The sequence below is a fragment of the Helianthus annuus genome, chromosome 5 (genome assembly GCF_002127325.2).
Source record: "Helianthus annuus cultivar XRQ/B chromosome 5, HanXRQr2.0-SUNRISE, whole genome shotgun sequence".
Lineage (NCBI taxonomy): Eukaryota > Viridiplantae > Streptophyta > Magnoliopsida > Asterales > Asteraceae > Helianthus > Helianthus annuus.
The window spans coordinates 99,517,955-99,590,043 of NC_035437.2; the positions used below are offsets into that span (position 1 = coordinate 99,517,955).

General features: G+C 39.0%; 1 long non-coding RNA gene across 1 annotated transcript; it reads right to left on the bottom strand.

Moving 5' to 3' along the window:
- Nucleotides 1-26,538: 26,538 nt before the first annotated feature.
- LOC110872291 lies at nucleotides 26,539-29,002 on the bottom strand. Its single transcript, XR_004893108.1, has 2 exons — nucleotides 27,452-29,002; nucleotides 26,539-27,202 (listed from the first exon to the last, which is right to left on the bottom strand). It is a non-coding gene; the product is annotated as an uncharacterized LOC110872291 (long non-coding RNA).
- Between the last annotated feature and the right edge of the window lie 43,087 nt (nucleotides 29,003-72,089).

Consider the following 72,089-nt stretch of genomic DNA (forward strand, 5'->3'; position numbering starts at 1 on the left):
GTCACATCATCCCCCCGTTAGTTTGGAATTTCGTCCCGAAATTCGGTTGTAGCTTCAGTGCTGGGGTTTTCGTTTGGGAATAACTGGGGATACTTGGACTTCATCTGGTCCTCCCGCTCCCAGGTAAACTCTGGGCCGCGCCGTGAGTTCCAACGAACTCGTACAAGGGGTATCTGGCTACGTTTGAGGGTTTTGATTTCTCGATCCGTGATCTCAATCGGTTCCTCAGTAAAGTGTAGCTGTTCGTCAATCGTCAGTTCCTTAAAAGGAATTACAAGTGTTTCATCCGACAAACACTTCTTCAGGTTAGATACATGAAAAACGTTGTGCACTGCACTCAGTTCTGCAGGCAGGTTCAATCTATAAGCAACCTTACCGATTTTCTCGGTAATTTCGAATGGTCCAACATACCGTGGATTCAGCTTGCCCCGTTTACCGAAACGGACCACACCCTTCCAGGGTGAGACTTTAAGTAGAACCCGGTCCCCGACCTGGAATTCTAGTGGTTTCCTGCGCTTATCAGCGTAGCTTTTCTGACGGTCACGAGCTGCCGCCATGCGTTGCCTGATCTGGGAAATCTTTTCCGTTGTATCTACCACTAGTTCTGGGCCTGTGAGTTGACTGTCGCCTATTTCCGCCCAGCAAAGAGGTGATCGGCATTTACGACCGTACAATGCCTCAAAAGGTGCCGCCTGAATGCTAGTGTGGTAGCTGTTGTTGTAGGAGAATTCCACCAACGGTAGATGCTTCTCCCAGTTCTTGCCAAAATCGATCACACATGCTCTAAGCATGTCTTCCAGGGTTTGGATGGTGCGTTCAGACTGCCCATCCGTTTGCGGGTGATAAGCGGTGCTCATGTCCAAACGTGAGCCAAAGGATTTGTGCATAGCTTGCCACAATTCGGAAGTAAAACGAGCGTCTCGGTCGGAAATAATAGAAGTTGGCACCCCGTGCCTGGAGACTACTTCCTTCAAATAGATTTCTGCCAAGGTAGAAAACTTGTCTGTTTCCTTAATGGCCAGAAAGTGTGCAGACTTAGTCAATCGATCTACTATCACCCAAATAGTGTCATTCCCGCGTTGGGATCTAGGTAGCCCTGTAACAAAATCCATGGAAATCTGCTCCCATTTCCACTTCGGGATTTCCGGTTGCTGTAGTAGGCCTGCTGGTTTCTGATACTCGATCTTGACTCTTGCGCAGGTCAAACATTTGCCAACGTAGGCTGCTATGTGGGCTTTCATGCCAGGCCACCAGTATGTGGTTTTTAAGTCGTGGTACATCTTATCTGCACCAGGATGTACTGAATAACGGGACTTATGGGCTTCGTCCATCACAAGCTCTCGTAGATCTCCGTAAAGTGGGACCCAAATGCGCCCTGCCACATAGTAGGCGCCATCCTCTTTCTGTTCTAGTTGCTGCCTCGATCCCCGCAGGGACTCAGCCCTGATGTTTTCCGGTTTCAGAGCTTCCATCTGAGCATTTCGGATCTGGGTAGGAAGACTAGACTGGATGGTAAGTTGTAATGCTCGCACGCGCTTTGGTATAGTGTCCTTCCGGCTGAGGGCGTCTGCCACAACATTGGCCTTGCCCGGATGATACTTGATGGCGCATTCATAATCATTCAGAAGTTCAACCCATCGACGTTGTCGCATGTTTAACTCCTTCTGCTTAAAGATATGCTCGAGACTCCTGTGATCGGTGTAAATGGTGCACTTGGTACCGTACAGGTAATGTCTCCATATCTTAAGCGCAAATATCACTGCTCCCAGTTCCAAGTCGTGTGTTGTGTAGTTCCTTTCATGTGTCTTAAGTTGTCGAGAGGCGTAAGCAATAACTTTCTCGCGTTGCATCAACACGCAACCGAGCCCATGTATAGACGCATCGCAGTAGACCACAAAGTCGTCAGTGCCTTCAGGTAACGAGAGAATAGGAGCACTGCAGAGGTTATCCTTAAGCCTCTGAAAAGCAGATTCCTGTGCTTCATTCCACTTGTAGGTGATGCCTTTCTGAGTGAGTGTAGTGAGGGGTTGTGCAATCTTTGAGAATCCCTGAATGAATCTGCGGTAGTAACCTGCCAATCCCAAGAATTGGCGAACTTCAGTCGGAGTCTTAGGGGTAGGCCAATTCTTTATAGAGTCGATCTTAGCTGGGTCGACGTGGATTCCATCCTTGTTAACCACGTGCCCAAGGAAATGGACTTCTCGAAGCCAGAAGTCGCATTTCGAGAACTTGGCATACAGTTGCTCGTTGCGAAGGAGTTCGAGGATAAGGCGTAGGTGCTGTTCATGCTCTTCCTGACTTTTCGAGTAGATCAAGATGTCGTCTATAAACACGATCACAAATTTGTCGAGGTAGGGTTTGCATACCCGGTTCATGAGATCCATGAATACTGCAGGGGCGTTGGTCATTCCAAAGGGCATAACGAGGAATTCATAATGACCATAACGAGTTCTGAATGCAGTCTTGGAAATATCTTCACTACGGACCCTTAACTGATGGTAGCCTGATCGCAGGTCAATCTTGGAATAGTAGCTCGATCCTTGCAACTGATCGAATAGGTCGTCGATTCGAGGGAGGGGGTAACGATTCTTGATGGTAACCTTGTTCAGCTCACGATAGTCGATGCACATTCGGAAGGTGCCATCCTTCTTCTTAACAAAGAGTACCGGTGCTCCCCAGGGTGATGAACTAGGACGGATAAACCCTTTATCCAATAGTTCCTGTAGTTGTGTCGAGAGTTCCTTCAATTCTGCGGGGGCTAGACGGTAAGGTGCACGAGCTATAGGCGCTGCTCCGGGAGCTAGCTCGATTTGGAATTCGACCTGACGATGGGGAGGGAGTCCAGGTAATTCCTCAGGAAATACCTCGGGGTAGTCGCGTACTACTGGAAAGTCTTCAATCCTCTTTTCCTTTTCCTGCGTGTTGGTAACAAGTGCTAAGATAGCGGTGTGCCCTTTCCGTAAACACTTCTGGGCCTTCAAGAACGAGATAACGCCGGAGATTTCTCCACCTTTGCCACCTTGTACAATGAGGGGTTTGCCAGAACGGCGAGGAATACGAACTGCTTTCTTCTGACAGAGGATCTCAGCGCGATGCTTGGATAACCAATTCATACCAATAACGACGTCGAAGCTTCCAAGAGTAACAGGGTAAAGATCGATACTAAATGTCTGACCAGACAACTCTAGTTTGCAGCCTTTGACAACGTGTGAGGCCTCGATGTTTCTACCATTAGCTAACTCGACGGTATGAGGAGAACTTAGTAACGAAAGCGGATGCTTAAGCTTCTTACTAATACGTAGGGATACATAACTAGCATCGGCACCGGAATCAAATAACACAGAAACATAACGATCATCGAGTAGGAACTTACCCGTCACAACATTGGGGTCATTCCTTGCTTCTCCAGCTCCAATCACAAAAGCTCTTCCTCTAGCACCATTCCCAGCATTGTTGTTCTGATTGTTGTTCCCAGCTCCCTGATTATTGTTGCGGTTCTGATTCAGTTCAGGACAATCCTTCTTAAAGTGCCCCTCAGCTCCACACTTAAAACATGCCCGGTTGTTTCCCTGCTGCTGTTGCTGTTGGGGTTGTTGCTGATTCTGTCTAGCTGGGAACTGACTTCGACAATCCTTGGCGTCGTGCCCCATCTTGTGGCATCGCTGACACTGGCCCTTGTTACATGCCCCATTGTGGTGCTTGTTACACTTGTTGCACTTAGGGTAGCTTCCCCGGTAGCCACCCTGTTGCTGAGTGCCCTTGTTGTTTTCGGTTTTCCTTTGCTGAGCTGGGGCCTGAGTGGGGTTAGCATCCTTGCTTTGACTTCCTTCCCACTTACGCTTGCTGTCACTAGAAGTTCCGACAGTAGCACTGATCCTTTTGGGCAACCGGCCCTCTTCCACGGCCTGATCAGTGAGTTTGTGAGCAAGTCGAACAATCGGCTGAATGGTAGTGTGGTTGGCTGTAGTGACATGGCTTCGAATTTCTGGAGCCAAACCCTTGATGTACAGTTCAATCCTTCGGTACATTGGTCGTGACATGTTCGGGCAGAGAGCAGCATAGTCATTTGACAGCTTGGTGTAGGTCTCAATTTCCGACCCAACCATCTTGAGTTCATAGTACTCATTCTCAAGCTTGTGGATGTCATCCCGGTGACAGTATTCATCCTTAATCATATCCTTGAAATCCTCCCATGCAGTAGCATTAGCAGTTTCCAAACCAAACATCTGAATCTGCGCCTTCCACCAAGAAAGCGCGCTCCCTTCAAGCGTAGCAGTAGCAAACTTCACCCAGTTCGCAGGGGGACACTCGCAAACAGCAAAAACAGCTTCAATTTTCTCAATCCAATGCAGAAGACCTATGGCACCCTCGGTGCCGTTGAAAGGGAGAGGCTTGCAATCCATGAAAGTTTTGAAAGTACACACTGGTGGTTGCGCAGGTGCATGCTGACCTGTTCGTGAGAAGCGAAGCGTATAGGTTTAGAGGCGAAAAGTCGATGTGGCGGTAGGATCTAAACATCCTAAAACAACGAGCTTACCTAAAGGGTGAGCTGCAAAAGCCGCAGCCACTGTGTTGAGCAGGTTAGTGAACTGAGCCTGCGTCATGTTAATGTTTCCTCGTCCGCGTCCACTCATTGTCTTCATGACCAGAAAACACAGTATGAGTGTGATGCCGTAATGTAGCGAGAATAAGATAGAAGAGAGAGGTGTATCTATCTAGTTTTAGGCACACTAGTACGTATAGCATAACAGGAACACAAAGTAAGCAAACAAGTAAACACTGGTCCGAGCTATGAGGTCAAAAGTGTTGAGCCTTGCACTTGGAGTGTAGTGTCGTCGCGAGTCACGGGTTATAGTCTGGTTTTCTCCAAAAAGATTTTTCCCCTTTTTAAAACCAAGTTCACTATAACCAATGGCTCTGATACCAATCTGTCACACCCCCAAAATCCACCTGCGGATAACACCCGCTTCGGGGGCGTGACTGACCAGGATCCAGCCACCAATTATACCGAATACTTAAGTTGATAACAAAAGTAATACTTACTATTCATAAGCTTAGCAAATATTAAGTTCAGGGTTTGAAGTTTTAAGTTCAAAGCAGTAATAAGTAGCGGAAGCATAAGTAAGGTAGTTTAAAACAAAGTTCATGATTCAAAATAAGGTAACACCCAACACAAGGGTGAACAGACACTACACGTTCCCAAGCTGCAAGCTCCTTCGTCACTGGTTACCTGCAAAGCATGCAGTAAGGGGGTCAACAATAATGCTGAGTGAGTTCACTAGTTGTCCAGTTTTAATTACCAAAAACTTTGTTTCACCGGTTAATTTATCCGTTTATACATGCCCTGGGGAGCTACCCCAAAAGTTAGCGACTAAACTGTTTTTCCAATACCGAACACTAGGTAACCGTTGCGTATCCGCAGGATGCCCCGATGTCAATGTTCTATCATCATTGACGGATTTCTGAGTACATTAGTTCACGACCGATCCCAAACCAGGGCACGGTGTGAGGCTGGTAAACACCTAAATAGCGCTATCAACTAATAACCCGTTCGCCTAACCCGGCGACTAATCGGTATTTGTAGTAGGGACTTGAGTGATAGAGTTTCGTTTAGTGCCGTTAGTTGCAATCCGTATAAACAGTAATTAACCAAAAGGTTTCCCAATACCCGGGAAGGAAAAGTAAGTTTTGTTCCCAATAACTAGGGAAAGTATGTAAATGGTATCCCCTTTTACCAGGGGATAGGGTTGTTAGTCTCGTGTCCCAAACCACCGGGACGCATGCTTTTAAGTTGTGAACTCACCTTGGGTTGCTTGGTAGGTTTAGGTTACTTGTCAAACACGTTGGTCACCACGTCCTAACATGGTTACCGGTATAGGTCAGGTTCGGTGTACAAGCATTCACGTAAAACACATATAGGCACGTAACTAACACGTATCAAGCATATAAGTAAACAGTGGGTTACTGGGCCGGCCTAAGTAATTAAGCAGTCAACAGCAACACATAATTCCAGTCAACAGATAGTCCAAGTTAAACACATATGGGCCCAGTAACCAAGATGAACAGCCCACTCGCAACCAGCTGGTCTCGAGTCGCAACCAGGTGGTTTCGGCTTGTCACGCTGTGGTTGCGAGTCGTAACCGTGGTCTCGAGTCATCATGCTGTGGTTGCGAGTCGCAACCGACGTAGTCTCGAGTCGCAATCACGTGGTTTCGACTTGTCATGCTTTGGTTGCGAGTCGCAACGGTGTGGTTTCGAGTCGGAATGCTGTGGTTGCGAGTCGTAATGCCGTCGTTGCGAGTCGTAATCTGTCACTTTCATGTACACGTGATGATGCAGATATGACAGTCCAAATTGTACCAAGAATTCAGGCCCATATAAGGAAACAACCAATAAGATTTCTACAAACACTTTTCCTAATCTGATTATTAGTAATTTTAGATCAAACTTTGCCATTTTTGAAATATTCAACCCACATTCAACAAGTTCATCCTATCTTCATACATTTCTAGGGTTTTCATGTTCAACATAACCACACATTAATGAATCGAAATCACATATTTACAACAAGATCATGATGCACAACAAGAAAACATACATTTTATGATCTTGAACATAGTTTTGGTTGGCATAATCATTCCTAAATCACTATACTTTAGCCATCTTTAAACATGTTATATGAGGGTTTTCACATATGACCAAACTTCACAAATCCTCCTAAAAATCATGCAAAATACTACTAATCAAGCATTTCTAGTTCATTCAACCCACATAAATCTTATACACAAAAGATAACACAAAAGGTAGTACTAACCGGTTATGAAAGGAGGAGCCGAAAACAAAGAAAAGAGAACCGAGAAGATGGTATGTCCGAGTGATAGTGTTGACCGAGTTTCTTGTCCGGGATCTTTGCTTGAACCGAGAAGAGAAGGAGAGAATGGTTTGTTGTTTGAGGGTTTTCTTAGTTGAGAGAGAATAAGAAGTGTATGTGTTTGTGTGTAGTGCCAAATGAAAGGAATGAGGGAAAGGTTGGATATATACAAGGGGTGGTTTTCGGGTTGGGCTTGGGGTTTCGGCCCAAGCCGGTTACGGCTCAACGGCCCACTCGAGACCGAGTGGCCCACTCGCAACCGCCCGGTTGCGAGTCATGGTCTCGGGTCGTGGTTTCGGCTCTTATATATACATATAATACATACATACATCACATGTCATGCACAAATCACGTTTCCATTTAATAATATATATATACACACAAAATATTACAAGGTGATCGTTCGGAAAAACCTCGAGTGTCACAAAGTCCATGCCTACTATGACATCGAAACTTCCGAGCTGCATCGGAATGAGATTAATCGGGAATATATGATTGTTGAGCTTGAGGGTACAATCACGGAGCACAGAATTGACAGCAATGGTTCTTCCGGTTGCGACTTCTACTTCGAAAGGTGTCGAAAGATAAGAGCGCTTACGTCTAAGAAGTTTCTCAAACTCAAATGACACAAAGCAGTTATCGGCTCCAGTATCAAACAAACATGATGCATATATACCATTCACGAGGAACGTACCATTGACCACGTTGTTATCAGCTTGAGCCTGGCGTGCGTTGATGTTGAAAGTTCTGGCGTGAGCGGCTTGTTGTTGAGGCTGCTGTTGTTGTTGCTGGGGTTGTTGAGCTTCTTGTTTCACCACTCTGTTCGGGCACCGGTTTGCGAAATGGTTAGGGTCACCACATGCAAAGCAGGTCCGAACATTGTTTGCCGGGGCCTGAGCAGCTTGAGGAGCTTGAGGAGCTGGGAGTAGAGCCTGGTTGACAGCGGCTTGAGCTTGAGCTTGACGGGGACCATAGCGACAACTCGCAGTGAAATGCCCGTAGACGTTACAGTGAGCGCAGAATCGGCAAGCCACACCCGCTGGGTGATGATAGGAACACGTAGCACAGAGTGGGTGGGGGCCGGTGTACGCACGCTTAGCCAGCGGCGCATTGATCACTGGCGCAGTGCGCTGTGGTTGTTGCTGTTGTGGCGGTACTGACTGAAGAGGAGTAGCATTAGTTGCGGCGGCGCAATTCTTGTTCTTCTTTCTTCTTCTCGAGGACTTGGAGGCTTGAGCAGTAGGGTTGTCGGTTGATGCGGCAGTAACTTGATGCAACGACTTGGATGGCTTATCCCAGACACCAGCCTTAACTCGCTTTTCGTTAATCTCAGCAGCGAGTAGGTAGGTTTCCTCGATTGATGCGGGTTTGGCGGCGAACACATAATCTGCAACACAATCCGGAAGAGCACGGATGTATTTCTTGATGGTCATCTCGGGAGTCTTGACCTGGTCTGGACAGATAATGCTCAGTTGTTTGAAACGGGCGGTGAGACCAGCATTGTCTCCCTCCTTTTGCTTGATACTCCAGAACTCATCCTCCAACTTTTGGCGTTCGTGGGGAGGACAGAACTCGTCCATCATGATCGCTTTCAATTCTTTCCACGTCAGCTCGTATGCAGCGTCGTTCCCGCGCTTGTTCCTTTCTGCGGTCCACCAGTCCAAGGCTCGCGACTGGAAGACACCGGTAGCATTGAGAGTACGGAGGTGATCTGGGCATCCGCTTTGACGAAGGGTGACTTCTACCGAGTCGAACCAATGAAACAGAGCCGTAGGGCCATCTTCACCGGTAAACTCTTTTGGCCCACATGCCTTGAATTGTTTGAAGCTAAAAGTAGCTTTGTTGGAGTCTTTGGGCGTGAGGGTTCGGGATTCCTCAGATGACTTGCTTGCGTTCTCGAACACATCACTGACGGCTTTTGCCACAGACCTTGAGATGATCGCGGCGAGACGTCGATCTCTCTTTTCCTGACGGGTAAGAGGTTGGCGAGGCCTTGATGATGACGACATGGTCTGCAATAGACATCGCCATAGGGCTCAACACAACGAATTCGAATCTCGCACGTCTTAGTTTACTAAAGCTTAGAATCACGTCGCATCTCACGTCACGTAACACATATAAACACATAAGCACATAATCATAGAGGCACATAAGCACAGAAGCAATTAGAGCACATAAGCAATTAAGCAAATAGAGCACTTAATTTCCTAAACACGTACGAAATTTTATCACAGAGGTAGTCAGAAAACAGAAACCTATAACCACAAGTCGAGTGTCGTTCGTTTTGCGTATCGGATAGCATCACATTGTATCGTCTAACTTAGTCGTATAGCGTAGCGTGGCACACTGGTTTCGTTTAGATCACATCAACAGGGATTTGAATCGAGATAGGATAGCAACAAAGGTCATGCAGATTGATAACAAATGGAGTAACCAACGAATCTTAAAACACGTAAACAGGTAAATCACATAAAATCAACGAAACAACACTCAAAATCGGAAAATGGATTGTCTGCGGCTACTAGACTTTGACTAACCATGGCAATTTAACTATTCACAGTTGACTTGTCGTCACTTTCGACTCTAGGGGACATGTTTCTGCCTCGATTCTTGGGCATTATGCATGCGCATTCTAGGCCATACTCGTGAGTTCAGGTCGTTGGAGTCCGTCAATTGCCTTGGCGAGATAAATTAAAGTTGGAATAACTGCCAAGGTTAGGGTTTCACCCCTAGCTCAGCAATTTCTTCCTTATTTTAAGAAAATTTTAGAGGAAAATTTTCATCAAATTACGGGTTTCAGCCCTGATTTGGTATAATTCTCCCCCGTTTGTTGATAGAAAATTGCACAAAATAATTGGCAAAAATTTGTAATTTAGGCAGGAATTTTACGGGTTTCACTCCTAATCCCGTCCAAATTACAAAATTTGGCTCGGAGTTCGGATGTAATGATAGAATAGAAGGAAACAACATAAAATAAGCACATAAACTTGGTCTCTTGGTTCCTAACTATAGTCTAGGTCTCTAAGACAGCGATCCGGACTAGATCGTGTCTAACCTAATTCCCTATAGTTATGGCTCTGATACCAATCTGTCACACCCCAACCGATGGCGGAATCATCGGGGCGCGGCACTGAGCGAAACAGATTGTTCAGAAGTTTCCACAACAACTATCATACAATTCAGTTATATAACACGTCCCATACCGTGTCCCAAATAATAACAAGTTATCATAGAAATCAACTAAACAATATGGGAACTGTTCCGACAACTCAGATTCTTAATTATTACAGACCGAATTAAATATTGTTTTAAGACTTCTAGACGGCTAACTATAGATCTTACTGACTACAGGTGCCAGTACAAGATCTACAGATAATTATGACCCTGGAGCAGGTATATGGACACTGTCCTAAGGTCACTGGCTCCTAGAAGCTTATTATTGCCTCGCTTCCCTAGCACGCTAGTAGCTTAAACACCTGTCACATACGTTAAAATAAAAGTCAATACATATAATGTAAAGGTGAGTACACAAGTTTGATATAGCATATAAAGTTCGAATAGTTTACGCATAACCAAGCACGTACACAAGGGCAAACGATGCATGTAAATTATCAACATGGGACCATCGATACCAATGACTTCAAGTTGACTGTCCGAGACAGTTCGCAATACATGATTACCACCGTAATCCATGCAAGTAATTGTCCTTAGCAACCCCCGTGAGAACGGGTGCTGAGTCCAAACTATAGTACTACGTTGCTAAAGCAGGCAGATAGCACTCCACGTGTAAACATAATAAACAGCAATCATTTAGACAAGTAATACATGCAAGTAGGTTAGCGTTCAAATAGTTTGTGTTGTTTGTGAATTTGATAGATTACGTATGTAACACCCAAAAGTGCTGAAAGCAAAAAGGGATCGAGTATACTCACAGTGGTTGATTGTGGATTGAAGGGAGCACTGAGAATAGGTTAGCCTGAATAGTTTGATAACACAACGATGAGTAATGCGGAAAAAGTGAACAATGTACTCGGATCGAGTAGGCCATTCGATCGGACAGCAGTTCGATCGAGTGGGCTGTTCGATTGGTTTGATAGTCCGTTCGAACATCCATTCGATCGGCTGGCTGGCTCGATCGGCTGGTTCCTTCAAGTGGATTGTTTCTTCCTTTGATGTGTAGGATGTGTTTGTGTATGATGGTTTGTACTACCTTTCAGGTTGGCCGATCGAACAGCTGTTCGATCGGTTAGCCCAACCGATCGGCTAGCACTTCATTGTTTTCAAGTATGTCACTCGATCGGTTGGCATGCTCGATCGGGTGACATCCCAATGTTTCGAATAGGTTAAGTGTTGGAGTGTAGTATTTCATGATTCGAGTAGTAATGATTACAATCGAGTGGTGTAGTCGATCGATCAGTACCTCGTCAATACTACACCTTTGTGAGTTGGTGGGTCTAAGTGCTATTCGATCGGTTAGCCTAGCCGATCGGCTGGCATAGTCGTTCGGTTGGGCTGTTCGATCGAACAGCCTAGCCGTTCGGCCAGCTTCTCGATTCGGTTAACCTTTCTCTTAACACTTGGTTATTCCCGTTAATTGTTGATGTTTTAGAGATATTTTGACTACGAGTTGAACCACAAAACTGAAGTCCCCATTTAGCCTACTGACTTGAGCAGGAATCACCCAAACTCGGTCAGAGACGGTTTGGAACCCAAGTTTAACGTTTAACCCGAAATCGGTATATCTCTCGGTAGAACCCGAATCTTGAACCATGTGTTTGTTTAGAATGGTTTGTAAATCGGTTCAAGTCTCGTTTTCACCTTTTTGAGTGTAAAAGAGTTGAAAGATAGATGAAAACCCATCTTCCAATCCTTTTCCACCGTGAAATGTTAAGATCGTTGGTAGATTTCAAGTTATTGATGTGGAAATCGGTTAGATCTAGCTTATTCATGGTGGAATGATGTCAAAACTTTAGTGTTCTTGAAGAACACATGATGACATCACCCAAGAACACCTAGATCTTGGTGATTTCATGGATGAAGTTCAGATTTTGAAAGATAGAAAGATGGAGAATCGATTAATGAGCAAAAACGTACAAGGATTAGAGTGAAATACTTACCGGTTTGAGAGAAATCTGAGATTTAGTGAGAAGAAGAGGCTGGTCGGTCAGAGCTTTTCCAAAAGTGGAAAGTTTGACAAGGACAGCCCTATTTATAGGCTTCCAAAAGAGGAAAGGGTCAGCTGATCGAACAGCATCCCTGATCGAGCAGCTGTCCGATCGAACAGCCTGTTCGATCGGCTAGCCTGTTCGATCAGGTTGTCCTGTTCGATCGGCTAGCCTGTTCGATCAGGTTGCCCTGTTCGATCAGCTAGCCTGTTCGATCAGGTTGCCCTGTTCGATCGGCTTGCCTGGTTTTGAATGTTTCGCGACGATTTTTGATATTTCGACTTCGATGAACGATGATTTGAGAATGATAGAATTCCTAATCAAATTACTTTTAGTAGTAGTCGAGACTATATTTAACATATAAGCATCCTTACAACTTATTTCCAAAGTCGGTTTCGATTGAGTTTGATTCACCTTCGATTCTTGATTGATTTGATTGATTCACCACACACTTTAACATAAAGTAAACATGCACAAGTAACACATAAGGCACACACACACGTATAAAAGTACTAAAATCCCCACACTTGAGCTTTATGATTGATTTGATTAGCTTGATTTATTGATTTACTAGTTTTATTGCATTGTTACTTCCTAGCATTCACAGTCGGTCGTTGATTCACAGTTCGATTATCGGTCGATTAGTTTGATTATACAACACTTACTCCAAATAATATGAAAATCAAAATGAAACTAAAATGAAATTAATCTTTATTAATCTTTAATTCCAATAACAGTCAACTCTTGACTTTGACTTTGACTTTTGGAAAACACGGGGTGTTACATTTTTAACCGGCAATTTCGTAAGAGATGGGGGTTATATCACATGGCTGTGTAGTGGGGTTATACCTTTTCAATTTACGACACACACACACACATATATATATGTGTGTGTGTGTGTGAGAGAGAGAGAGAGAGCAGGAATAATGTCCACGCCATTAAAATTTTCACCTAGAGTATCCATCCACGCCACATAGCGCCGGTCGGGGCGGTGTTCCACAACACTATACAGCGTTATGTGTATGGTTGGTGTTATATCCCGTGCGACTACGGGTGCACTAATTAGTTAGTTACGCTAGATTTTCAAAGTAGTATAGTAATAATTAGTCTTATTATTTGTATCATTCGCATGATATAGTACCAGATCCTACCACTAAAAGAAAAGAATCGAGAAATCAGAAAGCGCCATGTGTCATAAGACGCAAGGGTAGAATAAGAATTATAACAATAATCGATTCATTTCTATATGATTTTATTTTTATATGTAAAAACTAGAGTTGATTCCTTACGTTGCGGGATAGTTTTTTTAATGTGATTTGAGCGAATCGATTTTCTTTGTTTTGGCAATAGCTTATTGATCATAACACAGGCCAAACCGGAAAACGTGTATAAAGATAAGCAAAAAAACGTTTTATATTTGACATGTCTCATTTTTGAAATAAATTATACCAAAACAAAAACCAACTTGAATTTATATTGACGCGTAGATAAAAATAAGCACGTAATACTCGAGAGGGTTATAATGTCATTACGTCAAAACGTAAATTAACTTAAGTTATACTCAGACGTAAATAAACTTCAAAATGTAGACCAACCAAAAACTTTAACTGATATAAGCACGAAAACGTATTATATTTGATATGACTCATGAAATGTAAATTAACTCGAGTTTATACCGTCGAATAAAAACATATTGCATATGACCTTACTCATTTCCCAACAAAATTTACGTGTTAAAACATGCAACTTAATACATCCATAAAAAGCACTTTGACATGACTCATTTTTGAGAAAAAAATACGTCGAAACGTAAACAACTTAAATTTATACCAACATGTACATGAAAATAAGCACGTAAAACTCGAGTGGGTCAAATGACAATTTACAAAGTTTTTAGAAAGCTAAGGGGATGAAAGTATCAATACAAAAGTTGTGAAGGTGAGATTAAAAAAGGTTAAACTTATGTGGCAATCCTATAAAAAAAACTAAAGGTTTTGTGGCCAAAAACAATAACCTAAATGAAAATAAGCACGTAAAGTTCGAGAGGTTTATAAAGTTTTTAGAAAGTTAAGGAGATATAAGTATCAATACTAAAAGTTGTGAAGGTGACATTAAAAAAGGTTAAACTTATGTGGCAATCCTATATAAAACAAAAAGTTTTGTGGTCAAAATCCAAAACCTAAAATGTTCATGTAGATGACATCTTTATCTTTTATTTATTTGTAAATAAGACAAGTAGACGTACATGACAGTCATTCCATAAGTTTGTAATCTTTTACTCATAGTAATTAATAGTCAATCCACTTGTAAAATGTTTGTCGCAGTCATCAATTCTTTAGGAAACTTTTTAATTATGTTTACACTGTTAGCTGAGTAACGAAGTAATGAAATAATTTTCATTAAATACATCAAAGAGAATCTACGACATATTTGACTATATTTTATTATGTTTAATTGTTATCTATATTTTATTGTGTTTAATTGTTATCTATACTGTTGAATATTTTTAATTGTAGTAAAATATATTTATTTGTTAAAATAAAAATTTATTTGTTATTTGTTAAAATTAAAATTGAGAGAATTTATAATAAATAATAATAAAGATAACAGGAATATTTTTAAATAAAATAAAAGTAAAATTATAAAATTAAATGAGAGATTGTCATGTGACATTAATTGGAGTCTTTTATTAATATTTAGACTAGATTAGATAATAAGTGATAATGCTATTTTTTTTGGAAACATTTATGATATTTTCAAAACTATATAATTAAGTTATATTGTTTCGTATCCAAATATATATTTTAACGAGTTTTCACCATATTTTTGAAAATATTTATTATAATAGGACTTAAGATAATGATAAGCGATATTCATATATAAAATTTAAAAGGTATGTTAATTAAAAAATCATAAATAAAATTATGAGATTGAAAGATAGAATACCATGTGCTATTATTTGGAGTCTTTTATTAGTATTATATACATAATAATTCATCATAAATCTCGTATTTTTTATCTTTAAGGGTGAAATACATGGATGATCCCTTCGGTGTTCACTAATTTCATAAATGCTCCCAATTCACATTGATGGTCCCCAACTTTGAATTTCGGTAATTATGATGGTCCTTCGCATGAATTGTGTCTATTTTCTCTCTAACTGGATGCGAAATTTATTGTATCCCTACTAAATGACAAAAAAGTAAAAAAATAAAAGAAGTACAAAATTAATTTAATAATTAATAAATCCCACTGGCTCAATTTTTTTAATTTAAATATTGTTATAAACATAAATATAATTAACTCAAAATAATGCTTTAAAGATTTAGTCTTTGATAACTGAACATAAAATAAATAAAACAAATGGCCATAAAAATATATAAACGAACATATTACGGCATGTTCACGAACACAATAATTATCTCAAAACAATGGCACAAAATAAGTATAAATATAATTAACTCAAAATTATGTTTTAAAGATTTAGCTAGTCTCTAATAACCAAACATAAACAAACAAAATAAACAGCCATAAAAATTTGTTAACGAACATATTATCGAACGTTCATGAAGACAATTGACCGAGATCTTTTCTCATATTTTTTCATTTAATTAATTGAACAAAATTATTTATTAACTTTCGGTCATTTGTTAAATGATAGGACCCGCTGAACGACTTACAATCGGTTCACTGAACGTTCGGTTCGTTTACAGGCCTACTTGAGATGCATCTAGCTTGTATCTCTGACAAATTGCATTTACTCAAGATATTCATTTACAGGACATGGTCATGTGTATTTTGCAGCACTTAATGGTGGCTAAATCCAAACTTTTCATATAAGGTAAATCCGTTGTAAATCCTACACTCTATCGTAGCGCCTTACGGGTGCTTTGTGGTATTCCACCTTAACTCGTGTAGACATTTCATTCGATGTTCGACAGTTCTGTGTCTTTATGCACAACCCACGTGAACTGCACTTGCATGCCTTGAAAATTATCAAAATAACAAGTATCAACTATAGAACACTTTGTTATGAACAACAAAACAACTGAATGATTCAAGATAAACAAAAAAGTTCTCAACTCACTAACAGATGTTAATGATCTTTATCACTCATAATCAGATCTAACTAAGCTAAACAAGATCTTAACACAAGATCTTATTCAAACTCTAAATTTGAAAAGAAGAATGAAACCCTAAGAGAGAGAGTACGAGAGATTGAACAAGAAAATATCTGGAATGATCTGAACTTGGTGTGAGATCATTTATATAGCTCCACGCTTAAACGAATTATCCGCTCCAATAAAATAAAACCGGATTCTCGCAGCAACCAGCCAAACAGTCCGTGTATTAGCAGTCTAGTTAATTCTTTAAGCTCAGCAACCAGCCCAATTATCAAGCCCAATCTCGTGCCCATGTTTTATAAACAGTGCCCATGTTTTATAAACAAAACAAACGAAATTATATTAAAAACAACACATATTGTGAATATTAATAACAACATATATTAATAACAATGCAAATTATTATACCAAGTAAAAAAAAGTGATATTATTTTCAACATCCCCCTCACTTTTATAACTGGAAACATCAAATAAATTTAACCACTGACATACACAATTATGTTGGTTAACCTATAGCCCCTTTGTAAAAATGTCAGCCACTTGTTTTTCTGTTTGTACACCTATTGTTTTGACACTACCTTGTTCAATCTGCTCCCTCAAGAAGAAAAGATCCAATTCAAAATGCTTAGTGTGGTCATGAAAGACTGAATTCGCCCCAATCGAAATTGCAGCTGTATTATCATAGTATAAAGACACAGGCAAGTTGAACTGATCATTTAATTCACCAAACAAGTTAATTAGCCATAAAATTTTACATGTCGTAGTACACATTGCTCAGTACTCAGCTTCAGCTGTAGACCGAGATATTATCAACTGCTTTTTACGTTTCCAAGTAATAAGAGTATTGCCTAAAAACACACAATACTAGTTACTTACTTGATTTCCTATAGACCAAATATTTACCCCAGTCAGAATCTGCATAAGCAGACAACTCCAAACTGGAGTTTTTACTAATCACTATCTCCTTACTAGGAGATCCTTTAAGATATCTTAACGCCCTCATTGCTAATAAAAAGTGAGCCCTGGTTGGTCTGTGCGTGAATAGAGTTAACACATGCACAGAGTATGCAATGTCTGGTCTCATATGTGACAGGTAAATTAATCTTCCTACCAAATGTTGATAACCAGTAACATTAACCAAGTTCTCACTTTCTTTTTCACATAATGATGTAAAAACATAATTTGGTTTAATCGGATTGTTAACAGGTGTACAACTTGTCATACCATACTCGACTAACAATTCTAGGCAATACTTTCGTTGAGATAAACATACCCTTTTTCAACTTTTAGAACCTTAATTCTTAAAAAAATTGAAGTTTCCAAGATCTTTTATTAAAAACATGGTTTATAAAAATTGTTTCTTTTAAAATATCTTGATCATCATTACCAGTAATCACAATATCATCCACATACACAAGTAATATAATGAACACAGATTTGAAAGATTGTACAAACATAGAATGATCACATTTGCTTTGAGTAAATCCTAACTCAAACAAACCACTTATTAATTTTGGATTCCACATTCTTGGAGCTTGTTTAAGCCCATACAATGACTTATTCAGCTTATAAACCCTAGTATCATGTTTTTAAATATCATTCTGGCAGTTTAATATACATGTCTTCAACAAGATCACCATAATACAATGACTTATTCAGCTTATAAACCCTAGTATCATGTTTTTAAATACCTTCTGGCAGCTTAATATACATGTCTTCAACAAGATCACCATACAAAAAAAAGTATAATTTATATCAAGTTTATAAATTGACCAACCATTATGAACAGCAAGAGTCAACACACACCTAAAAGTAATCATCTTCACAACAGGTGATAAGGTCTCATCAAAATCTATACCCTCTCTTTTGCTATAGCCTTTTGTAACTAACCTAGCTTTCTATCTTTGTATCTCACCATTTGATTTATATTTTATCTTATACACCCATTTACAACCAATTGGTTTTCTATTAGATGGCAAGTCAGCTAAATCCCATGTTTTATTTCTGTTGAATGCTTAAATTTCATCATTCATACCATTTATCCAATTTAGATCAGTTTAAACCTTTCCTAAAGTAGTCTTAGAAATCTGACCCATATTTCACCTTTCCTTCAATCACATAATCATCAAGTCTTTTTGGTAAAACAGAAGACCTAGAGGACTTTCTAATCAAAGTAGAAGGAACAGCTTGTGGTGATTAATTTCCCTTAGACAGGTTATGTTTCTCATTCTCTGTGTACTCATGCTCAGCCCTAGCTACCTCAGATCTAGTGCTACTTGGTTGCTGATTATTAGTCTTTCCTAAAGTAGTCTCAGAAATCTGACCAGATTGCTGAAACCCACGAATACTAGAGTCTATATATTGATCAACCCCATTCTCATCATTGGGATCACTTATAACCTTAGAATATTTTGAATCACTTTGTTCAAACAAACAAAAAAATTAATGTATTTACTTCCTTGGATATTTTAGAATCAAACACATTTACATTTGTGTACTCTTTAAAATGAAAGATACTTTCATAAAATCTAACATCTCTAGAATAAAATACAAATTTTTGATCCAAATTCCAAAGTGTGTAACCTTTCTTTTCATTTGAGTATCCAATAAGAATACATTTGTCAACATGACTAGAGAATTTATCTGAATTATTAAGAGTTGTACTAAAAGAAAGTGATCCAAATACTCTAAGATGATCTAAAGATGGCTTAAAACCATAAACAAGTTCATATGGAGACCTACCATTAAGAACAAATGAAGGAGTCATGTTAATTAAGTACAAAGCAGTTAGTGTAGGAACTAGGTTCACCTTTTATAAAATATAATTACAAAATATATAATAACGAGACTCTCGTTATTCGTAGGAAATATCATAGTACAATACCGGTTGCAATAACTAAATAAAAAGAATATAAAATATAATTTTATATACCAATCTTGATTCAAGCCGCATCTCTGGTGGGTCCTTCACGCGCATTTGATAGCATCCTAGACTCGAGTATTCATCATCTTGAGTCTTGAAAAATACTCATTGACTGTAACAAAGAGCACACTAAAACGTTGACGATTTTGGTTGAGGCACGTGTTCAACACGCTTCCCTTAAAACAGATTTCGCGCCTCTACTAAAGACGACGCGTCTGTCTCCCAGGGTACAACAGCCGAAGCAGTATGTACTGCCGAAGATGGCCACGCGCCCGAGGTTACACCGGATAAATTATAGGGTTAGAACTTGTGGGAAATAATGGTATGAAGATGATGAAATAGAATAGAGAAAACATATCTCTCTAAGTACCCAACACATGGGTCTTTAAGTATCTTCAAGAACTCTTCTATTTTTTTTTCTTCTTCAAAATTCCACTTTCAATTCTCTACTTGTAATTAGCTTCATCAAGTTAGGCACAACCTACTTTGCATACAAGAGATATGGGGTAGAGAAGAGTCTCACTTTATTAGAGATTTTATTAGAGACATAAACTCTAATAAAAACTAATAAATTGACATAAAACTCCACTTAAGAGTTTATCACCCATATGAAGAGTCTAGTAAATAATTATAATTTTACTAAATTATAATTTCACTAAATTAATATCCATTCACACCATCTAAATTTCCAACAATCCCCCACATGAATGGAGATCGTTCTAAACACATAAAATTTCCGATGGAACCTCGACAGTTGAGTTTCGCATACGATAGGTAGGTGTTACCCTTTGAACCTTCGCTCATGAAATGCACTTTGCCCACTAGCTTTGAGTAGATCTCGGTGTCTTTGAACTCGTCTGCCGTTTATGTAGACGACAATACACTTCACACAAGACTCTCCCTAGCGGGGTCATCTTCTCATAGTCGTGTCCAATAATGGTCGTGGAACACTTTCCTGGTTCTGCGAGAGCTCTAGGAATTGTGCCCTCAATTCAATTCGAAGTGACCCACTTCTCTCTAACATAGGTGATTCTGCTTAGATCATTAAAAGCATTGTGGTTATCGTGATTTATCCAAATCATTTACCACATATTATGCTTAGCCTCACTCTGTCACTGAATATCATAGGAATAGACTAGGACGTATTTAAACACCCTTTTATACTTTGGGTGTATGTATAACCATATATACATATCATTTATGCCCCCACAGTGACCACCTTTAGGCATATGAGTTAGTTGTCCTATTGAACTTAGATCTTGGGATCTCCAGTCAACTAAGTTAGGTGTCCTTCACATGCCTTTTTTCCATGGGCTTCAGTCTCATTCGACAACTTGATCTCTAATAAACCCTAAGGTTGTTGGATCCATAACATTAACAAATAACTTTGCGTATTTGAGATCAGTTGTCATGATGTGTTCTTAACTCGTAAGTTAATTTTGCCTATTGTCAACTTCTAAGACTATAACCTCAGTGGCCATCTGAATCTGGTTATAATATATGTCTTTGTAAGATACGCTTATCATTTAAGGTAAACACATCTCCATTATGCACTACGACCTTTGTGTCCTCCACATAGTCGTCTGTTTGCAATGTTAGATTGGATTACAAAATCCTTATTGCCAAACTTTTATGATACAAATGCAAGACAACCCCACATTTAAGTTTTATAGGATATCATCCAGATGGGTAATGAAAACCATTTCTACATACCCTTATAGGGTTGTTTCTAAATGGATCCTCCCCCACATTTCTTGCCATTTGATCAACATTTCCGTAACTTCACTTATGACGACATTTATACACATATGATTGAACAAGATCAACCTCATTGTATCAGTGAATTCAACTCATACTGCATTAGCTTACATAAGCTTCTGAGCTAACCAAAGCAACACATGCCATTGTCATAAGTTTGTCACCAACTTAGAATAATTCTAATTTAATATCTAGAATAAGCTTAGACAATGAGTTCTCCTCATTAGCTTTTCGAACAAACTCTTAAAAAAGTTACAAGTCTTTTCCTTATAATGAATGAAAATTCTCCCTCAACTTTGTCTATACACAAATTCTTTTTGTGTTCATACACATTTGAATGATCAGACTTAATTAGTCTCCGTCAAGACCCATAATTAACCAAGTACAGTCTAGCATACTTTAGACTACAATACTTTAGCATGTGAACAGAAGATGCATCATTCTGATTCTTCACAGCCCTAAGGATATCATAATATCACTTTGCAATATTCATCCCTTGTTAAGACAAAATAATGAGACTTATTCATAATCCTAAAACATCAATATTTAGGAAGGTCTTACAAATTATTGTATATAGCACATAGCTAAATTTCATCATTCATTTAAGGAGCATAACTTGTTTACCTTTGATCTCCAAGATTCCACCACTGACTCATAAGTACTTAAACATAAGTCTTAATCCAAGTCATTTGGTGAACACATTCATCACCAACAAGATGAATGTTTCTCGTCTACAATCACTAATATGTGTAAGATAGAGTCAACTAGATCGACACTCAACAACATGGCATTCATAATTTGCCATAAGTGATTTGCACACATCTATTGTTATTCATTAGGAGATATGTATATTTATGATGCTCTCCTAAATGAAGGTAAAATCTCCATATAGATCTAACAATAATCAAGTGGCAGACGCATCTACTTATAAATCTCGCAAGATTTATTAAAGGTATACAGTAACATATAGAAGTATGTCGAGATGAATTTTCCAATGACTTCTAATGAAGTATGTCGACATGAATGTCGTTAGTGTATTTCATCTCAATACACTCACTACGTTCTTTCATTACTCACTCATGATGTGGTTATACATTTGAAGTTCCGTCTTTGACTTTTAGTCAATGTAACAACTTTCAAGTTGTCTATGTCTAAGTATTTTCATATACTATCCGTTTAAAACCATATTCTTTTAAACGATGTATAACCGACGTTATAATTATTTTCCACAAAAATAATTTCTACGTCACAACCGTTAGTGATTTATTTCTTTGTAAAATATTGCATGTGTTATCCGAAGATATTGAACACAAAACAATAAAATACATTGGAAACTAAATCATAAGTTCCAATCACTTTTGAAATTTAAACGGAAGCATAGACAATATGTAGACATCAAATAGCAAAGTGTTTTTATCTTCAACACTTTATAATCTGACCGAAATCTTCTCAACAATATTGTCCCATGGCATGTCTTGAGGTACTCCCTCAATATGACTCCATGCACTTGTAAGTACAAGTTCCCCATTTCATCTTGAAACTTTAAACTTGGACAATTATGTTCAAAACAACACCAAGTTGTTACAAATACTACATTTAAGTAGTAAACTTGAACAATTAAATTTGTTCATAAAAACACCAAGTTGTTTTTCACCAAATAACATTTTTTTAAAACGCATGTTGGAAAAAAATGTTATAACAAACACATTATAGAATCGAACGTTTACATAAAACGTTTTCCAAAGATATAGTTTATAAAATAAACCGTTTCTCATCATTTTTAATGCACACATAGGCAATTAAATGTTTACATAAAACATTTCTGTTCATTATGAACAATCTCTAACCTCGTATTCGTGATACACATTTTCTAACACACATGTTAGAAAACTTTAAGTCATTTTATATATATAAAACATGACCAAATTAAACCATCAAATGTCATCATTAAAACTCTACTCAAGAGTTTCACCATATGAAGAGTTAAGAGTCTCAATAATTATAGACTTAAACTCTAATAAAACTCATCAAATGTTATCTTTAAAACTCTACTCAAGAGTTTCACCATATGAAGAGTTTAATTAGTAATTAAAATTTCACTCAAATGGATTTAGAAATCCCAAATTAAAGTTGGTGATAAATCCCACACAACTACACCATTACTTTATGGTGATTTAATTCTTGAAGCCAATCAAATATCAACTTCAATGTATGACCTTTTATTTCTAAATCATACAAAGCATTAAAATCAATGCTACAACAAATTACTTATATAAAATGTTTACATAAAACATTTCAAAGCATTTGTATTTTAACCATTTTTAACAATCATGTTAAAATGAAAGAAATTCTAACGCGCATGTTAGAAATATTAACATTTTCACAAAATGTCAATTCGACTTGCTAAAACACATATATGGTTCAAATAAATAAGTCATTTGTAATACACACGTTAGAAACTAAACAATTAAAAAATTGCTTCCAAACTAACGCTTTTGATGAACGTTTCTAACACACATGTTAGAAGACAAATGATTACAAAATCATTATAAGACTTATTTGTCCATATCAATCCATGGGTGGATGAAGAGTCTACTTTAAAGAGACTTAATTAGAGACATAAAACTCTAATCAAGTAACACAAAACTCTTATTTAAAGACATAAAAAACTCTACTTAGGAGAGTTTAATGTTTACAAAAAACGTATGGTTTACACCAATAATTCCGGTCTAACACACATGTTAGAGAATTTAACGTTTACGAAAAACGTATGGTTTACACTAATAAACCCGATCTAACACAAAAGTTAGAAAAATTAACGATTCCCAAAATCGTTTAAAAAACCAAACGGTTGAACCAAAACCATTCGTTTTGTACCACAGTATAGGATTTAAGATTGTATCTCAATCTCAAGAAATCCAAACATAACAAGTTGTACTGCATACATATTTCCCAAAAGAAAATATTTATAAGATCATAATCTTTAAAATATTTTTTTTACTATAAATCCTTTTGTAAACCCAAAATCCTTATAAATAAGGTTTTAAGATTGTAGCAACAATCTAATGAAATCTGTTTTAAGTTTGTAGGAACTAGGTTCACCTTTTATAAAATATAATTACAAAATATATAATAACGAGACTCTCGTTATTCGTAGGAAATATCATAGTACAATACCGGTTGCAATAACTAAATAAAAAGAATATAAAATATAATTTTATATACCAATCTTGATTCAAGCCGCATCTCTGGTGGGTCCTTCACGCGCATTTGATAGCATCCTAGACTCGAGTATTCGTCATCTTGAGTCTTGAAAAATACTCATTGACTGTAACAAAGAGCACACTAAAACGTTGATGATTTTGGTTGAGGCACGTGTTCAACACGCTTCTCTTAAAACAGATTTCGCGCCTCTACTAAAGAGGACGCGTCTGTCTCCCAGGGTACAACAGCCGAAGCAGTATGTACTGCCGAAGATGGCCACGCGCCCGAGGTTACACCGGATAAATTATAGGGTTAGAACTTGTGGGAAATAATGGTATGAAGATGATGAAATAGAATAGAGAAAACATATCTCTCTAAGTACCCAACACATGGGTCTTCAAGTATCTTCAAGAACTCTTCTATTTTTTTTTCTTCTTCAAAATTCCACTTTCAATTCTCTACTTGTAATTAGCTTCATCAAGTTAGGCACAACCTACTTTGCATACAAGAGATATGGGGTAGAGAAGAGTCTCACTTTATTAGAGATTTCATTAGAGACATAAACTCTAATAAAAACTAATAAATTGACATAAAACTCCACTTAAGAGTTTATCACCCATATGAAGAGTCTAGTAAATAATTATAATTTTACTAAATTATAATTTCACTAAATTAATATCCATTCACACCATCTAAATTTCCAACAGTTAGAATACACTCAGAAAAAGTTTTTTAAAGGAACATTCCCTTGAAACAACAAAGCTCTAGCAATATTAAGTAAATGCTTATGTTTCCTCTCAACAATGCCATTTTGTTGAGGAGGATATACACACGTTTGATGACTTATTCCCCTTTTAACAAAAATATCTTTCAATGTATGATTTGTAAATTTAGTACCGTTATCTGTTCTAATTATTTTAACAAATTTTTCAAACTGATTGTTAGTTAGTTCAACAAATTGTCTTAACATTTTTAAAAACTTCATCTTTATATCTCAATAATAGACCGACACAGATCTTCTATAATCATCAACCATAGTAAGTAAGTATGTATATCCTTCCCTGCTTTTAACTCTATAAGGACCCAATCCATATGAATAAGCTCACCCAATTTCTTTGACTTATGATCACTTAAAGGGAAAGGTTCCCTATGTTGTTTAGACTTAGTGACAAATCTCACATTGAAAATTTTATCAAATTGTTTTATCTTTAAATTATCTATCAAAACGTTTAGAACAATTTCAAGTGGAAGTCCACATCTGGCATGCCACAAACTACTCAAATCAGCACTACAACAACCAAAGCAAGCATTCACAGAAGACTCACCACAAAAATACAATCCATCAATTTGATTACCAGTCACCAAGATTTTCTTTGTTAAGGAATCCTGGAGATAACATGTGTTTTCATTAAACAACACATAAATTTTACCATCCTTTGCAAGTTTATGAACATATATGAGATTTATACAATAATCTGGTACTACAAACACATCATATAGAGTGAATTTATCATTTAGTTTAATATCTCCTATTTTGGTAACCAAGACACTTGTTCGATTTGGATGATTAACTTTTACCTTGTATTCAGATACATCTAATTGATTTATTAGATAATTGTCACTCATAAATATGTTTTAATTAGCACCAGAATCACAAATCCATCCCATATTCTTTAAAGATTCTTTTAAACTTGAAAAGCATAACATAGTTCTAGTTGTATTAGCATAGCAAGTCTATTAGACCATCTAACTGACACATTACAACTAACAGAACTTTCATCAGTCTTCTCTTCTGATTCAGTAAATTAACATCTTTGACACCTAATCAATAGTTAAGTTTGACACAACACTCTTATCAATATCAGAAGTATTAGAAACAACATTGTTACTTATCGTTTGTTTTTTCACTTGATTGAACTTAATTTTCATCCAGAGAGGATATCCTATAAGTTCAAAACACTTATCAATTCAGTGCCCAACTTTATTACAATGTGTACACCCTAAATTCTGATTTGATTTTTTAACAAGTCTTTTCTATTATCAACTAGATGGAAGCCCCCGCCGCGATGCGGCCGGGGCCTACAAAATATGGCGTAACAAAAACATGTTTATTTATGACAATTATTATAAGCACGTGTTTATTTGATAATATTCGCTTTCTTTGCGTATTGTCTTATAACCGATAAGTAATTTGATAATTACATAAAATAATGTTTCAATTCAAGCTTTTATTTTATTCACACGTTTCATCAAACATTTAGGTTATATGAGACTAAATGATCATTTAAGAAAGTTAGGTAACATCACCCATTATTATTTTCACTTTCATAGCTTCAAAAGTAGAAGATGCTCACATATTGTCTCCACTTAACATTGAAACACACAGATTTAATGCCATTGTGTACAATATTAAAACAATTAATTACATATATCATGAAAATATTACTTAAAGCTCCCGAGAATCTATGGTAGTTACCTTCTAGACTAACAAAGTATTCCAATAGTCCAAGACAATAATTAAAATAAAATATTGATGTACAATTTTGGTGTGAACAATAGTATGCAATAAAGCTGCAACTACTGTATGCCATCTTATTTTTAAAATTAAAAACCTCATTTTCTACCTCTATCTTCAACATGCATACCATCGCTTAACCACTATCTAACCAGTAACCACCATCATGCCACCGTTCTTTTCACCCTTTAAAAAACCTCTGTTTATTGTAATATTGTATGATTAAACCTGTATATCACCACACTTCCGTTTTTCAAACCCCAAACAACCGTCAACAACAACACGAAATCAGTACACCCAACACCAACATTATTTCACAACCACCACCGTCGACCTAAACCGCAAGAAGCTCAGGAAATCCATCATAGCTTCAAAGAATCCGTAACATGTTGAAAACATGTAAAGGATGCAAAAAGGTAAAAACTTAAGCGATTAGGGTTCAGGTATGGTTTACCCCAACATCACCACCCTTTTTTGATAATTTCGGATGAAATTTAGATCTTCGTCATCGATTTTACATAGAAATACTCAAGCATTCCAGAATCAGGTATGGTTGGTGGCCTTAAAACCCAAGGCGCTTGTTCGAAAACAATACCGTCTCATCCATCGAGGCTCAGATGAGGTCCAACTCATCATCATCACCTTTCGCCGCCACCATATACGACCGACCACCGGCAACGACGGGGTAATTCCGCCGCCGCCATAGAAGGCCAGAGCCGCCGGCAACGGCGGACCTAACCCAACTTGCTCTCTGTATCAAAAGAAACACGTAGGAGGACACATGTATAGCTTAGTTGAAGTAACAAACAACACTCCTAAATGTACAATACATAATAGCTCATAAAACCCATATTGCAAGCAATACAACTACCTGATGCTCATCATCATCACCTTCCGCCGCCACCATATACGACCGGCCACCGGCAACGACGGGGTAATTCCGTCGCCGCCATCGAAGGCCAGAGCCGTGGCAACGGCGGACCTTACCCAACTTGCTCTCTATTTCTCTCTCTTGAAACCCCGCCATGGGACCGGCATAGTTGCTGGGAAAAGAGTAGAGAGAAGAAAGTTGTGATATCTAGAGAGAGAACTGGAAGATGAGAGTAATATGGATAGATAAGGCTGCCATACAAATACACGTGTATCAAAAGAAACATGTAGGAGGACACGTCTATGGCTTAGTTGAAGTAACAAACAACACTCCTAAATGTACAATACATAATAGCTCATAAAACCCATATTGCAAGCAGTACAACTACCTGATGCCTAATCTTGTTGCTAATTCATAATATTTAATTACAATATTATATTTTGAAAAGAAACCAACATTTTGTTCTTTGGTCATACTTGCATTTGACTTCCTATGGGACTCTTCCCTAGATATAATAGAAAAAGCTTCTTTCACACTAGGAAGAGGCTCTGTAATAAGCAAATTTTTAGTTAGATTTGTGGAATCACTAGCATGTAAGTACAAAGGATTATCAAGTTCAAGCTTACTAATCAAAGTTTCACCAAAAAGATTTTCAAGATCAACCATTTGAAATGTCAACAATCCATTAATCTAACAAAATTAACAATCACAGCAAACAATAATCAATCAATAATTTTGAAAATAAGAACAACCACACAATATGCTAGACAACGAAACTATGCCAGGGACTAGATAGTAGGTTCATCACTCAAAGGTTCCTACCCAAGCCTTTGCACATGAGTTATGACCTTGACACAAACAAGAAATGCACAAACAAACCAAGTTGCAAGAAAACAACAAAAACAAATGCACAAAATATGCAATAGGGTGAACCCTCTATGTATCCTAATTAATCAACCACTGGTCTGACTAACCCAACAACAACAATGCCTAATGCAGACCTGCAAAGTAAATCAAGAAAAGGAAAGATCTCACCAAATTTGCAAAAAATCTCAGCAAGGGTTTTCTCTAGTTCCAATGAGGGTTTTACAACCTTCTTGGGTTGAACCCTTGATTAAAACAACAGCTTCCTTATTTTATTCTTCAGATCCGCACCCAGCAAAGAATGAATCCCACCAGATCTGTGACCGGCAAACAATAAATTTACCATGGCCAACAAAGATCTTAGATGAAACCAAACCTTCTACGAATATTAACTAGATCTAGCACAATCTATGCATATCTAACCTCAAAAAAAATCTGAACAAAAAACTCTAAATTTTAGAAAACCCTAATTTCTGATGATAGAGAAACAAGCTTTCAACGAAAGCAATACCCCAAGAGCATCAACTATGCTCTAATACCATGTCAAAATAACATGTATCAACTATAGAACACTTTATTATGAACCTCAGAACAACTAAACGTTTCAAGATATACAAAACAGATCTCAACTCGCTAACAAATCATTAACACAATGATCTGTTATCACTCACAATCATATCTAACTGAGCTAAACAAGATCTTAACACAAGTTCTTATACAAACTCTAAATCTGATAAGAAGAATGAAACCCTAAGAGAGAGTATGAGAGACTAAACAAGAAAATATCTGGAATGATATCAACTTGATGTTGAGATCATTTATATAACTCCACACTTAAAAGAATTATCCGCTCCAATAAAACCGCATTCTCGCAGCAAGCAGCCCAATAGTCCAATGTATCAGCAGCCCAATTAATTCTTTAAGCTCAGCAACCAGCCTAATCATCAAGCCCAATCTCATGCCCATGTTTTATAAACGAAACAAACAAAATTATATTAAAAATAACACATATTGTGAATATTAATAATGAAACACATTAATAACAACACATATTAATAACAATGCAAATTATTATACCAGTTATAACAATTGATATTATTTTCAACAGAAATACTCTTCTTTTTGTTCATGGTACTCTTCATCATGGTCATTAGTTGCATTCATCGTCTATAAATCACTTAGTCTCCCACATTGATGCCAACTTGGGTGATGTCTTGAAACTTGTCAGACTACTTCAAGGTTTTGTGTTTTCCTTAGAATGGTAAACAACAAGTGGAAGTTTTCTGAGCCAAACTTCCCATAAAATAAACCAGTGTACAATAAATGGGAAATTGGCCCTAAAAATACCCTAGCTTGTAGAGACGGTGTTGTGAAACCGACCCGAAGAAAAGAATCTCTATATTTTGCACAAATCACTTATTTAAGCTAGATAAAAATTATGCCCAAATAAAACAATCTCACTATTTTGTCGTCAACGTGATGATGTTATTGCCTTAATTCATATTTTGGAGATGTAAAAATAGATATATTTACTAAATCGCATACACATTAGCTTAAATCAAGGAATCTGTCACCAACAAATCAAGCAAACATCGTAACTGTGTAAAGCAGCAGGCACAAACAAACAAAAAATGACCTGAATTCCTCGACCAGTCAGCATATATTAGGGTTTCTTTGACAAGGTATGTGATTATGAACACCACAACCGACCAAAGATGACCACCACTTTAACCTTGTAATTGTGACAACTGGCACTTTTCCGTATATTCCGTACAATAATTCGACAGTAATTCGTGCTTTAATGACTGTGCATGATCTAGTTTATAAGACAAATGACTTTCTGATTTTTGTTATATACATACAATGGCATTTCATGTTGCCAGACTTTTATCATTACTACATGCAACAAAATATAGTTCTATTAATGCATAGACTAGAGTTGGCATAGTTATCAGACAAACTAGAAGTACTGTCGGGAATTCAGTACTTAGACAAACATGATGTTAAGACACAAAATAAGCCCCAGGACCAAGTGATGCGCTAGTATAGTGTGTAGGAACGTAGGGGTTACAAAATTGTCTTCCTAGTGATGACATAGGTGCTGGAAAGTGCTAGAAACACCCTAAAACTGCATAATTCTGCAATAAATATACAAATTCAGCAATTTTCAGCAAATTAACATCTAAATATAATGCAGAAAAGTAGTTTAATAGTCCAGAATACTTTCCTAAGTGTCGGGAACCGAAACTGTCATAAAATACAACATAAAGCACACTAAACTGCGCAATTTAGCACTTTAACAAACAGTAATGAACCGAACAACCGGACATTACCCGAAACGTCATATTCTTACTAAAAGCATTGTTTTAGTGTTACAAAGCTAGTTATGGTCACCGAACATCATATTACATCTCATAAACATTAAATATCTAAAATACCGAACTAGCACCATTACTTTCCAACTAAATCAAGTAACTAACCATTAAATGTTACACTTTACCCCCCCCCCATTTGATGGCCGGTTAGGGGACATGGGTCCCACCCTTGATTTCTTTCTTATATTTTATAAGATTTTGTTGGAGTATATTCCAACATAAGATGCCATATGCCACTAGAATTTTATAAAAACCACTAAAATAATACATTTATCATTCATCATCTTCAACCAACAAAACACTTCTCCTCTTCCTCCATAGCTCACGGGCACACCCCCTAGCACCCATACTTTCATTTTCATCCATCATACAACACTTCCAAGCTTGTTCTATGGTGTATGGAGCCTATCTAAGAAGGTGGGAGGCATTGGAACTTAAAGGACCTCTTGCAAGTGCTTTTATCCACTCTATTTCTTCTCTTGATCATCCCTAGCCTTGTGCTAGTGGTAAGAATCTTGATCTTGCTAGTTTACTTCTATTTTAAGTGGTTAAAAGAAGAATCATACTCATAACTTTGAAGAACACTAAGATACATAAGAAGTAAACATGAACATAAGCATGTTTAATGATAAAACTAAGTTGTTTATGTGTTGTTTTACTTGATGATTGTTGTTTGTTCATATATATGATGTCGATCATCATATGATCTTGCTAGATCATGACTAAAAATATAATCTAGCAAGATGAGAAAGTAGAAATATTGTAGGATGATGAATCATCCACATAAAGATCATGAACTTGAAAAGATACATTGATTTCTTGAAAAATAATGATCAAAGTGAGTAGTAACACTTGTAGATCTAAAGATTTATGGACGTAAAGAAACCAAGTTAAAAATATAAGTCTTGCTAGATCTTGGTTCTTAGATAAACAAACTTTATTTTTGGTGGTTAAACAAGTGTAGGAACACTTGTGAAACAAGAAGAAATCATAAAGAAACATTTTTAGAAAACATGATCACAAGTTGTAAAGATCAATCTTCTTCAAGAATGAAGTTTTTAAAGAACTAATCACACTTTAAAGGATAACAAGGCTTACTAATAACACTAGTAAGTTCCTGCAAATTTTTACAAATATTCAAGTTCATGAAGTGGTTGATTATTACTTGTTTTTGGCAAATTGGTAGGTAAAGGTTGTTTATTGTTGATTGTGGATTGATTGTGATGATTTTTACAAAAGAAAATGATATGATTGAAAGCATGGAAACCTCCATTTTTAGGGGAAACTAGGGCAAAATTTTCTAAAAATCTAAACACTTAGAAAAATATTTCTAAACAAGTATTTACAAGTGTATTTTAAACCATAAATTGTTACAAAAACTTAGCCATAATTTTTGGTTACAAAAATACAAATATTGAAGGTTGGTTTTTATAAATAAAAGTGACTAAATATGTATTTAGGAAATATATATTTAGATGACACCATGTGTGTGGTTATTTGTATATGTATAGTTATATTATTTTAGGACATGAAATAATATAACACATTAAAATACCAAGAATTACAATCCAAAATACAACCAAAATTCCAAAGAATAAATATACCCATTTACACAAAAATATTGGTGAAACAGAACAAGGAATATAACTCACAAAAATATTCAGGAATTTATTCACAAAGCATGTTTTGGTAAATAATATTTTGGACACCAAGGAAATGAAAATATGATTTTTAAAATTACTACAAGAATATGTCATATTTTTGACAAAGGAAAAATATATTATTTTTGACAAGAATGAATATATATTTTTCTTGAAACTTTTAGAAGATATATTATTTTTAATACATATATATTTTCTTACACAAACACTAAATACAATATTTTTGAAGTAAATGATATATTTTCTCGAATAATATGAAATATATCATTTTTGAAGAAAAATGAGTTTATATATATATATATATATATATATATATATATATATATATATATATATATATATATATATATATATATATATATATATATATATATATATATTCCAAGCTAGACATGAAAATATATCATTTTTGAAACTTATGAGTGAATACAAGTATTTTTGCCAAAAGAAAAATTATAAATAATTTTTCTAAATAATATTTATTACAATATATATTTTAGAAATATATATTGATGGATTTTTATTAAAGATAATATTCTGGAAAAATTAATATGAAATTAGGTATAAAGAATACTTAACTAATTACAAGAAAATACGTATTCTCGTACGTATAAATACACTCCGGAATACGACCCCAATACATGACAAAAATATACAAGTATAAGAATACAAATACAAATACACCCATCTTTGGGAAGGATATACATGTATAAGTACTTGAAAAGTAACGAGTTAAATTATATTGTTTTAACAATTATTCCAAAAGTTAATAAATATAATTTAAGTTAAAATATTTATTATTTTAACAAATAATTATATAAGTGGGAATAATATTAAGGATACAAAGAAACGAAACTCAAAGACACAATTTAATACTAAGTCAAGGCACGACCCGCCCGTCTAATAGACCGTAGTACGTTGTAGGTAGTCGTGCACACTAGTAGCTGCGTGAGTTACGTCGGACTGAAGAACGCAAAACTGTGAGTTCATGTCCCCCTTTTCTCTTAACTGTTTTTGGTTTTGTAACTCTCGGGGGTGGAATACATGTTACGAATGTTTAAATGGTATGAATTGACTATGAAATGAACTATTAGATCATGTGAGCCTAGATTAAATTTGAAATGCCATTAATTCTTAATTAGGGAGGAAGGTTAGATCTAACGGGTATGGCCGAACCCCACTCATGGTACTTATGTAACCACTTGAGTGCTTTGGTGTCCCGATCGAGGTAAATTGACAATGGTCAAGGTAAATTGACAAAGTCAGGGTAAATTGACATAGTCAAGGTGAATTGACATAGTCGAAGGGGAATTCGACATAGTCGGGGGAATCGACGAGGGTATAAGCCTACTCATTGTGAGTGCTCCATGTGTCTTCACATGCTTTAATGTCCTTGTAAACCATTAATTTGATATGATCATAAATGTTTTTCATACCTGTTTCCAAAGGAGTCTCTTAAAAGTTTACAAGTTTTTCAGGACTCAAACCAAATTCATTTCTTTCCTTTGAATATAGGATATAGAAATTTTTCTTACATTGAATTCGCTCAACTTTTGTTGATGTTTTCCAAAATTACATGTATTTCAGGTCACAAGTTGGATCTTGGGCGCAGGTGTGGTTTCTAGAAGTAGATTCCAAGTTTAGATGTCATCCACTTTTGTTAATCTGTAACTTAGTCAAAGGTTGTGCTGTTTGAAACTTAAATAAATGGTGTTTGTAATACTTTAAACTTAATGAATGGATGAACATCATTTTGATCATATAGTTGTTTATTATAATTGAATGCAATGGCATTAAACAAGTCACACATCATACGCTTCAGTAAAGTCAGGGTGTGATAGTTTGGTATCAAAGCTTCGATTGTAGTGAACTAGGATTCCATCTCGAGTGTAGACTACAATCACTAGGACTCTCTCACGAAAACATTTTACAAAAAAGGTTTTTCATTGCATTCACAAAAGCGCCAAGATCCATGAGTCAAACATTTTACAAAGAAAAGACAAGGCAAGGACATTAGTAGGGAGGAGAATACCCCAAATTAAGGTGCCAATTAAGGCATAGTCTATGTGGGATAGACTTGCCAAAGACAAAATGACCCCCCCCCCGAAAGGACAAACGAGAGTTATATGTGATATGATGCATCTATTTGCCTGTTATGCTAAGTAACATATTTATTTATTGATATATATGTACGTATAAGTGTACGGAATAATTATTGACGTGAACGAGATACCTATGACTCTGAATCCTATTATTGTTCTTGACTCGCACGATGAAGCTATCGACCTCGTGTTTACTGCAAAGCTCATAGCTGGAGTGATTACCAGACGAGATTCTGAGCTTGTTTCCATAGGAGATGGCCGTTCTTCCCTCTCGAATGCGAAGGTGCCTAACTACGGTAGTGACGGCTAGGCGGAGGCGGCAACCTTGGACAACCCCTTTATCAGCAGGACGAGGTCCCTGTGGCTTTTGTGAAACCAGATTGACGACACACTTGACCAGACAAGGAAGATGAAATACTCATCTTGAAGGTGCCCCTCCAACTACTAGGATTTCTCCTTATTCCTATTACGTTTAATCATCGTGCTTATTCACGCGTAACGATGACAAATGTTAGCGCGTGGACCACCGCAATGGTCCTTTCCATGTTAGAGGTATAAGGACAAGTAGTGTCCCCTCTTTGGTTGATCATCTGCTTGGACGAGGGAAAGTTGGGGTGACTGTGCAAGACAATTTATTATTACGGGGGCCCACATAATAACGACTTGTAGTGCATGGAAATCCTGGTGGACTCTGCGGGTCGAGCTATTGATCACAACCCATCCGAAAAATAATCTCTAGGTGTTCACACCTTCATTTGGTAGAACGATACCTAGACCGTTGCCTTAGCACTTTACAAAGTAGGAAACTTGTCTTTACCTACATCGTGTCAGACACTTCTACCCGTCTACGAGCCGTTTGGGAACCGGTTTCTAAGCAGGGGAAGATGGCTAACACGCGGGAAAGATTCAGTAACGTTACACTCTCTATCACCCTTATGTGAACAACCCCTATCTCTTGGAAAGTATACCCGTCTTGTGAAGCTAAAGACCTAAGAAAACCAATGTAGAAGGAAAATAACTACTACTTTCATAATATGAAACTTGTATGACCGAGGTGATGTAACCTCGAGTTCATTTTGTTTCCCTGATACAAACAATAAGTCAAGTTGTCAAACATAAATGAAAGCTCAGTGGTTGTTTTCTTACTTGTACATTGTTGATTATATATGCATGCGATATTGGGTGAGTACATGTTTGCTTGTGGTAATATGTACCTCATAGACAATCATGGAATTTTGTCTGACCTACCCTCTACCTTTTGACAGACGGAAATGCCGCCCAGATGTGACACAGACACCATTACGTTAACTTTGGCAAAATACAATGAGCGCGTCTCTCAAGTTATAGCGGAGTATGAAGCCCACCGCTCTGAACGCAGCGGTGGCACTTCTGGAAGTAACCCTCCAACTGGCTGCACTTATAAACAGTTCCTGGACTGCAAGCCATTGAACTTTGATGGCACAAGAGGCGCCGTTGCAGTTGTTCGTTGGGCAGAAAAGACTGACTTCGTTCTGAGAATGAGTAACTGTTCTCCCCAGCGGAGTGTTACCTTTATCTCAGGATTGTTTTTGGATGGTGCACTCTCCTGGTGGAACCTTCAGGTTCAGGCCCTTGGTGAAGCCACTGCTTATGCACTGAGCTGGGACGAGCTCAAGGAAATGATGGAGAAGAAATACTCTTTTAGGGCCGAAATCCAGAAGCTTGAGACTGAGTTCTGGAATTTGAAAATGGACGGGCCGAAGATCTCTGAGTACGTCCAACGCTTTCACGACTTGTCTAGGGTCGTTCCCTACTTAGTCAAGCTGGAATTCAAGAGGATTGAGCGATTCATTTATGGACTTGCACCTTAAATCCTGAGCATGGTTACTGCCTCAAAGCCTCCAACCATCACAGAGGCTATCGATTTAATTGTCACACTTACTGAAGAAGCTCTACGTACGGGAAAGTTTTCGAAATCTGAGACAAACAAGAAAGAGACTCATGTGGAGTCTTCGGGCAATAAGAAAAGGAAGTCTTAGAACCTAAAGATAGGCACCCAAGTCAGCTATGGAATCCCTAAAGCAAACAAAAGAAGGGAAGTGAACCCGCCTCGTGGCAGGAATGCAATTTTTACCATAAAGGTCGATGTCTGAAGCCTAAGTGTCGAAGGTGTGGAAAGGAAGGGCATAGTAAGGATGCCTGTTGGGCGAAGGATCCAGACGGAAGAGATAATGGGAAAGTTTCGGGCTGCTACAGGTGTGGTGAAGTAGGGCACTTTAGAAAAGATTGCCCTAGGAAGAACCAAGCAAGAAAGGGTCTTCACGATCGGAGCTCGTGAAGCACGCCAGGATCCAGATACGGTTACGGGTACGTTCCCTACAAACCAACTTTATGCATCTATTTTTGATTAATACTGGCATCAACTTTAACCTTGTATGCTTAAGACTTAAGAAAGTACTTGGCCTAGTTTCGAGTAGAATAGACGTCCTGTATTCTTTAGAATTGGCGAATGGAAGGTTAATTAAGCGAAAGAGATGATTAAGGACTGTATTTTGGGAACTTAGAAGGCCGGAACTTTCTGTTACCATTGACTTGGGAAGTCATGATATGATAGTCAGCATGGACTGGATATCCAAGTATAGAGCTGAAGTTGTTCGTTGTAAGGAAAATCATTCGCATCCCTCTTGCGAATGATGAAACACTTATAGTACACAACCTTCTTGCAACAGATGCGAGGGCACTAGGCCCCATAAGGCAGTGGATTTGCGACATCTCACGTTGGTCGTAGAGACACATGAGCACCTCCGAATAGACTGCATAGCCTCCCCTGCTCATGTTGTCGATAAGGAGACCATGCAGCCAAAGCCTAGAGACATCCCCGTGGTGGAGGAATTTCCAGAAGCCTTTCATGAAGACTTACCTGAGTTACTTCCACTAGGGGTGTGCATGGGTCGGTTTGGTTCGGTTTTTACTATTAACCATAACTATAACCGCTAGTTCGGTTATGGAGTTTTGGTAACCATAACCATAACCAAACTTCGGTTATGGTTAATCGGTTATGAAGTCGGTTATGGTTCGGTTTTGGTTAATTTCGGTTAAGTACCCAAGCAAGGTTTGAAATAAATAGGGTTGTGCACGATTTGAACTTAGCTTGAGCCTATTTTATAAGATAACGGAGACTAAACTTTTTGGTTAAACTACCGATTTGGGGTTCTTTTTAATAAGGTAATTCTCAAACAAAAAAAAATTATGGACATCACACCTTAGTTCTTTATTAAAATAAATGGCATCTACATCAAGATCATTTTGTTACTAACATACTTTTATCTTAGTAAAAACCTTCTATATGGTTTTGTAAAACACAAATCCATTATATAAAGTTAGCATTACAAGTTTGGTTCGGTTTCGGTTATATCGGTTAACCAAAGCTCCACAGCGACAAGAGGAGTTTAGGATAAACCTAGTGCCAGGAGCGACACCGGTGATGGATGACGCCTTACCGACTAGCTTCGTCCGAGATACATGAACCTACGATGCAACTGCAAGAGCTGCTAGACAAAGGAAATCCACCAGGTCGAGCCTCTCGCCGTGGGAAGCCCCGGTGATATTCATTAGGAAGTAGGACGGCAGTTTTTACACGCGTACACAGTCTAATCTGAGAGGAACTTAGAGGAATTAATGTGGAAAAGTATTACGCACAAGTTACATGGAGATAGACGGCTAACCATCAAGAATCGGTACCCCTTACCGAGAATTGATGACTTGTCGACCAACTACAAGGTCCCAGCTACTATTCCAAGATGGAATTAAGGACATGATGTCCTTAGTTAAGGACATAATGTCCTTAGTTAAGGACACAAGAAGAAAGTTGTCAGTTTCCGTTTTGCATCAACTTTAGAGAACTCGATATCAAGGACCGGTATCCTTTGCCAATGATTGATGTCTTGTTGAACCAATCATAAGGTTCTAGTTACTACTCGAAGAGTGACATGAGGTCAGGACGTCCTCAACTATGAGTACAAGAAGAAATTATCCCTAAAACTACCTTTAGGACTCGCTTCGAGCATTACGAGTTCCTTGTCGTGCTGTTTAGCTTAACACATGCACCGGCAGTGTTCATGGACCTAATGAATCTGGCGTGTAAGCCATACCTGGATAAGATCATGATTATATTTATTGACTAGATTCTCAGAAGCTCAAAGACCAAGGAAGGTCATGAGGAACATCTGCACTTTATCTTACGACTCTTAGAGAAAGAACCGTTATGTGCTAGGATGTCGAAATGCGAACCTTGGATTCGCGAGGCAAGATTCTTAGGATACGTGGTGGATAAGAATGAGATTCATGTCAACCCTGTAGTCAAGAGCTGAGGAGTCCGAGAGACGCAACTAAGAATTTTGGGGATGGTAGGCTGTATCCGACAACCCCTAGAAAACCTTTCAAGGACTGCTCAACCGCTAACAACCCTAACCTAGTCGATACCAATCTTGTCCTCACCTAAAAGTACCAATAGAGTTGCGGTACTTGTGACGTTCCTCGACAAAGTCTCGATTGCGCGTTGATGCAACGAGACCAAGTCATCGCATACGCGTCACGTTAATTAAAGGATCATAAGGAGAGACCTTGAACTAGGTGCAGTAATTACGTGTTGAAGATTTAGCGTCATTACCTGTATGAAAACGTTGCACGATCTTTACTGATCACAAGGGTTGCAGCACACCATCGGCCAAAAGGACTTAAACATGAGATAACGAGATGGAATGAGCTACTGAGTGATTGCGACTGTGAGATTAAGTATCCCCTGAACAAGGCAAGCATTGTAGCGGACGCCTTGAGCCGCGAGGAACGCACAAAGCCTCTAAGGGTGTAAGCATTAGAGATGACCATACAAACGAATCCCGCTACCCGGATTCGTGATGCTGAGCAAGGAGCACTCAAACCAGAGAACCTTCAAGCTGAAGCATTATATGAAATGGAAGTGCAGTATTGCCTATGAGAGACGGAACCTTATACTTCCTGGAACGACTCTGGGTTTTGTTTTGCGGCATTTATGTACGCTTGCTTTGGGGCAAGACTCATAGGTCAAGGTACTTGATCCATCCTAGGATCCGATAAGATGTACCAAGACTTGAAGGATTAATATGAGTGGCCCAAGATGGGAGCTGATGTAGTTGCATATGTGAGTAACTGTCTTACTTGTGTCGAAGTTAAGACAGAATGCAATAAGCCATCAGGGCTACTGCAACAGCCTGAGATTCCCATATGGAAGAGGAACGAATCTTGAAGAATTTTGATTACAAGCTACCAAGAACCCAAAGAGGTCACAATATGATTTGGGTGATTACTGACCGACCCACCAAGACTGCACATTTCCTGCCAAAACAGTGAGGAAGGCAGCGTAAGGGAATTAGCAGAGATTTAGCCTAGAAAGATTGTGGCACGTCATGGAGTGCCTGATTCTATCTTGACCAACCGAGATGGTTGTCTTGTGCCAAGGATATGACAGATGTTTCAAAGGCGTTTAGGTCACGATTGGACCTTAGTACTGCCTTTCGCCCCCAGATAGACGGCCAGAGAAAACGAGCGATGCAGGCTTTGGTGGACTCGTTATGCGCTTGTGTGATGAACTGTGATGAAAAGATGGATTACTCACTAGCCCTTAGTGGAGTTTTCCTACAATAGTATTTATCACACTGCTATTTAAGTCGCCTCGTGTGAAGCTTTATAGGAACGTAAGTATCGGTCCCCCTTCGTGTTGGGCGGAGACCGGAGAAAAACGATTTACTGACCCGAGTTGGTTCAAGAAAATTAGAGGAAAGATCGTTCAGGTTTGTGATCGTGTCAAGACAGCACGCGGTATACAGAAAGGCTACACCGACGAGCGGCGGAAACCGTTGGAACTTGAGATAGGAAGTATGGTTTTAATTGCAACACTCGGCTTAATTTCTATTATTTTAATCATAAAGTACGGGACTTTTAAAACAAAATGCATATCTAGCAAAAACTTAGCTAAATAAAGTTAGATGTACATTGTGTAGAAAGTCAACATAAGCAACCATCTAAGATTTAACACATTCACAACTACTGAGTTTACAAAACGATATTTTGTTTTTAGCAAGTTTAGAAAAGTGCGGAAGCTCCAAAAATAGTGTTCGGTTCTTGATTTCACGCTTGATCGGCATCCGTAGCTAACGAGCATAACCTGGGGTCAAAACCACATAAATAATTAGTTTTGACAATAATAACCGAGCCGTGACAAGCCCTAATGACAAAAACAAAACAAAAATAATAAAATTCTGGTTTCGATTCTGTCGCGCCACGCGCCAGAACCAGTCATCATCTTCGCGTGCCGCGGGCGGCCTCGCGTGTCGCACCGGATCCTCGTGCCCCCGTCGCGTGGCGCGGGGGAGTGCATTTTCCAGCAGGTCCAGTTTCTGGACCTGCATTTTGCCCAGCTCCGAAAATTTACTAAATTCTAACTTTGAATCATCATAACTTTTTGCTCGGTTGTCTGTTTTAGTCGATTCTTTTTCCTATGAGTCCGTAATAAAATTACAGATCCAACCTTGTAAATTTCGCACAACGAAAACCGAATTACGAATGAATGGTTCACAAAACCCTTGTTTCAATTATTCAACCCATTTGCTATATGTGCATAGTACCATTTTTCCGTTCTAAAACTTTCTAGGCGTAATTACCCAATTCCCCGGGCTTGTAAATCTTGGCGTATCCGCGCCATTCCATGGCTTTACGCTCACATTAGAATATCATGCTTGTTTCTCTAAATTCAAGCATACCGCTTCAAGCATTACTTACAACTGATTTCTATCGTTTGACCCGATAATCTCGGATTCGTCAACTTAAATTAGCATAACCAATTCATTGACATATTACTACCCAACGCTAACGAAATATGAGACTCTCAAGTCTCTTTACACATGATTATTTCTATCGTTTGACCCGATAATCTCGGATTCGTCCACTTAAATTAGCATAATCAAATCTGCGTTTTCACCCAACTTTTAACATTTTAATCCTCACTTAGGCGGTTCATCAAACACCTAGCGGGTCAGATTTTTACATAATCAAAACCAAGTTCATGACTTGTAATTATCATCTAAATTAACTTCAATTAGACAATTCTACACATGTCTTAACATCAATATTTCTGAAATTACCCTTAAATTCAGATTATGCTAGAACAAAATCATAATTCTAGGGTTTATCAAGTTTTCTTCAAGCTCATTAATCACCTACAATGGTGATTATGAACCCTACAATTATCATGCAATCTTTTAACAAGAATTCACCTAGGGTTTATCCCTAGACATCATATCACTTCTAATTTCATCAATACAACACAAAATCAAGCTAAACATTTTATTTCTATCATATGCTAGGAATTTGAGTTGAATCAAAACGACCTAATTTGGCATACCTTATGATCCCTTTGACGAGGTGATCATGATTCTATGTTTAGATTTTGATTTTGACTTGATTTGAGCCTTCAATTTGTGAATTTTGTGCAAGTTAGGGTTTGATATGGAGCTCCTGGATCGCCCCTGTGTTTAGTCGACCAGAAACACACACTTAAGTTTGTTTTTGGTGTAATTGTTTTGTTTTAATAACACAAGTTTCAATTTTATCAACTTTGGTCCCTCAACTATCATTCGGTTCTTATCTTAGGTGTTTTAACCCACTTATTAATTACTACAAGACTTGTAACTAACTGGGTTATTTAGTCCTAGTTAGTTTGTTCTCGTTTATTTAATACCTTGTAATTCTAATATAAAACTTAATATTTTCGGGGTGTTACAAGTCCACCCCCCTTAAAAGGGGTTTCGTCCTTGAAACCAGAATACATACCGAAAAGAGTAGGATAGAGGCGTCTCATCTCTTCCTCGGACTCCCATGTAGTATCCGAGCCTTTCCTATGCTCCCATTTGGCTTTTACTTGGTCAATCTTTTTGTTTCTCAAACTCTTCACTTTACGATCTAAAATCGCAATCGTCTTTACTGCATAGTTGAGACTGTTATCCACCTCGATGTCATCGTAGTGGATATGAGCAGTTTCGTCGGCTAGACATTTTCGGAGATGTGATACGTGGAATTTGCTATGTATCCCACTCAACTCCTCGGGCAGTTCGAGACGGTATGCTACCTTACCAACCCGTTCGATGATTCTGAATGGCCCAATAAATCTTGGGCTCAACTTTCCTCTTTTTCTAAACCGAATTATTCCTTTCCACGGCGATACTTTCAACATTACCTTATTGCCCACTTGAAATTCAATCGGCCTCCTTCGTTTATCCGCATACGACTTTTGTCGATCCTGAGCTGCTTTTAAGTGAGTTCGGACCAAGTCGATTTTCTCATTCGTAGTTCGGATTATATCAGTATATGCTAGTTCACGTGGACCCACTTCTCCCCAACACACCAGGGTTCGGCACTTTCTACCATATAGCATCTCATACGGGGCCATTCCAATGCTCACGTGATAGCTGTTGTTATATGAAAATTCGACTAAGGGTAGATAGACATCCCAACTACCCCCAAAGTCGATAACGCAAGCCCGCAACATATCCTCCAACGTTTGTACTCTTCTTTCACTTTGCCCATCCGTTTGTGTATGGTAAGCGGTGCTAATGAACAGTTTAGTTCCCATTTGTTCTTGGAATTCGCGCCAAAAGTTTGAAGTAAACCGAGTATCTCTGTCGGACATAATAGATATTGGTACCCCGTGATGCGCCACGATTTCATTGGTATACACCTCTGACATCTTTTCGGATGTATAAGTCTCACGAATCGGAATGAAGTGAGCACTTTTTGTCAATCTATCCACAACTACCCAGATAGCATCAAAACCGCGGTTGGTTTTGGGTAGTTTGGTCAGCAAGTCCATTGTGATTTGTTCCCGTTTCCAAACTGGAATGTCCAACAGTTGCAGCTTACCATATGGCTTCTGGTGCTCTACTTTAACTTGCAAACAGGTCAAACAACTCTCTACATACTTCACAATATCTCTTTTCATTTCGGGCCACCAATAGTTTTGTTTGAAATCATTATACATCTTGGTTGCCCCCGGATGGATCGAATAACGGGATTTATGGGCCTCGTCAAGTAGGAGCGCCTTGGCTCCACACGAATTTGGAACCCATATTCTCCTAAATCGAGTTTTCAACCCTTGGTTACCATCTGCCAAGTCTTTTAATTGGCCAACTATTCTTTCCTTCTTCACATTTTCTTCCTTCATTGCTTCAGTTTGTGATTTCCGGATTTGTTCAAGCAAACCCGATGTCACAATTAGTTGCATCGATCGCACTCGAATGGGCGTATAATCTGCCTTTCGGCTCAACGCATCAGCCACCACATTAGCCTTCCACGGGTGGTAATGTATATCACAATCAAAATTTTTGACAGTTTCTAACCATCGCCTCTATCTCATGTTTAATTCCTTCAGATCGAAGAAATATTTCAAGCTTTTATGGTCGGTAAAGATAGTGCATTTTACCCCATACAAATAATGCCTCCATATCTTTAAGGCAAACACCACCGCTGCCAACTCGAGGTCGTGTGTAGGATAATTTCTTTCCTGAGTCTTTAGCTGTCTCGAGGCATAGGCTATAACCTTGCCCCGTTGAATCAAAACGCACCCAAGCCCCAAATGCGACGCATCCGAGTAAACCACCATATCATCAACTCCATCCGGCAATGCCAATACCGGTGCATGGGTCAATTTTTCCTTAAGCGTTTAAAACGCTTTTTCTTGATCTTCGCCCCAAATAAAATTTTCGTCCTTACGGGTTAGTTTGGTCAACGGCGTAGCAATTTTGGAGAAGTCTTGTATGAATCTCCTATAATACCCCGCCAAACCCAAGAAGCTTCTGATTTCCGAAGGATTCTTCGGTGGGTTCCATCTTGCCACAGCTTCTATTTTTGACGGGTCTACTAGCACCCCATTCGCACTAATGATGTGCCCAAGGAACTGTACCTCTCGTAGCCAGAAAGCACATTTTGAGAATTTTGCATACAACTTTTCTCTTCTGAGCGTCTCCAACATTTCCCGTAAATAACTCGCGTGTTCTGTTTCATTCCTTGAATATACCAATATGTCATCGATGAACACTATCACTGACTTATCCAATATCGGCTTGCAAACCCGGTTCATGAGGTCCATGAAAGCCGCGGGCGCATTAGTTAATCCGAAGGACATCACGAGGAACTCGTAATGCCCGTACCGTGTACGGAAGGCCGTTTTTGGTACATCCTCCTCTTTGACTTTTAACTGATGATACCCCGATCTAAGGTCAATCTTGGAGAACCAACTTGCACCTTGTAATTGGTCAAATAGGTCGTCAGTTCTTGGAAGCGGATACCGATTTTTCACCGTGAGTTTGTTCAACTCCCGGTAATCGATACACATGCGCATGCTCCCGTCCTTCTTTTTCACAAACAGCAACGGTGCACCCCACGGAGACACACTTGGCCAAATAAACCCTTTGTCGAGCAGGTCTTGAATTTGGGACATCAATTCTTGCAATTCTGATGGCGCTAGCCGATACGGCGCCTTGGCCACAGGTTTCGCACCCAGAATCAATTCGATTCCGAACTCTACCTCCCGTTCAGGCGGTATTCCCAGTAAATCTTCCGGGAATACATCGGCGTATTCACATACCACCGGTACGTCTTCAATCCTTGGCGCTTCTTTATCCGGTTCGTTTGCGTATATCATGAATGCTCTACACCCACGCCTCATGAGTTTGTGAGCCTTTAGCATTGTGCACATAACGGGATTACCCCCTTTTTCACCATAGATGGTAACATGTTTTCCACTTGGAGATGTTAACTTAATCTCCTTGCGAAAACACACGACCTTCGCATGATGTCGGGATAGCCAATCCATCCCGACCACTACTTGAAATTCTCCCATCGACATTGGGATTAAGTCTATCGAATATTCTTCACTGTCAATATTTATCTTACAATCTTGGCATACATCACTCACAACGAAACTTTTGTTGTCACCTATTTCTACCTCTAATGGCATAGGTAATTTTGTTAGTACAAAGGAAGGATGTCGAATAAATCCATGCGAAATAAAGGATTTATTCGCACCCGTATCAAATAACAGATGTGCGGGAATTGAGTTTATAGCAAATATACCTGAAACCACATCGGGTTCCTTTTTCGCCTCTGCTGCTGTTAACTAGAAGGATCTAGCTTTTGCTTTTGGTGTCTCAGTATGTGTATCCTTGCCTTCTTTCCTTCTGATCAACTCCGGGCACTTAGACTACTTGTGACCTGGCTGATAACGTTTGTAACACACCGACACTTTCCCCGGGCACAACGCAGCCGTGTGCCCTGTTTTCCCACAAATAGGACACAGTTTGTCCTTAAACCGGCACTCACCCTTGTGCCCTTTCCCGCATACCTTGCAGCTTGGCGACCCGCTGATGCGTGTAAGTGTGTATATGTTTTAGATATATATTTTAAGCCCTTTTTACACTTTAGCCAAGTTTTAAATTTATAAAACACGATATTTACTAACACTAAACACACATATGGGCAAGTTCACCCATCGTGGATGTAGTATAGTGTTGGTAAGATACCGAGGTCGTCCAACGACACAAGAGCTTTTAGTACCGGTTTATCCTCAATGTCTAATCAAATCAAAATGTTAGAAAAAGATTTTTTTTTTTTACACTAAGAAAATAAAACTAACTAAATGCTGAAAAATAAAATAAAAATAAAAACAGATAGACAAGATGAATCACTTGGATCCGAGTCGTGTGTTAGTATAACCTTTGATTATTTTCGCACTTTTGCACTTGTTTAAGAGATTATCTTAGTTATTGTAGTAGGCCCCTCTTTTGAAGGCGACGTTACCCTCAACCCAGTAGTTTGAGTCAGCAAGGATACAATCCTAAAGGGTCGGATTATTGAAAGATAATTAATTAAGTTATTAATGCAAATTATGGTAGGCCCCTCTTTTGGAGGTGATGTTACCCTCGACTAAGTAATCTGAGTCAGCAGGGTTACAGTCCTAAATAGCCGGGTTATAGTATTAATAGTAGTTAACTTATGAGGGGATCAAAGAGTTTAGACCCCCGCCATCCAATACCTTTGGGTATTGAAGGAGGTCCTACTAAATTTGACCCAGGTCCCTTGCAGGACCTCTAAACGCTGAACAAGGGCAAGACCCTTACCAAATCGTTCCCTTAACCCCCGACCAGGTAGCCAACATACCTCCATATAGACCGTGGAGATATGAATGGTGAAAATTTTTTATTTTATATAGACAGTAAAATAATGCCAAGACACCACGGACAAATGATAAGGAAGAATCACCTTCAACATAAGAAACTAGTTATTAACGTCATTAATACAAAACCAATTAAGAAGTGCAAAAGATTAAAAATAAAAAGTATTATACTAAACACTTGTCTTCACCAAGTGATGTAAGAGACTTATGCAAACATGGCCTTGATTGTCAAGAACTCTTACGATCAATCTTGGATCCCGAGATGACTCACACACTCTATGATGGACAATGGATGATGGTGGTGGATGATGGTGTTGTGATGGTGGTGGGTGGTGGATGAAGTGTGAGAGAGGTGGTGTGCCAAGGGATGAGTTGCAATGGCTCCAAGCACTCCTATTTATAGGCTGAACAGAAGCCTGGGCACGGCCCCGTGCCCGTCTGACACTATCTCTCCTCATTAATTGTAATTCGCAATTACAATTAATGCGCCTGTGGTACTTTGGGCACGCTCCCGTGTTCACTGGGCACGGCCCCGTGGTGAGCAATAGAAGCTTCTACAGGTTTGTCTTTTCTGCTGCTTCTTGGGCACGGCCCCGTGCTCCCTGAGCACGGGGCGTGTTCAGTCTTCTGTCTTCTCTGTTTTGCTTGGGAGGATGCTGTCGAGGGGTTGGGCAGTCCACTTTTGTTCCCTTTCTTGTATTTATGTTAGATTTGGCTGTCTTTTTGCTTCTTTTATTAATTTGAGCTCATTTAATCCTGAAAATACAAAAGGAAGACAAAAATTCACTTTTTCCAACATTAGTACTTAAAAGGGGTTAGTTTTATGCCTCATTTGATGTAATTTATATGTTGCATTTTACACACATCAAATATCCCCACACTTGAATTTTTGCTTGTCCTCAAGTAAAACTCTTTAATATGTGGCTTACACTCCCAAATGGAATGGGTAGAAGAGAAGGTTTTGGGCTTGTCATAGAGTGTCGGGAATTTCCAAGATTGTTTAGGTTTTATTTTTTACTTATTTACAATCCTATTCGTTATGATTTATTAAAAACTTTTCATAAGGTAAATTATTTATTAAGGCATAACATACTTTTCTAAAATTTCATTTATATACAGGTTCACATACCTCACGGGGGAAATCACTCACACTCGGCCGAAGGTGTATTTTTAATGAATCACTCGAGAGCGGCATGGAACTTATTCCTACCATAAGCCTGCCAAGCAATCAATCCTCCTCCTTTTTAACTTTATACCTTTGTAAATATCAAGAGGACTTTTTTGGTGAAGGGTTAGGCTTGGGCTAAAGGTGGGTAGTTGGGTTAGTGGTTAGTAGAAAAGGGCGAAAGGCGTAAAAAGCGTCGGTTTTCATAAAACATTTTGTTTTTGTGACTTTCTATTTTTTAATGAAGTATTTATTCAAACAAGCTTTTTTTTAGGAGCCTTGTTTGTTTATTTCCAACTTCATTGTAAAATATCATATATTATTTTTTTTTCGATAGTCACACGAAAACCGAGCTTGTTACTAAAATAAAAGGTAAAAATAAAAAGGGTTTTTTGGTGGGTAAAAAGGGTTTTGGGTTAAGAAATGAAATGGTTTAGGCTCAAAGGGGTTAACTAGGGGGAATTTTTGGGTAGGTGAAAAGAAAAATAAAAATAATGGTGTTGAAAGAAAAAGGGTTAGTCCTAATGCCTCCATCATTTACTTACTTGTGTTTAAGTTGGTAAGGACCGGGAATGAATTGTCGTGACAAGTTCTAGAGTCGTAAGAACCAAGCAGCTATTCACACAAGAAACGAAAAATGAGCATTTAGAGTAAAGATGTATATTTGTATGCTCAATAAAGGCTCAAAACTCACTTTTGTGGGAATGGGTTTTTATGTGATCAAGTATATATAATCAAATTTTAACTAAGCTTGTCATGCCGTTTCATAATTTTCTTATATTGGTTCTTTTTATCACGACGCTATCGGTTGTAAAGTTATAAAAATATAACCTTGTTAGACTTAGAATTCCCAACTTAAACTTAGACAAGTAAAAAAATGAAATTTTTTTTGAAAAAAAAAATTGGGGTGATTAGCGGTTCCAATAGAGTTTTGTGTAAGGCTTGTTATTAGGACTTGCAAAATTCAAGGTTTTAGCATCCCCCCCCCCCACACTTAAATTACACATTGTCCTCAATGTGTCCCAAAAATAATTTTTTTAGGTTGATTGAATGTGTAAAATGGTGTTAAAAGCAAAATTTTAGGTTACTGGCAGTCTGGACACGGCCCGTGGCGACCGAGCACGGCCCCGTGTTCAGGTGCCAGTAACATTAATTAAAGAAAAGAAACAGAAGCCTGGACACGGGGGCATGTTCGGTGAACACGGCCCGTGTCCAGTTACCTGAACTGGGCATTTGTCTGCAGGATGTTTAGCACGGGGCCGTGTTAGTCGGGCACGGCCCGTGCTGAGCTTACTGGAATGAAGAAATTGTTGTCGGATGCCCCTATTTTCGTGCATGGGCCTATGTTTCTCGTTTCCCTTGTTATCCTTGACCATCCCGAGTGTGTTTTTATTTATTTCAACATCATCCAAACCTTAAAACCATCATTTCATTAAATACCATAGAGAGATCTTACATAACGTTCCTAAAGAAAAAGTAAAAAGAAAAATCTTAACTAATTAGGTCAGGAGGTACATAAAGCTATCATAAAGAGTTCTACTTTTTGTTAAGAAAAATTCGGGAATAGGTTCCCGATGTAGTAGGACTCTTGGCCGATGGTTTTCTTCCTAGATGTTGTTAAAGCCATTCTTCTATCTCCCTTGGAAGGAAGAAGGTGGCTTCATTTTCCTCAACATCTTGCGGAGTGTTAGTGCATTATCTGTCTATCGCCTCCGTCAATCTAGTCCGTAGCAGAAACCGAAGAAAACGAGACTTATATTGTTATATTAGTGATAGTTAATCAAAAAGGCAAGGTGGCATAACTGTAACTAATGAGATTCCTCATTAAACCCCTTGGCCTATAAATAGAACTCTAGGGCTTAGAGTTTAGAACTTTTGGAACTTTTGCCACATTCGAGCTTGGAGGGCTAGGTGCTTAGAGAGAGAAACTAGAGAGAGAAAGTGGCAAAACGTGATTCACGGAGCTTGTATTCGTCACATCATAAATAGAATCACCGATTAGTGTACGTTATTGTGTGTTCGGTCACGCACGTTCACGGATTCCGCACGTCGAACGTTCGTTACGCAATCGTTTCGGAGTCAAAACCGGTCCTACAAGTGGTATCAGAGAAGGAGCTCGATTGCATAATCAAACACATCGTTTTCGTACCAGATTTCAGCCGTTTCAGATCCGATTTCATCTATTTCTTCATCTTCGACCTATTTTTCACATTTTTCACTGAAATTCGTCAAATTGAACAGGTTTTCATGGTCCGATTCGTCTGAATTTTGGATATGTTGTGCGTATATACCTGATCTACAACCCTACCAAGTTTCAGATCGAAACTCCTAGCCGTTTAGGAGAAATCAAGGTTTTTCGGTTCGAACTCGCGTCATACAAACAGGTCCGCTCCAAAATTACATGCTTGGTCCGCTTTTTCGAACACCCTACAGATCCGCTCATTGTAACTTTTGAGGTTCGCTCATATTGATCACTATTATGGTTCGCTCCTAAATAAGGTTAACAGGTTCGCTTATTGGACAAACATTAGGTTCGCTCTTTTGGCAAACAGGTTCGCTCATAAGGTCTAATAGTAGGTCTGCTTTTTAGTCGTCTTCATCATTAAGTCTGATCTTACACAATTGTCGGACACTAAAACAAGCTGCCATTTAAAAGCCCAATCGTCTGTGTTGACGTTGTCATATTATAAGATGTGTTGGTGATTGAAGGTGATGCGGCCCAATCAAAGTAATTGTTTGTTTGTGGAGTTAGTGAAATTATCGGCCCAATGAGCTCATGTGTGATGTAAACTAACCATCCACTGTTTGTCGCCCAACTAATATGTCAGTTCACCATGTGCAGCCCATGCAAGTTTGTCATCCACTAAGTGAATAGTGGCCCAATCACATGAAGTGTCGGCCCAATCATGCATTGCCGCCCATAACTTTGGCCAAATCATGATGTTTTTAGGTTTGTTAGCTGCCATATAGTGTTTGTTGGACATATTTTACGGCCCAATCATCATATGAGATTAATCGGCCCATGTTTCAGTTTTTGAAGCCCATGTGATCAAATTGTCAGCTTAGTGATATTTGAGGCTCATTTGACAGTTAGTTGGAAATTATAAAAGTTATCGATTGCAATTGATCCAGGTTCATAGCATTTCGTACGATTTGAAAATTTAAATCCCAGTTCGCATCAAGTTCAGTTTGCACGGTGTGTCAATCTTCAGTCCGCAAAGTCTGTCAACCTTCAGTCCGCAAAAGAATATTCACCAGTTCGAGTATTATTGTTTCAGTTGTTTGATAGTGTTTGAACTAATAAGTGTTTGTTTGTGTGTTTGATTCAGGTAATTCGAGATATTCAAGGTTTGAAGACTAAAGCAATGACTGCTGAAGTAACACTTACTCGTGAAGAAAGACATGCACGTCTGAGATCGGATGATGTGTATGATGCTTACAAAGAAGCAACACGAGCAGGCAGGTGGAGCAAAGAAAAAGAATGCTATGTTGATCCTCAAGGAAACCCGACGGTTGATCCGAAGACGGTTGATCTTGATGCATTAGTTGCTGCTATACCTACTGTGAGTGTTTGGTGCAAAGGCCTTAGGGAGATTCCAAGGTACAAAGAGCAGGTTGAAGAAGGTATTCGGAAGGTGATATTTGCTAGTCTGGAAAAGAAGAGAACAGAAGAAAAGGTGAATAAAATGGTTGAAGATTTGAAAAAGAAAGCCTTAGAGGAAGTCAAAGCTGAAGCAGATAAAACTGAAAAGAGTTTGGAAGTTAAATCTGAAAAAGATGGAAAAATTTCAGATGATGATTCAGAAAGAGCTCCAGTTTTTGATCATTCATACTCTCATCTGGTGAAAGTGTGATGATGATAGCAAAAAAGTCGATGATGAACAGATTCTGGAATTACGCTTGAACTATGAAAAACTAAAATCAGAGAATGATAAACTGTTAAATGATTTGAACAGTTTGTCATCAGAAAACAAAATTTTGAAAGAAAAAGAAAAAGACTTTGAAAGCAAAAGAAAATCTTCAGAAAATGAAGATTTCTGGATAAAACTGGAAAACAAAAATCTGAAAGAAAATGAAACAAAATTTCAAGAACAGTTAAAAGTGTTGGAAAATGAAAAATCTGTTCTTGAAAATATTAAAATTGAAAATGAAAAATCAATCAAGTCTCATCTTGAAAGAATATCTCAGCTTGAAAATGAAGTTGAGAATTCAAGAAACAAGATTGATGAACTTGAAAAGAAATTGAAGGGTTTTGTGACTTCATCAGATAGGTTGAATTTTCCCTGTCCAAAACCAATCAATTCTGTTCCAATAAGTGACAATGTCACAAACTTTGACAATGTCAAAGTTGAAGATTGTGATGAAATATCTGATGATGAAAAAGAAAAGAAAAGAAAATTATTTTTAGATTTACAAGAAAAATTTCAAAACACTGTTTTGCAATCTACTGAAATAGGTGAATGCTCAAAGCAAAAATCTGTTAAGAAGAATGCAGAACAGAAACAAAAAGATAAAAATTTGAAAAATTCTAAAAAGGAAAATAAAAGATCATCAGATAAGTCATCCAATCATTTTCAAAAATCACAAAAATTTAAAAATAAAAACTCACAAAATGTTGGTAATAAGTGGTGCAGGTTTGACCATAGTGCTCAAAAGACAAATCCAGCATTGAAGAGGAGAAATGAATATAACCAAGCCAAACAATGTTATGATCTGAAGGTTTGGACTGAAAGAAGTGAATGGTATGATAACAGAGTGTGCTACACCTGTGGTGTTAGAGGACACATTGCTGTTAATTGTCAGAATTGGAGGTTTGAATCGAGAAGATGCTATAATTGTAATATCATAGGCCACATTGCCAGAGATTGCCCAAGGAGATCGATGGGAAGATCGAGGGCTGAATCTCAGAAATTGGCAAAGAAACCAGTCAGTGTCAAGCCCAAAGGACAGAAAGTTCAAGAACCAAATGTTCAAGAACAGAGAGTTCAAGAAAAGAAAGTAAAGCTTTCACAAGGGCAGAAAGACAGACTGCGAAAGAAAAGGAAGAAGGCGAGAGAGTATCTCGAGAGGATTTTGTCCTCGGGTTTACCGGACAGACTGAATAAGAGTACTGATGAATCGCTTCACTCGAATGCAAAGTCAAGCAAGCCGAATTCGTCAGATGCAAATCTGAGGACAAAAGAGAAGAAAAAGAAAGTTGTTGGCGATGAATCTGGCTCATCAAAGTCAGACAAGCCAAGTTCGGGCAATGAATCTGATTCCACAAAATCAGATGAGCCACAAGTTGAGATAAAAAGGAAAGAGAAAGTCTCTTTAATAAATGATGAGGATTTTCCATCATTACAAGTTGCAAACCGAAAATCAAAAGGTATTGATGCTGGAAAAATGTTTAATAGCAATATTAATCATATTTTCAATAAGATGGTTGATGGAAAGGAAATAGGAGTGAAAGAATTTTATGAAGAAAAGAGAAAAGCTCAAAATACGCCTAAGACTAGTCAGGCTTGGGTGTCAAAATTGGTTGATTGAATTTCTGACTTGCCGGAGCTTCCAGGTTGGTAAGCGAGAAGCAGGTATCGGCATTTTTCTTGAGAAATTCACAGGATGGTAACTGTGATATTTCGATCTACTAGTGGGTAATCAAGGACATTAATTTGTACTTGATTTTCTACAAGTGTTTGTGAAAATTGATCTTATATTGTTAAAATTACAAGATGATGATGTAAACCCTAACCTTCAAATGGTTGGAAAGCAAACTATTTTTCCAGAAAAACCATTTTGATTAAAACAAACTTAAGTGTTTTGAAATCATAATGGGGAAATAGTTTGTTGTAAGGGGAAGTGTTGATGGACTACGCCGAAACCCTCACGGCTGAACAAACATGATTACATTCATCAGATTGAAAAACGGTTTTCAAATTGTAAAAATCAATGTGTTGTAAATCATGGGGGTAATTACTGTTTTTAGTGTAATTCAGTGCACAGTTAGCGGAACATGGATGGCGAGACAAAGCTATCAGTACCGGGTTGTCAAATTTTTAATGATTTTGCATTTTAGGGGGGAGAAAAATTGTTAGAAAATACAAAAACATTAGAAAATTTGAAAAAGCCAAAAACATGATAAAATTCAAAAATTTTGAGTTTTGCATAAAAAGAGGAAATGATAGTACATCAGTAGACAGTTACAGTATGCTAAAGAACTGTAATGTTTAAATAGTGTTAAACAGTCTCACTGATGATATGTCGATAGGTTTTTGTACACTTAGTAAACTTTTTCGGGATATAAACCTAAATTCACCTTGCTTATTTCGTGGGGAACACTACTTGGATATATAGGTAACCCCTGAAATCTCGTTTGAAAGGTCTCATATTCTGATATACTAGGTTTTTATACTCAATGATGTCTGGGGTATTATTCCGGGACTTCTGCTGAACGGTAGTTCTGACCTAGTCCTTGGCTAATACTTTCTCCCAAATGCTTGAAACATAGCATAAACCCTCAGCATGCAGATGAAACAATAAAATTGATAGTCGCTGCTGTTGTAACTAAAAGATCCTCTAAAGGGGACATACTGAAAAGTCGAAACTGATATCTCTCTGCGCATACGGAAGTATCGACCTGAGATCCCTCAGTCCTCGCATACCTAATTTATGTACAGATATCATTGTAGTATAATCACCTATAAGACTGAATATTGAGATTCTGGATACGGCAGTATATTCAAGAGGTGGGACACATGAATGAGTTTAAGTTCTTAAAACATCTAATTCGTATCCTGAATCAGTTGAAATTTGTATGAAAATTTAAGTGGATTAGTATATCGACAATCTAAGTGAATTGTTTAATTCTTAAAGTGAAATTAAGCTCAACGGTACTTGTAATTTGTCAAAAACTGATATGATCCTCTGACGCATACTCAAACAAAAATATTGTCTGTAAATATGTTTGTACATATTTCTTTACTACTCTATATTTTCAGAAAATACAAAAAGATTTTGATTTCTGCTTTATTTTCGACAACCGATGTCTGAGTTGCTGAGTTTCAAAATCTAAGTAAGCTGATTGTGTTTCTGAAAATAAAACAAGTTCATTAAGTTGTAACTTGATATTATAAATCAAAAATTTCAAAAACAGTTTGTGATATCTCCAAGGTCATTAGTTTGAACTTGGATGATAAACTGTGAGGGAGTTGGATTCTTTAACGCTGCCATATCTGTAAAGTTAGTTAATAGGGGAGTGAGTTAGAGAATTTGATTACTGGTTTCAAAATGTTGTTACTTATCAAGTGTATGAGTGATTGCAGGAAAAGTCCAGACTACGATCCCGAGAGCAGAGTCTAAGGGGGAGTCTGAAGACGAGCTCAACGCAAACGGAAGCGTGCAAAGAGCCAGGTATCGTTCCTGGAAGAGCTTGTAACCGAAAACCCAGGTGTCGATCCCAAAAGCACGGAAACTTGACGAAAGGGGGAGCCTGAAGAGTTTACTGCAAGGGGGAGCTGAAGCTGAAAACAGATCCACGGGGATTCTGTTCAAACAAAAGAGAGTCTACGTTGATGAAGACATGTTAAAGCTTCAAGAAGACTCAAAGAGAAAGACAAGATGCTACGAGTTGACTACGGATTGACTACAGCAATATCCAAGGGGGAGTCTGTTAGTGCATTATCTGTCTATCGCCTCCGTCAATCTAGTCCGTAGCAGAAACCGAAGAAAACGAGATTTATATTGTTATATTAGTGATAGTTAATCAAAAAGGCAAGGTGGCATAACTGTAATTAATGAGATTCCTCATTAAACCCCTTGGCCTATAAATAGAACTCTAGGGCTTAAAGTTTAGAACTTTTGGAACTTTTGCCACATTAGAGCTTGGAGAGCTAGGTGCTTAGAGAGAGAAACTAGAGAGAGAAAGTGGCAAAACGTGATTCACGGAGCTTGTATTCGTCACATCATAAATAGAATCACCGATTAGTGTACGTTATTGTGTGTTCGGTCACGCACGTTCACAGACTCCGCACGTCGAACGTTCATTACGCAATCGTTTCGAAGTCAAAACCGGTCCTACACGGAGAAGGGGAACAACCGCCGGGACTCCTTGTACTATCCCCTGCGGAGGCTCTGGGTGTATGGCGTACCATTCGGCGGGTATGATGACTTCGGGGACCACGTTCCATGCCCTTTGGGTTATTATAGGTACCAAAGGAGGAGAGGCGAGGAGGTTTAACCTCTGGTGCAAGAGGTTTACCTCTCGGAGACATCCCTCCAGTCCCACCGTTAGATGGTTGATACGGTCGACCAATGTTTCTTCCACCCCCGTCATTTCATCAATAGCCTCTCTTAGGGCGTAAACATAGTTTACAAGAGAGTCTTCCGCCGTTGATGATCTTCTCCCGTGTCGGTTATTTCTTGATGAAGACGTTCCGCTTGTCCTGCTCGCCATTTCTGAGGAAATAGACCGAAAAAGGCTCAATTCTTACGAAACAGTACCTCGGACACGGCCCCGTGCTCGATGAGCACGGCCCCGTGCCCAGTTGTCTGCAGGTTTTGAGATCAAGGAATCTTGGAGTTTTAAATTATTTTTATGGTTTTTATTCGAGTTTTAAGCACAGATAATTTAAAACAAAGTTATACAACTTACTTTGAGTAAGATCCCTTGGATAATAACCTTACAAACTTCACACCAAAGGTTGGAATCATGGAGCTTCCAAGCTTTAGTGGAGGAGATGTTATGAAAAATTGAAAGTGAAGGCAATGAATAAAAGTGGAAAAGACAAGAGGGTTCTTTGGAACCTTCTTTTAGAACTTACCTAGGATAGTATGAGTGAAGATCCCAGGAATCTCTATCTTTTGAAGTGGTCAAAAATGAGCAGGATTTAGGCTGCATTTAAAGAAAACGACAGCGCGTTGGACATGGCCCCGTGTTGGTTGGACACGGCCCCGAGTGCAGTTAAAATCCTGACACATTTTGTCCGTATTCTGACAAAATCAGCAGAGAATCTTTTAGGTGAGCACGGGGGCGTGCTGACCTGGACACGGCCCCGTGTCTGGAAGCTGTCTTATGGAGTTTTCTCCATTTTCTAAGGAACTTATTGATATCGGGTGGTTCCTTACTGGTTGGAACAACCCCAAAGTGCCTAAGATACCTTAATTATCCTACACTAAGACGAGAACGCAAGAGGTTGTCGGTGAGGGTAATTCCTATGTTTATTTTAGGTGGACAAGTCCAACCCTTTTCCGGGCTCTCGTTAAAGAAGGTATATGCCGAATCGCTCAGGTCTATGTATGCACCGAACGAAGTCGATGGAGAGTCCTTCACGGCACAATCGGCACAGGGACGACTATCGCCCAAGTCTTTGCTAGGTACGAAGGTAGGATTGGGAACAACGAGGTTGTTTTCATGCGACCCCAACATCTCTTCTTGGTCATCGTCTTGGGATGGATCAATGAAATCCTTCCTAAGCTCTCTTAACCAATTTAGAACTAGACTTTCTAGTTGAAATAACTCGTCAAGGAGCATTTCTCCTAGAATATCTGGTTGGGCGCGTTCGAGGGAGAGATAGTGATTATTTTTACTTTCGCCCCTCTTAAGGTTATAGGGAGACGGTGGGTCGATATAGTGGGGCTTATAATTTAGAAAATAATATTCTAATTCTTTATGTTTGCCTCCACACAATTGACACCACGTACCATAAGAGTGCCGAAAGTAAAAAAAAAAATCATTATCACTCATTTTTGTGTCAGAAATTACCAACCGTCGGGATCTTATGGTTCTGTTTTCAGTAACTGAATCTTGGGCACGGGGACGTGTTGAGCGAACACGTCCCCGTGTTCAGCTTACTGTCTGACTTAAAACAAGATTGCCAGTTCCAATGATTGAGCACGGGGCGTGTTCAGCAGGCACGGCCCGTGCTGAGTTCTGCAGAAGCTGAAAATTTAAGAAAACCCTAAAAAAATAAAAAGAAAATAAAAAAAAAGATTAGGTCGTTGATTCCTAACTTTCTTAAAATCCTTGTGTCCCCGGCAACGGCGCCAAAAACTTGGTGCGTGTAAGTGTGTATATGTTTTAGATATATATTTTAAGCCCTTTTTACACTTTAGCCAAGTTTTAAATTTATAAAACACGATATTTACTAACACTAAACACACATATGGGCAAGTGCACCCATCGTGGACGTAGTATAGTGTTGGTAAGATACCGAGGTCGTCCAAGGACACAAGAGCTTTTAGTACCGGTTTATCCTCAACGTCTAATCAAATCAAAATGTTAGAAAAGGATTTTTTTTAAACTAAGAAAATAAAACTAACTAAATGCTGAAAAATAGAATAAAAATAAAAACAGATAGACAAGATGAATCACTTGGATCCGACTCGTGTGTTAGTATAACCTTTGATTATTTTCGCACTTTTGCACTTGTTTAAGAGATTATCTTAGTTATTGTAGTAGGCCCCTCTTTTGAAGGCGAGTTACCCTCAACCCAGTAGTTTGAGTCAGCAAGGATACAATCCTAAAGGGTCGGATTATTGAAAGATAATTAATTAAGTTATTAATGCAAATTATGGTAGGCCCCTCTTTTGGAGGTGACATTACCCTCGACTAAGTAGTCTGAGTCAGCAGAGATACAGTCCTAAATAGCCGGGTTATAGTATTAATAGTAGTTAACTTATAAGGGGATCAAAGAGTTTGGACCCCCGCCATCCAATACCTTTGGGTATTGAAGGAGGTCCTACTAAATTTGACCCAGGTCCCTTGCAGGACCTCTTAACGCTGAACAAGGGCAAGACCCTTACCAAACCGTTCCCTTAACCCCCGACCAGGTAGCCAACATACCTCCATATAGACCGTGGAGATATGAATGGTGAAAATCTTTTATTTTATATAGACAGTAAAATAATGCCAAGACACCACGGACAAATGATAAGGAAGAATCACCATCAACATAAGAAACTAGTTATTAACGTCATTAATACAAAACCAATTAAGAAGTGCAAAAGATTAAAAACAAAAAGTATTATTCTAAACACTTGTCTTCACCAAGTGATGTAAGAGACTTAGGCAAACATGGCCTTGGTTGTCAAGAACTCTTACGATCAATCTTGGATCCCGAGATGACTCACACACTCTATGATGGACAATGGATGATGGTGGTGGATGATGGTGTTGTGATGGTGGTGGGTGGTGGATGAAGTGTGAGAGAGGTGGTGTGCCAAGGGATGAGTTGCAATGGCTCCAAGCACTCCTATTTATAGGCTGAACAGAAGCCTGGGCACGACCCCGTGCCCGTCTGACACTATCTCTCCTCATTAATTGTAATTCACAATTACAATTAATGCGCCTGCAGTACTTTGGGCATGCTCCCGTGTTCACTGGGCACGGCCCCGTGGTGAGCAATAGAAGCTTCTACAGGTTTGTCTTTTCTGCTGCTTCTTGGGCACGGCCCCGTGCTCGCTGAGCACGGGGCGTGTTCAGTCTTCTATCTTCTCTGTTTTGCTTGGGAGGATGCTGTCGAGGGGTCGGACAGTCCACTTTTGTTCCCTTTCTTGTATTTATGTTAGATTTGGCTGTCTTTTTGCTTCTTTTGTTAATTTGAGCTCATTTAATCCTGAAAATACAAAAGGAAGACAAAAATACACTTTTTCCAACAATAGTACTTAAAAAGGGTTAGTTTTATGCCTCATTTGATGTAATTTATATGTTGCATTTTACACACACCACCCACTTTTTCCCTCTTGTTTCTTCGATGATTCGGTCGTGCGCACCTTTTTCATCGGGCTTGGATTAACTACCTGCGCCCTTCTTTCACCTCTTTCAATTTGGTTCTTCAATTCAATCTCCCGTTCCCGGGCAACATTTATGATGTCGGTGAGGGTCTCATACTTTGAAGGAGTCATAAACTCCCTATACTCGGCGCTCAACATATTATAGTAATAATATATTTTCTGTTCTTCATTCGTATCAGTTCATCACAAAACTTGATTTTATCCATGAACATTCCCGTGATTTTGTCGATGGACTAGCCTTTGTGTCTAAGCTGCATGAATTCTTCTTTGATTTTGTTAATGACTGCCTTGGGACTATGATGTTAAAGAAACGGCATCTTAAACTCATCCCATGTCATAGCCTTAGCCGCTTCACTTCCAATTTCTTTCTTCTTGTTATCCCACCAGTCTTTCGCTTGACCCCTTAACTAGCCCGTACCATAGGCTACGTAGTCATCCGTATCACAATGGGTCCTTTCAAACACTCCCTCGATATCACTTAGCCATCGCTGGCATACTATCGGGTCAACCTCCCCATTATAGATTGGTGGTTTACACGCCATGAACTCTTTGTATGAGCAAGGCTTTCGTCCTCAGGGTTTTTCCTTTGCTAAATTGGTATTATCTTCCAATTTCTTGATTCTCTCATCCACCACTGATAGTACCGTGTTTTGTATTTTATCGATGAATCCCGACAAACTATTTTCGATTGCCTTTCCAACCTCCTCGGCAATCACTTCTCTCATTTGCTCGGTGATTGGCACCGCATCATCGTTATCTCTATCCGTCATGTTTAAAACTGAAATGTTTACATTGAGCGTTAAACATTTCATCTATAACATATGTTTTATTTACTTTGGTTTGGTCAAGTTCATAACTTGCTCTACCCATTCTAATTTAATGTACTTTCCGGGTTTTAGTGTGTTAACACACTCTTCACGTGCACGTCGATTCATGTTTCCCTTCTATATTCAATAAATCTACTTAAAACAATTCGCTCTTACCGGATGCTTGATCAAGCTTGAACCGAACACTTTTTTAACAACCTTGAGCTCTGATTACCAACTTGTAACACTCGGCTTAATTTCTATTATTTTAATCATAAAGTACGGGACTTTTAACACTCGGCTTAATTTCTATTATTTTAAACAAAGTGTTCTTGAACCGAACACTTTGTTAACAACCTTAATTTCTTTTATTTTAATCTATTATTTTAATCCGGGCGGCCTCGCGTGTCGCACTGGATCCTCGTGCCCCCGTCGCGTGGCGCGGGGGAGTGCATTTTCCAGCAGGTCCAGTTTCTGGACCTGCATTTTGCCCAGCTCCGAAAATTTACTAAATTCTAACTTTGAATCATCATAACTTTTTGCTCGGTTGTCCGTTTTAGTCGATTCTTTTTCCTATGAGTCCGTAATAAAATTACGGATCCAACCTTGTAAATTTCGCACAACGAAAACTGAATTACGAATGAATGGTTCACAAAACCCTTGTTTCAATTATTCAACCCATTTGCTATATGTGCATAGTACCATTTTTCCGTTCTAAAACTTTCTAGGCGTAATTACCCAATTCCCCGGGCTTGTAAATCTTGGCGTATCCGCGCCATTCCATGGCTTTACGCTCACATTAGAATATCATGCTTGTTTCTCTAAATTCAAGCATACCGCTTCAAGTATTACTTACAATTGATTTCTATCGTTTGACCCGATAATCTCGGATTCGTCAACTTAAATTAGCATAACCAATTCATTGACGTATTACTACCCAACGCTAACGAAATATGAGATTCTCAAGTCTCTTTACACATGATTATTTCAAAAGCAAAATTTTGACCCGTTTGGTTGTCGAGTGAAAACCATCACTTTGATGACAAGCCAAACTATTTCTAACCATTATATTGACCCGTTTGATTGTCGAGTGAGCTTCGCCACTTTAATGACACATCAAACGCGTATATTCAACTAATCCAACACTAACGAAATATGAGACTCTCAAGTCTCTTCACACATGATTATTTCAAAAGCATAATTTCGACCCGTTTGGTTGTCGAGTGAAAACCATCACTTTGATGACAAGCCAAACTATTTCTAACCATTATATTGACCCGTTTGATTGTCGAGTGAGCTTCGCCACTTCAATGACACATCAAACGCGTATATTACACTATGACACCATTTGTACACTAATACCAAACATTTATGCATAATGTAACGGGACTAAAGTCACGTACCTTCAAAGCACCCCTTTCAGTCGCGCGTCACCACCGGCTTGTCCGCTTGACGATCCGGATTCTTTGCCTAAAGAGTTCAATTCACAATAAGTTTAGAACTCTTTCATAAGCTTTAACGCATAATTCTCTATAATAATCAAATCTGCGTTTTCACCCAACTTTTAACATTTTAATCCTCACTTAAGCTTTTCATCAAACACCTAGCGGGTCAGATTTTTACATAATCAAAACCAAGTTCATGACTTGTAATTATCATCTAAATTAACTTCAATTAGACAATTCTACACATGTCTTAACATCAATATTTCTGAAATTACCCTTAAATTCAGATTATGCTAGAACAAAATCATAATTCTAGGGTTTATCAAGTTTTCTTCAAGCTCATTAATCACCTACAATGGTGATTATGAACCCTACAATTATCATGCAATCTTTTAACAAGAATTCACCTAGGGTTTATCCCTAGACATCATATCACTTCTAATTTCATCAATACAACACAAAATCAAGCTAAACATTCGGTTTCTATCATATGCTAGGAATTTGAGTTGAATCAAAACGACCAAATTTGGCATACCTTATGATCCCTTTGATGAGATGATCACGATTCTATGTTCAGATTTCGATTTTGACTTGATTTGAGCCTTCAATTTGTGAGTTTTGTGCAAGTTAGGGTTTGATATGGAGCTCCTGGATCGCCCCTGTGTTTAGTCGACCAGAAACACACACTTAAGTGTGTTTTTGGTGTAATTGTTTTGTTTTAATAACACAAGTTTCAATTTTATCAACTTTGGTCCCTCAACTATCATTCGGTTCTTATCTTAGGTGTTTTAACCCACTTATTAATTACTACAAGACTTGTAACTAACTGGGTTATTTAGTGTCGCACCCCCAAAATCCACCCGCGGAGTATCACCGCTTGGGAGCGTGACTGACCAGGATCAAGCCACCAATCATATTGAACTTGTAACTAATAAGTAAAAGTAAATGTAATTCAACCCAACCAATATGAAAGGTGTTTAAAACATAAGTGTAATATCACTGTTTAGCGGAAGCATAAAATAAACCCATCATAAGTATGAATATGTAATGTCAAAATGTTTAATCAAAGCATTCACGATCCTTGTCCACAACGACCGCGCCTCCCAGTGCAAGCTCCATGTATACCTAACGACCTGCAAGGCATGTAACAGAGAGTCAACAACTAGTTTAGCGAGTTCACAGTGGGTTGTTTAGTAATAGTTTTCATTTTGTAAAACGTTTGTTTGTTTAGTAACCCATGTATCGTTTGTAATTACATCGCGGCCCTCCAGGCATGTTTGCGAAGATTAGTGGGGGTTTCCCATGTATTGTAGACTAGTTTTATTTGTATCGCGGCCTTCCAGGCATGTGTGCGAAGTTTAGTATCAGTATCGCGGCCATTCCAGGCATGTGTGCGAAGATCAGTATCAGTATCACGACCATTACAGGCATGTGTGTGAAGAGTAGAGGGGGCTTCCCCATGTATCACTAGTCTAGCAGTATCTATAAGTAACCTTTCCCAACCGAGGTCAGTAACTCATAATTCCCAATCACAACGTAGTACAGATAATCATCCAATCCCATTCCCTACCCCGGGAATCCCATGCCTTGGTAAGAGTGTGAACTCACCTTGGTTTGCTCGGTTTGTTATTGTGCTTCTAGTGTTAATTAATGGTTAGGTCCGTTACACACGACCTAAGGTATATTGCACATAAATTCAATGTAAGTGTTTACGTTCAATTAGGGTTTACAATTCCCTGGGTGTCCAAACAACTGTGTTCCGTGTGATAGTTGTTTACATATTGACATGACGTAGATTGCACATACAGACAGTAACATACAGTAACATAGTAGCATATAGTAACATACAGTAACATACAGTGGCAGGATAAGTGTTTTTCATTCAACATTTAACCTGATTCAAGCTCTGAATGAATGTTATTAAACTTGGACCTTACAAGCATCAACAAACTCGGACCTTTCAAGAATTACCAAACTCGGGCTATATAAGCATTAACAAGACTCGGATCATGCACTACTTATAAAATTCGGACCAGGTTTCATTTACAAAACTCGGACTAAACACCCCTTATAAAACTCGGACCTTTCACCCCTTATAAAACTCGGACCTTTAATCCCTTATAAAACTCGGACCTTTCACCCCTTATAAAAATTCGGACCTTTCATCCCTTATAAAAATTCGGACCTTTCATCAATAACAGAACTCGGATCATGCATCATACTAAAAACTCGGACCATAAGTCCTTGTAAAAATTCGGACCATGCCTTATTCACAAACTCGGACCCAAGGTTTTCCTTTACAAAATTCGGACCATGTGTTACTCTAACAAAACTCGAACTTGTGACTTCACAAAGCCCTGACACAAATCTTCGGACTAACAATCATGCAAAATATTCAAAACCAAATCACAGTTTTCAATGGTACAGTTACAGGTTACGATCAAAACCCTACTTTTCATTCATTGGCAAATGCTGTAACCTAATCAACAATCAACCAATTCTAACATATCATGCATCTCATTGTCAGGCATTTGATTAAGCAACTATTCACAAACCATTTCACAATAATCAGGATGATCAATAAACACAGAACCATTATTTGGAGAACTAGGGTTTGCAAGAATCAAATAACCAATGATTAACAACAATAATCATTAAACATTTACCTTAGATTGATTCTAGATGAAGAAGGAGATCAAAAGTGATGATTGAGAGCTTGTGCCACCAAGAATGATGAAGAAAATGATTGCAGGAGATGATTGTAGAGAAAGATTGAAATACGTATAATGATTTTGTGAGAGAGATTAGGGTTAGGGGTTATTAAGGTTTCACTAACTACTCTACTCACCCCTAAGTATCATCTTTTACATAAAACACACACCACATATAATTTACAGTTTCATCATCAAGTTCATGTATTTGTCAAATCATTCGTAAAATAACAATAACCATGCAACAATCATAATACACTTTATCATATCACAACGTATACAGTTACAAATCAAGCAAATTGTGCAAGTAAACAACTAGACAAACAGTTAACGTGCAATAAATGCGAAAGTGGAATCTCGGAAATTCGAGTTGTCACATTATCCCCAACTTGAAAGAAATTTCGTCCCGAAATTTAGCATGCGGTTACAGAGGAAGCTAGTTAAGTTGTATCGTTTACTGGTTTTCCTGGGGTGTCACATCATCCCCCCGTTGAGTTGGAATTTCGTCCCGAAATTCTGTAGTAGCTTCAGCCTTAGTAGTAGTTGCATTGTTCTGAAATAACTGGGGATATTTGAGTTCCATTTGGTCTTCTCGTTCCCAGGTATACTCTGGGCCACGACGGGAGTCCCAACGAACTCGTACAAGAGGTATTCTAGTGTTCTTGAGGACCTTAACATCCCGGTCCGTGATTTCAACAGGTTCCTCGACGAAATGCAACTGTTCGTCGATAGTGAGTTCCTTCAAAGGAACTATGAGGGTCTCATCTGACAGACACTTCTTCAGATTCGACACGTGGAAAACGTTATGAACTGCACCGAGTTCTGCTGGTAAGTTCAGTTTGTAGGCCACCTTGCCTATTCTTTCAATGATTTCGAACGGTCCAACATACCGCGGATTGAGCTTGCCTCGTTTACCAAAACGAACCACACCCTTCCAGGGTGAGACTTTGAGTAGCACTCGATCCCCAACTTGGAACTCGAGCGGTTTTCTGCGTTTATCAGCGTAGCTTTTCTAACGGTCACGAGCTGCCGCCATGCGTTGTCGTATCTGTGCAATCCATTTAGTAGCATCAACTACCATTTCTGGACCTGTGATCTGACTATCACCCACCTCTGCCCAACAAAGAGGTGATCGGCATTTACGTCCGTATAATGCCTCGAATGGAGCGGCTTGTATGCTGGTGTGGTAACTGTTGTCGTACGAAAACTCCACTAACGGGAGATGTTTTTCCCAGCTGCTGCCGAAATCGATAACACACGCCCGAAGCATGTCTTCTAGAGTCTGGATAGTGCGCTCAGACTGCCCATCCGTTTGAGGGTGGTAAGCTGTGCTCATGTCTAACCGGGAGCCAAAAGATTTGTGCATCGCTTGCCACAGTTCTGAAGTGAATCGTGCATCACGATCCGAAATAATAGAGGTTGGCACTCCATGCCTCGAAACAACTTCTTTCAAGTAAATGTTTGCTAATGTAGAGAACTTGTCAGTTTCCTTGATAGCCAAGAAGTGAGCAGACTTAGTGAGTCGATCCACGATCACCCAAATAGTATCGCTCCCACGCTGGGATCTAGGCAGGCCAGTAACAAAATCCATGGAAATTTCCTCCCATTTCCATTGTGGTATCTTTGGTTGCTGGAGTAGGCCTGATGGTTTCTGGTATTCCGTCTTGACCCTCGCACAGGTCAAACACTTGCCGACGTAAGTTGCTATGAGAGCTTTCATGCTAGGCCACCAATACGTAGTTCTGAGATCGCGGTACATTTTGTCCGAACCTGGATGTACCGAGTAGCGAGACTTGTGTGCTTCATCCATCACAAGTTCTCGTAAACCGCCATATAGTGGGACCTAAGTACGCCCCATTACATAGTAGGCGCTGTCTTCCCTTTGTTCTAATCGTTGCCTTGAGCCGCCTAGGGCTTCAGCCCTGACGTTTTCTGGTTTCAATGCTTCTACCTGAGCATCTCGTATCTGTGCAGGAAGACTGGACTGGATTGTGAGTTGCAATGCTCGCACGCGTCTAGGCGTAGTGTCTTTCCGACTAAGGGCGTCAGCCACAACATTGGCTTTGCCTGGATGGTATTTGATAGCGCATTCGTAATCATTCAGTAGTTCAACCCATCGACGTTGCCGCATGTTCAATTCCTTGTGCTTGAAAATATGCTCGAGACTCCTGTGATCGGTGTAGATGGTGCACTTGGTACCGTACAGGTAATGTCGCCATATCTTAAGCGCGAAAACAACAGCTCCCAGTTCTAAATCATGTGTAGTGTAGTTCCGTTCATGAACTTTAAGTTGCCGCGAAGCGTAGGCAATGACTTTATCCCTTTGCATCAATACACAACCAAGACCCTGAATCGACGCGTCGCAGTAGACCACAAAATCGTTTGTGCCCTCTGGCAATGAAAGAATAGGTGCGCTGCATAACCTATCCTTTAAGTGTTGGAAAGCCGTTTCTTGTGTATTACCCCAACGATAGGTAACACCTTTCTGTGTCAGTAATGTAAGCGGCTGTGCGATCTTTGAGAAGTCTTTGATGAACCGTCTATAATAGCCCGCCAAACCCAAGAATTGGCGTATTTCCATTGGTGTACGCGATGCAGGCCAGTTCCTGATCGAGTCTACCTTGGATGGGTCAACATGAATTCCATCCTTGTTTACCACATGGCCTAGAAAATGGACTTCACGAAGCCAGAAGTCGCATTTTGAAAACTTGGCGTACAGTTATTCCTTTCGAAGAAGTTCCAAGATAAGTCGTAGATGCTGCTCGTGTTCCTCCTGACTCTTTGAGTAGATCAGGATGTCGTCGATGAAAACAATCACAAACTTGTCTAAGTAAGGCTTGCACACTCTGTTCATTAGATCCATGAAAACTGCAGGTGCGTTCGTTAGCCCGAACGGCATGACTAGAAACTCGTAGTGGCCGTAGCGAGTTCTGAATGCTGTCTTAGAGCCGTCCTCATCCCGGACTCTCAGCTGATGGTAACCTGACCTCAGATCAATCTTGGAGTAGTAGCTCGACCCTTGTAGCTGGTCGAATAAGTCATCAATACGTGGCAGAGGATAGCGGTTCTTCACTGTCACCTTGTTGAGTTCGCGGTAATCTATGCACATCCTTAAAGTTCCATCTTTCTTCTTCACAAATAACACTGGAGCTCCCCAGGGCGAAGAGCTAGGACGGATAAAGCCCTTATCCAAGAGCTCTTGCAATTGCTTAGACAGTTCTTCCAGTTCAGTTGGAGCTAAACGATACAGTGCGCGAGCTTTTGGTGCTGCTCCAGGAGCTAATTCGATTTGAAATGACCTGGCGATGAGGCGGTAGCCCAGGTAAATCTTCAGGAAACACTTGAGGAAAATCGTGTACAACTGGGATATCCTCTAATCTCTTCTCCTTCGTTGACGCATCTATAACAAATGCTAGAATGGCAGTGTGACCCTTTCGGAAACATTTCTGAGCCTTCAAAAAGGAGATGATGCCAACCACGGCACCACTCTTGTTGCCTTGAACTTCGAGAGGTTCTTTACCAGAACGGGGAATACGAACAATCTTCTCCTTGCATAAGATCTCTTCTTGTTGCTGGGATAACCAGTCCATACCAATGACGATGTCGAAACTACCCAGAACTATGGGAATGAGGTCGATGGAGAATGTCTAACTGGCTAAGACGATGTTACAACCTTTGACTACATGTGTGGCCTCTAAACTTTTACCGTTGGCTAACTCTACGACATGCTTGGTGTTTAGGGGTGTTGGTGTACGTTTTCACTTTTAGAGACAAATAACTGGTATCCGCACCTGAATCAAACAATACAGAAACATAAAAGTCGTCGAGAAGAAACTTACCCATAACCACGTTAGGATCATTCCTTGCGTCACCCTGCCCCAGCACGAACACACGACCCCTAGCATCGTTGCCATTATTGTTTCCCCCGTTGTTGTTGTTGCCATTGCCCTGATTGTTGTTATTGTTGTTGTTCTGGTTCTGGTTTAACTGGGGGCAGTCACATTTGAAGTGGCCTTCAGCACCACATTGATAGCATCCTCTGTTGCCTCGCTGCCGTTGCTGCTGTTGGTTTCGTGGAGCACGTGGTTGTTGTTGCTGATTTTGGTTTGCAGGTCGTGAGCTTCTACAATCTTTAGCCTCGTGACCAAACTTGAGACACCGCTGACAATAACCCTTGTTGCACTGGCCGTTGTGATGCTTGTTGCAAGTATTGCACCTTGGGAGATTTCCCCGATATCCACCCTGTCTTTGATTACCCGAAGCTTGCTGACCAGGGCTCTGGTAGTTATCAGTCTTGCGCTGCTGAACCTGAGACTGAGCTGTAGCTGAACCTTTGCTGGAATCCCCATCCAATTTCCGCTTGTTATCACTGGGAGTAGCGGAAGTAGTAGCATCGGTAGCACTGATACGTTTAGGCAACCTGTTCTGTTCCACTGCCTGATCTGTGAGGCGATGAGCAAGACGCTGAATATCCTAGATGTTAGCAAGGTTGGCCGATGTCACGTGGCTTTGAATTTCTGGTGCCAGCCCTTTGAGATACAACTCAATACGTCTGATAGGAGGGTCCACCATAGTTGGACACAGAACGGCCAGTTCGTTTGACCTTTTAGTATATGCCTCAATTTCCGACCCAGACATATTCAAATGAAAGAACTCCACCTCTAACTTGTGGATGTCGTCACGTGTGCAGTATTCTCGTTTAATCAGCTCCTTGAAATCATTCCAAGGGGTGGCGTTAGCAGCTGCCAATCCTAAAAGTTGAACTTGCGCATTCCACCAAGTCAGCGCAATTCCTTCCAGTGTGCCAGTGGCGTATTTCACCCTGCGAGCCTCAGGGCATTCACACATCTCAAACACCGACTCGAGTTTTTAAACCAATAGAGGAGTCCCACTGCTCCCTCCGTGCCACTGAACGTGCTAGGACGACAGTCCATGAAATTCTTGAAAGTGCAAACAGGTGGCTGAGCGTGTTGACCTGTTGTGTATATAAGAACAGGACAAGGTTAAACACAAGAGTTGGTTTAGGAGTGTAGGATCTAAAGATCCTAGTGTGAGTTACGACTGCAGGGTATACCTCCTGCTTGTGCGGCTGCAAGTGTCGCAGCAACTTGTTCGTTAATGAGAGCCGTCAACTGGGCTTGTGTCAAGTTAATGCGTCCAGCCATGATCTTCATAGCAAAGGTAACATAAGTGAGAGAGCGTTCACGAATAGTGTGATGACAGAGGAGAGTAAGCACACAAGTGTTCTCAAGCAATAACGAATAGTAGGCAATGTAATCTAAGCATACCACGAGCAAAGTTCTATGTAATTCTAGCAAGTAGGTAAAGTAAACATGAATAGTAGTACCTATGATGTTGAGCCTTGCACGTGGAGCGAAGCGTCGTTGTGAATCGTTGAGCATTGTACTGGTTATAGTCTGGTTTTAATAAAAACGTTTTCCCTATATTAAAACCAAGTTCTCTATAACCAATGGCTCTGATACCAATCTGTCACACCCCCAAAATCCGCCAGCGGAGTATCACCGCTTGGGAGCGTGACTGACCAGGATCAAGCCACCAATCATATTGAACATGTAACTAATAAGTAAAAGTAAATGTAATTCAACCCAACCAATATGAAAGGTGTTTAAAACATAAGTGTAATATCACTGTTTAGCGGAAGCATAAAATAAACCCATCATAAGTATGAATATGTAATGTCAAAATGTTTAATCAAAGCATTCACGATCCTTGTCCACAACGACCGCGCCTCCAGTGCAAGCTCCATGTATACCTAACGACCTGCAAGGCATGTAACAGAGAGTCAACAACTAGTTGAGCGAGTTCACAGTGGGTTGTTTAGTAATAGTGTTCATTTCGTAAAACGTTTGTTTGTTTAGTAACCCATGTATCGTCTATAATTACATCGCGGCCCTCCAGGCATGTTTGCGAAGATTAGTGGGGGTTTCCCATGTATTGTAGACTAGTTTTATTTGTATCGCGGCCCTCCAGGCATGTGTGCGAAGTTTAGTATCAGTATCGCGGCCATTCCAGGCATGTGTGCGAAGATCAGTATCAGTATCGCGGCCATTACAGGCATGTGTGCGAAGAGTAGTGGGGGCTTCCCCATGTATCACTAGTCTAGCAGTATCTATAAGTGACCTTTCCCAACCGAGGTCAGTAACTCATAATTCCCAATCACAACGTAGTACAGATAATCATCCAATCCCATTCCCTACCCCGGGAATCCCATGCCTTGGTAAGAGTGTGAACTCACCTTGGTTTGCTCGGTTTGTTATTGTGCTTCTAGTGTTAATTAATGGTTAGGTCCGTTATATGCGACCTAAGGTATATTGCACATAAATTCAATGTATGTGTTTACGTTCAATTAGGGTTTACAATTCCCCGGGTGTCCAAACAACTGTGTTCCGTGTGATAGTTGTTTACAGATTGACATGACATAGATTGCACATACAGACAGTAACATACAGTAACATAGTAGCATACAGTAACATACAGTGGCAGGATAAGTGTTTTTCATTCAACATTTAACCTGATTCAAGCTCTGAATGAATGTTATTAAACTTGGACCTTACAAGCATCAACAAACTCGGACCTTTCAAGCATTACCAAACTCGGGCTATATAAGCATTAACAAGACTCGGATCATGCACTACTTATAAAATTCGGACCAGGTTTCATTTACAAAACTCGGACTAAACACCCCTTATAAAACTCAGACCTTTCACCCCTTATAAAACTCGGACCTTTCATCCCTTATAAAACTCGGACCTTTCACCCCTTATAAAAATTCGGACCTTTCATCCCTTATAAAAATTCGGACCTTTCATCAATAACAGAACTCGGATCATGCATCATACTAAAAACTCGGACCATAAGTCCTTGTAAAAATTCGGACCATGCCTTATTCACAAACTCGGACCCAAGGTTTTCCTTTACAAAATTGGGACCATGTGTTACTCTAACAAAACTCGGACTTGTGACTTCACAAAGCTCTGACACAAATCTTCGGACTAACAATCATGCAAAATATTCAAAACCAAATCACAGTTTTCAATGGAACAGTTACAGGTTACGATCAAAACCCTACTTTTCATTCATTGGCAAATGCTGTAACCTAATCAACAATCAACCAATTCTAACATATCATGCATCTCATTGTCAGGCATTTGATTAAGCAACTATTCACAAACCATTTCACAATAATCAGGATGATCAATAAACACAGAACCATTATTTGGAGAACTAGGGTTTGCAAGAATCAAATAACCAATGATTAACAACAATAATCATTAAACATTTACCTTAGATTGATTCTAGATGAAGAAGGAGATCAAAAGTGATGATTGAGAGCTTGTGCCACCAAGAATGATGAAGAAAATGATTGCAGGAGATGATTGTAGAGGAAGATTGAAATACGTATAATGATTTTGTGAGAGAGATTAGGGTTAGGGGTTATTAAGGTTTCACTAACTACTCTACTCACCCCTAAGTATCATCTTTTACATAAAACACA